The sequence below is a fragment of the Spea bombifrons genome, chromosome 1 (assembly GCF_027358695.1).
Source record: "Spea bombifrons isolate aSpeBom1 chromosome 1, aSpeBom1.2.pri, whole genome shotgun sequence".
NCBI classification, from domain to species: domain Eukaryota; kingdom Metazoa; phylum Chordata; class Amphibia; order Anura; family Pelobatidae; genus Spea; species Spea bombifrons.
The window spans coordinates 104,348,035-104,412,200 of NC_071087.1; the positions used below are offsets into that span (position 1 = coordinate 104,348,035).

Below are 64,166 nucleotides of genomic sequence, written 5' to 3' on the forward strand. Positions count from 1 at the left end.
ATCCCCCTCTCAACATGATATACTGTACCTATCGACGCTCCAGTGCTGGTGCGGCAAATGCTCCATGCACATGAACAGCAAACACTCCTATTGTTTTCAATGAAATTGTTTCCCTTTCACCGACTGGCTGCCTCAAGCAGCCAATTAGTGGCTACAGATGTAAAACCGCGGAGGAAAAGGGCAACTGCAACAACATGGCTGTAACTTCTATGTCAGGCAACTGTTTTGTTTGGTTTCTTCCTTTAGAAGAATGCACATTAAAGCACTCAAAGAAAAACAATCAAAGAAAATGCATTCTTCTTTAATTGGGGTGTCAGGGACATTAAACAGTGCCTTAAAATGAATAATCCTAAAAAAAATATATATATATATTGTAATTTTTGCTGTGTGAAAAAGCTAAAACTTTTTTTCTTACATAATACAAGCAACATTTACTTTATGATTTTCAAGTACAATAGTAACATGAAGGTTAATACAATGACCTATTTTGAAGTTTGATATGTTTAAGTTTTAGTCCCGACCCCACAATGCTGGCAGATACAGATATGCATATTCCTGCAGCAATCATATTTGCCTTACCGCACAAAAACAAGATAGTTTGTGATGAGAGTAGATACTGAATATACAATATATAAATATCCCTCACATTACTTAAATAAAACCCAATTGGCAGTATAAAAAAAAATATCTACGGTATATTAATTGCATGACAGACAATAGTATATTTCAGCATTTGGCTTTTTTATTTAGATTTCAGCCTTAAGGATAACATTAAAATATCTGAGAAAAATCCATGCAACACAAACAAAATCAGATTCACACAATACTTAAAATATACAAATGTAAAGCACCAATGAAAAAAAATATACATAAATGAAATGAATAGAAAGCTAATGGCTGCCAGTAGCTTGATTAAGCTGTTTGTTTTCCACAATACAATGTGCAGCTTGGGGTTAAGTGCACTGTTTACGCAGGTGAGTCTGTGTGACCTCAGAGTCAGAAAATCCTTCTTCTTCCACCACAGATGGTTCAAAGTCACCAGAGTTATCTGGCAGATCGGTATCAACATCATCATTGCTCTCTGCACTATAATCGACTTCCTCAAGGAAACGAGGTTCATCATCTTCCAAGACGTAGGTTGTAGGACTAGAATAGAAATAATATAAAAAAACATACATTAGCATGAAAAAAAATATTTGTGTACTGATTTTTGTTTTTACTATTGCAGTCTTCAGGATGACGGACGTTGGCTGACCCACCTATGATACATGTAGTGATGGGGGAATCATGCACTGTTGAATGTACTGAACAAACTAAGAAAGACTGACATTCTCTACAGTACAGTGTCCATCCTATATATATCCAACACCTGAGCTATCCAGTTGGTAACCCAACCACACCTAGTGTAGACTTCTAATTTCACCATCCTTTTATGTGTTATGTTGCTTGCTGTTTTCATAGAAAAGTTGCTGAAAAGTAAAATAGCAAACCATACACTTGGTATATTTATGGAGCACAAGAATATTTCTCCAGGTCACAGGAGTATATGTGGATTTGTTTTCAAAAGGAAATTCAAAATCACACTTGTTAGAATGAGGGTGTTGAAACCACAACTTTCCCGAAAAGACTCCTCTCCTATTAGTGAGTAAACCCCAGAGTCTAAAATCACTAATACAATGGGTACAGTAAATGTCTTTGCTCTCTTGATGTCAGCATTCTGAAGTCTTGTCCATGAGTTTAAAATACTCTAGTCCCATTCGTCAAAAAAAAAACCTCTACTAGACAATGATCTGAGCACTGCATCTTCTGTAATAGCAACAGAAACTCCAAGGTATATCAAAAGATTACCAATATTTCTTAAAAATTATGAAAACCATACATCTGCAAATTGTTTCTGACTATAAGAACATCCAGTAACTTGGATTTAAACTGGAAAACAAAGAGCATGTAGGGTTCTACTTCTAGCGTCCCAAATGCCAGACATTCTTCTGCGTACCCAGTAAACCCAAAGAGCTATACAGTAATCCATGCTAGTGACATACAGTTCAGTGTCATAATAAACACAGAATACATGCCAATTTATAGTGACTCAGTTTGTTGTCAAGACAAAAATTAGGCGAAAGTGACATATCATGTATACAAAATTACTAAGCAAGTGAAGTTCTAAGATATCTGTCCAGCCATTCCGGTAAAACGGGGTATCTTGTCATTTCAGTGGCCGAGCTTTGTAAATGTACTGTAAGTGTTATTAATACAAAATTCTAGGAAGACGTACATTGTAAAGCAAGCCACAAAGCATTTACCCAAGGGGAAAAAAAAAAATAAAAAAAAAAAATCAAGAACTCTACACCCAGTTTCATTGCTCTCCTGTGGGGCTAGATAAACATATTTGCTGAGAAGCCTTAAGTGCTTCTAAATATTTCATCAGATAAGTATCGCAGACAAGCTTCTACATTTTTATTCCTAATCAAATCATACGCATTATATCGATCGGACATCAAGAGCAGTCTAGTTTGGAGCAATCTTCATATATTAAAAGAAAGTCCTTGACATAACCACTGTAAGGTAAGGCTATGTATCCAAGCATAGCTACACATTACAAAATATATTATCTTCATCAAAACAAAATCTAGTCTATTTCCTCTACTAAGGATGACAACAAGCAGGCCCGTTTGCTTATTAGACTGTTATAAATGCATCACTGCCTATCGTTTAAAGAGACAAACATCTTAACTGTCACGTCCAAAGAACCAAATGAAGAATATATATAATAAAGAACATGGTATTTTACATTGCACTTCAAAAAAACATTAAAAAGGGGCAGGTAGGTGGAGATTAGTTATCCAGAGATCAGTGAAGCAAACTATGTTTTGGCTAAAGTGCCATAAAACAGAAATGGGCAATGGAGTTGACGGAGCTTCACGACTTTGAATGTTTAAGCAACCCACATGTATGCGCTATTCTCCATTTTAGCAATATTCCCTGTTGTACTTGGGGCTATTATACATCTTATTCTTGTTGTGTCCAAAAAGGTGGCCTGATAACATTATTATATTTATAATTATAATGGTAAGAAGTCTGCAGTGTAAACCGTCGGATGGGATTTTAGAATGTGGTTTCACATAACTGTACCTTTTAAAGGAAAATCTATAAAGCCAAGGTAAATTTAAATGTATTTTACACATGGTTGCTTTTATCCGCTAACCACAAACTGTATTCATAAAAATGGCATTCAGTTTTCTTAGTTTAAGATTTGTTAAGCAAGTTATATAGGTTTTAACAGGGCATGACTTTTTTTTTTGCGATAAACCTAAAAATTGTTTAAAAACACATCATAGTGTGGAGCATTAGGTATGCTTGCCTATTTTATTTTGAGCATATTATTTATATACACACATATACATCACACATGGAGATATATATATATATATATATATGAATATGCCCACATTCAGATCCTTTCAAGGTTCTTAAGATGTTCTCATACTTTAAAATCACAGGAATCACTAGGGTTACTATGATGTCATAATAATGTGATGGAAACAGTTCACACACACGCCCCAAGATAAATGTGTGGAGTTTGGTTTTTCTTTTATACACCAGTCGGACGACACAGCTGGGTCTTTTGCAGGCACTGTGCTGATGAAGCTAGTCGGACAGATGACTAAAGGATAAGGGTCCAAGCAGCCCATGCGGGAACTCTTTGCAAGGCATTAGAAGACTTCAAGGACATCTGTTTTGCAGCTAAAGGAACTAGCATGACTTTTTCTTTAAGGGGTTTATGATTTTTGGTTGTGACAAAACTTAGACTAGTGCCATCAAAAGTGAGTGCAGTGGCTGCTCATGACTGTGGCAGAAAGTCAGACAATATTCTGGTATATATATGTACAAGAATTATGACAGAATTACATGAAAACTGGAGCTTAAAGCGTAGTGTTTTTCATTTCCAAAATGAAGGTGCCAATGAGGCCACTGCTTGGCCAGCATTCGTTCTGTACATAAATATGTGAGTGAGAACCTTATCCATTATTCTGTGACACGTTCTTCTCAAAATGCATTAGTGCGATTGCCATTTAAAACCTGGGCCAATGACATGTAAGGTGTTCATAAACACATTACAATGACTTCATGAAGATATGGGCATCATCTGGAAAAACCGGACAAAAAAAGCAATGGCACCTTCAAAACATCATACTTAGATTAAGCCAAACTGAGTGACAAATCTGAGCAGTATTCCTTTAACTACCTCCGTTCTCATTTATACCACCCATGCCAGCGATTTCCATGTGGAAATCTAATCAACCACTTTGCTAAAAGGGAGTCTATGCAAATAGCAAAGCTAATTTAAATTAAAAGCATACACGTTTGTAAATGGTTCTTTGTTAACATTGCACTTTGAATACGAACAGCTGAGTACCATTAGAAATAAATAGAGTTATAATCACTTCATCAGACATTAGTCTGTGTTTAACCTACAATATGGTTTTACCTTCTAAACAAAATTGTGGCTAAGTGACAGGAGTACATTGTGAGCATTAATTATTTCATCTATTCGCATGGTATCGAACACTTAGCAGCATAAAGCTTAATGGGGACTTGGCGTAGTTGCAAACAAACCAGATGCTTTCTGCTGCTGGAGTTTCAAAGGGACAGAGTACTCATAAATTTATCCTCCCGTAAGAGCGGAATAAGAGCTGCTGAGGTGCTCAATTCCCGCAAGCATTTCGAATGCTGGAATATCAGTGATCGCTGGCTTCTTTTCATAACATGAGATAACTCACACGTGTGTCAAAGAGGAAGAAAAAGAAACACAAGGTTCTTCCATGAGGTTCACTGATTGCTACAAAAGCCTGTGATTTGCCAATGCCATTAGACAACGACATTAGAAACGGTGTGGATTTAGCATAAGCAAGACATCTTTGTTCACTCCCGGCTTTGATGATCACAGTTATCACAGTAACTATTTAACAATTCTACATGGTAATGACTATTTAAAGTGACAAGGGCCATAGCAATCATATAATAAATCATATTTATAAACATCTAAGTAAAAGAACCCTCCACGTTCTAGGTATCGTCATATCTCAAAGTAATGTTTCAAAGTGACTTTAGATTGTAAACCCATTTGAGCAGAGCCCTCCTCACCTTTTGTCACTGTAAACTCGAATTATTAAGCTATATACTATTTGTTATGTCCGGTTTACCTGTTTTACAGTGCTGTGGAATATGATGGCACTATATAAACCAATAACTTATATAATAATAGTGTTTAGTCTCGTAGAATGGTCAGTAGAGTCAGACTCTACAAGTTTCTGAACCAACAAGAAGGGCTGAGCTGTCCCCGATTGATGTATATTTCAATAGGTAAGGAGACTTTATAATTTAATGATGCATTATACAGGGCCAACCAAGATCTTCCAGCAGCAGACGCTCAATGGGTTGGACCATCACAATGTAAAGTCCAGGAGCTGAAACAAAAACTCTCTTGTCAACTCTCCCTTGTACATTATTGTTGAACGTGCATTCAAAATTCAGTTGAAGAGTAACTTGTATATTCTTAATATTAATGACTTAATTCCAACTGAGCAACGTAATCTATTAAAGTAAAGCTGGCAAGTTGGAAAGGCAACGATGCTGTAAAATCACCCAAAAAAACCCAATATTTAACAATAAACCATTAGGAAGTGGTATTCAGCATCAGGGCAGGTAACACTATGGTCACTTAGCTGTTGTTCAATTACAACTCCCATTATACTTTGCCAACTGGTGTTAAACTACAGTCCCTGCGATCTTCTGACAGATCCATGTAACCCATTCTTACAAAGGGTTAATGAGATTTCTATCAAAGCTGCAGGACACTATGCTGGAAGGAATTGAGGGAAGAGGCCAACAGAGGATAAAGAGACGGCATTGAATACCAAAATTTAGAACAGCAAGCCAGACAGGGAGATAAACATAAATAACAGTAATCTTTAATATAGCATCAGTAAAAGTGCAGATCCCTCCTTTTTTCATAGAAGAGTACATAGCACTAGATACTTTAAATGAAAAGTCCATATGTTTCCCTAAGTAAGAACCCCCCAGCCATTCTTGGTATTTGTTCATCATTACTTGACTACGCTTCCAAATGCATTGCTGCCCAGTGAAACTTGTTCACCTGAAAGATGGAACAGATGCGATAGTAGAGAAGACTAATGATACAGAAACACAAGACAATACTTTGTTGGTCTAATGATTTCCTCATTTAGAAGAGTATTCCCCTGAATTACACTAACACAATGAAAAAGCAACATATCAATAATTCAAGCGCTGTGATTTGTGCCTAATCACTATCAATTATACTGTTTGCAATTGGGAATCAATGCCCCCATCATTTTCCCAGATTAAGAAATACAAATGGCGAGCGTGTAAAGTGAAACCAAAAACGTTTCATGCAATCAAATCTAAAAGTGTATGTGACCAATAATTCTAGAATATGTACATCAAGGGGAAAAGTTAACCGCACTAAAGGTTTTCCCTTTCCTTGTTTAATTTCAATATGAAATTCAAACCACAATTAGTAGATTGCTTTTTTTTTTTAACATTTCAGGGGCTCAGCAGAATCAGATCAGACATACATCATGCTGGAGTGACATGGATACGTGGTCAGCACTGGTGTTTTGCGGTATTTCATTCAAGGAAACCGGACACATTTGGTTAGTGGCTGGATCTGCATTGTACAGAAATACCCAGGAGAAAAGGCAACATTTTCCACTATGAATATTTTGACCGTGATTTTAGCCAATAAATAAACTATTTCAGGTATGCTTTGATATATACCTATAAACCATGCCATGTTACCTGCTGTGGTTTATAACATGTTTGCCAAGGTCAAATTTGTGCTATGAAATAGAGTTTACTAAACAGGGCCAACCATACTAGACAGGTAAAGTAAAGGAGACCACACCGGAGATGTGTAAAGTAAGACTTCTCTTATATTACATCTAAGCCTCTGACCTTCTAGGTTACGATTATGACCTCTTGTTTTAACATTCCTCCTTTTTCCAAATAACTTTGTTAAAACTCTAAACTTTGTTTATTTAAACGCTTCTATAAGATCTTTTCAAGCCTCACTTTTTTTCTTGAAATCTATCCATCATAAATTGAATGTGAGCCTTGCATCTGAAACTGGAATACATTTAGTGTAAATCTGATGTGGGGAGATATGTATTAGAATAGCTAATCAAACATTAATAACTTGCCATCAAAAAAAATAATATAGGTGCTGTTTCACACACATTAATTGCACCCTTTATTAACCTTGGCATATGTTCAAATTTATCATTTTTTCTGAAGGTTAACTTACATAAAACACAAACTTTCACTAAACTATTTCAGGTTCTATGGCAACAACCTATCAATGACTTGCTTTTGTATCAGCTAACAATTAAAGAGTTCCTGGAAAAAAACTGTGCATGAGAAATTTTACATGATTAAAGAATTATTCCATTGAGAGAGTTTGGCTGTTTCTCAATACTAGAAAGGATATTTCCACAGTTGACTATAGTTACTAAAGTGCCAAATTCAAAAGAGAAGATGTAATAGCAGCTGTACTAGCCCTTCTTAACAAAAATAATATGGTTGTGTGCATTAATCTATTTGATTGAAAATGTCCCTCCATTTTACTTTACTTTTAAGATTACTCATATCATATCCATCTTCTGGCTCACGAAAGATTTAATTGTTACTATTTTACCCAACAGATTATAGATATATTCACAAAACCCTTAAACCTTAGTTTTAATGGAAACCAGATCTGTATCACTGCCATTAAAACCCTGTGTATATTTATCATAGCAAAATATACCTTGTGTCTCCATGTCCTAAATCTGGGCAATAGTGCCCTCATTAATACTTTTTCACTAATAGTACATACAGCAGGAGTGTCAGTTGAAGGGAAATGACATACAAGAATGGTCAAGTAAGAAGGATGGAGAACCTGATGGTCTCCAAATGACAGTGTCTAAGAATATCAATCAAGCTGGGGTAGTGTGAGTGGGCATTAAATAAATGTGTTTTCTTTCCTTATCATGTCTAGCGCTATGAATGAGCATGGACGACTGATTTAAGATGGTAGAGAAAAGTTAATGAGCAGCACATGGCACTTTATTAGGGATGAATATTTCTAGGGAGCCTATTAAGAAAGGGTAACAGGTTCTCTGGAATTAGCTTATTTCAATTCACAAAAAAACTACAGAAATTGTACTGTACACTTTTAAGTAACTAGGCGTATTATCCTCCCCATGGCAGATTGTATATGTTGAAATATCAGGATCCTAAAACAATCTATGCTGCATAAAAATAATTCTGGTGGAACCTTGCACTGGTTGTTATGGTGACTGCATCAGAACTGCTCTTCATACCCAACTCAATCTGTCCTATACATAAAACCTATAATGGTAAATTAGGAAGGGGGGCTACTCATCTAATTCTGCAAATAGTAACGATGAAGGCTATCGCAGGAAGCACTTAAAAATGTTTAGGGAATAAGAAAGTGGAGGTTAATATCCAGCCTTAATTTATTGTGATACCTTGCAACTTTGCAGCTGGACTCAATCAGATCATTCTCTATATCAAGGAGACTGGGAGGCAAACTGATTTCCACCGGGGAGTTCAGCCTCTTCAAACGAAGCAGACCTACACAGAACTTTGCACCCATCTCTTCGAGCTCCTTTGTCCCAATCTGTAATCCCTGGAAAAGAAGAACAACAATGTTATGAGATACGGCTTTGTTGCAGTAGTTAACATAAGTACTCAATTTCTACAGAGAAGATGCAGGACTTGACAAATACTACCTATGAAAATACATGAAAATAGTAAGGAAAATAAAAGTAAAAAATATTTTTCTGGAATGGCCAACATTTTTGATCGTTGACAAGGCAATGTATAGGTAATGTACCTCCACTTGGTATTGAAATACTTCATTTATGGGAACAGTTTTAATAAATGAACTTTTTATCTCAAACACTGGTTTAGGTTACGTATCAGACCATCACCTACAAGGAATTCCACCTTTAAAACCCATTATGGCCTCAACAGATAAGAACTACATTTTGGAACTTTCCTTTAATGTTAATGAGAGATTAATAAATATACGATTAAAAGGCAAAAATCATGTATTTGTTAAAAAAAATCCATAGCAGGTAAACTTTAAAAAAAAAAATGAAAATGTTTTATGTTCATTAAAAATAGACAAGCTATGTAGGGCCTTTGCTGTATCACAGTCACCAAATGCATTTGCCTACTTTAAATTTCCTCTGCCGTAAAAATCTATTAAGCAGATTCTCAAGGCCTCTCTGTAATCCATTTAAATCATACTTCCTAATTACCCTATTATATAGTTTAGTATCATTGACAAGACATTGTCCTCAATATCATTTATGTCTATAATAAACATTAATGGCCCAGCACTGATTCCAGCAGGACTGTACTGGTAATTCTACACCAAGAACAGTCTGTTCCATTGATCACAACTTTTTTAGTGAAAATCTAAAAAAAGTAATGCTTATAACGTCTTTATTCAGATTTTTCCTCCTTATGTAGGGTGTCATTGCCAAAAAATTGACTTATGTCATACTGTTCCAACAAACTGGATATTGAATGATCAGATATTTAAAAAATCTTCATCTTGACTTAGGGAAAGTGGCCTGTTCAAGACCTCCATGATTGTTCCTCCCCATTATATTATCTCCATCCATTGGTTAAGATGATTGTGGTTGATGCTTTCAGGCAGCCTTTACAAGGGTGTGAGAATTTCAGGAAAAGAGACTAAAGAGATAACTCTAGTTGATGCAGCTTCCCTGAAGCGAACCTTTAAACCAAATATGGTTTAAAATTAAAAGTACAATCAACAACCAGTCTTGAAAAACAAACTTAGTCTGACAGCTGCTCTTTAAAATGTTCATGGGCTAGTTTGGTATAACATTTACAGAACTGCCATTTTCTTTATTTATGCAGTTTAACATAAGAAGCGGCTTTTTTCATTTTGTTATAAACATCCCAACATCAAACACTGGGTTTCGTGTTAACTTGGTTAAGCACTGAACAAAGCAGGCACTTGTTACACTGTTTGTTTTTGTAAAGCTCATAAAAGCAGGTGCTTTAAAACAAGTTGATTGTAATTTATGAGACTTCATTTCAGTGGAGAACGATGGTTCATCAATCAGATGGCTGCATCAATTATTATTTGAGAACCAATTTGCCAGCAGGATAATCATTTGTCTCTGTCAAATATAAAACCACTTAGTGACCACGGAGGTATACAGTGGCAATTTAATGCAATCTGTAACAAAAACCTGGGTGTGCCTGGGCAGTTTGGACAAACTATTAAATGAGCAATGTCATTAGGGGGCCTTATAATAGTTCTATAAAAAGTGTGACGATTATCCACAAACAGACCCTAGAGAAAAACATCCAGAGCCCTTAAAACCGGCTTCTATAGATGTAGAGAAAATGTCATACTGGGGTACAGATTTTTTTTATGTGCACAAGCTCTTCCTGATTCAAGTTCTTTTTACATAATCATTAAAGGTTAACAAAGTTTAATTAAAAGTCAAAAATAGGTATTTCTAACCTCCCTATACATACAATAAATATATAATGTGTCTATTCTTCTAACAGTACTTGCTGATACTCCAACGATATTGCTTGTTCTCAATGAATGCAATAGGTTTTATCTGTTAAACTGATCCAGGTTAAGTGTATGTACAGTTTTTTTTATTTATATTTTTTTTTAAAGTAAAATAAATAAAATAGAAGAAAAGAAAAAATATCATTACTGCTTCCAACAGTATAACAATATTATGCAAATATAACCTATATAACCCAAAATTAAAACAGTTACTTTTTAATATACTGTACATACATGTGTTTGTGTCTGGAATATGCTCACTATAAACTATACACTGTCCCCAACTAAAAAAAAAATGCTAAACTTTTACAGCTTCTCCATAAAACTGGTATCTATTGGACAAAAACGCATTTGTGCATTATGAAATTTTAATTTTATTATCCCTGGGCAAATAAAATAATTGGGTTTTATAACTCTCTGGAGAGGTCAAATGAATGAACAAACTCACACAATAGAAAGAAAGTCCAAAAATGTATTCCGTGTGATAACTATATTGTCCAGTGGGCTATTAAAACAAGAAAATCCCGGCCGGCTCTTTTCAGAAAAAATATTGAGTTTTTGTTACTTTTATTTGGTTTGACATTTACAAGGAAATAATATGAAAAAATACATATGTTTTGCATTATACCATGAGATGGGATGCACAGTTTGCCTTAAACGAAGCAGTGTATATATATATATATATATATATATATATACACACATATATATATATATATACACATATATATATATATATATACACACATATATATATATACACATATATATATATATTTATACACATATACAAATACACACACACACACACACCTGCTGCTAATTGGGTTACAAACAACCTAGATATAACTATAGCAGAAGTAGGGTTAAATGACACTGGCTTCCTAGCATTTTTCCAATTATAGTCAAATCTTGATCGCATGAGTGTGACCCAGGGCAAAGTTAAACTAACATAGGACACAAAGTAAGACTAGTGCTGAACTGGCACAGTAAAACCACTGCGAATAACAGGCGTGCAGCCGCACAGTAAGGGTTGGTGGAAGGTACTGCTGGGCACCGGTACTTGCACACATATAAAACCTTTAGGAAAATATACTGTTTGTGTGTATATATAACAGACATATACAATGGTATAATATATCATAAATACAATACAAACAAAATGTTTACTTTGTCTTATCTGTGAATAGGTACAGGTGCTGTAAGCAGTACATCGGATAACCTCAAAAGACTTTCCAAAGCAGGCAGGTTAATGTGCACTCCCTCCTGTTTACCTTGTACTTTCCCTGATCACAACCACACAGCGTGCTTTCCATTGTGTAACTTCTCTGGACTCCAAGTTCTCTCCAGACCACAACACGGGCAGTGGATTCCTTGGATTTTTCCACAACAAAGCTACAGCTACTCATGGAAAATGCTGGAGCAATCTGGCTAAGAACTTTAGGAAGCGTCTAAATGAAAAGGACAGGGGAAAGTTACAAATACAAAAATAAATAAAATAAAATGCATTTTAGTAAACAGTTATTTGTTTATTTTTTAACCCTAAAAGCAACGTGAGCCAACACAGCTGTGAAAAAATGCACATTATCTGTCATAATAAATATTCATCAGGTGTGTGTTCACTTTCAGCCAGACGAAGCCCAGTACTTTCAGAAATGCACATGGAGTGACAAGAAGCTTAAAGCACTCAACAGGATAGACCTGCAGCAGAGTGCTTTGGAAAAAGAGTGCTGGGTCTACTATTGTTGGCAAGTTTTACTACTGTGACAAGCAAACATATACATTTTAATGCACATGAGAGTGGAACGTCCCCTTTATGCATTTGCAAGGGGACTAAATAAAAAAAAAATAGAGGGGTTTTTCTGAATCCCTGCATATGTGTTTTGCTAAACACATCTCCTACTTGGCCAAGTGCACACATGATACACTCACCACCAGCCAGCTCCAGTGCAGGCACATGCAAGAGCTTCAGGGGGTCGCACACAGAAAGCCCTTCCATTAGTTTGATTGTTACGCACACTTAGAAGTTTCATACAGCGCCGCTAGAGGGCTCTATTGTACACAACATAAATTAAATAGTGCAGTCTACCACGCTTTGTAAAAACAAATTGCTTTCCTGTAAATCTCTTTTGTAAAATAAACAATAAATAAAGCAAGGTTTTGGAGGGGGGGGGTGTTTTTTTTTTTTTGTTTTGTTTTTTTTACAGTGCAGTTATGCAATATTCTTTGGTGAAGAAAATTTTATTAACCCTACTGCCTTCTTTCCTTGCAATCAAAGATGCATTCCTCTAAGAAACCCTGCTCATTACTTGAACTGCCAGGTCAACTTTACTTTTGTCAACGTAACACTGGGTTCAGGAATACACACAGTGGAGTCCCATCTAGACTACTAGCACTGAAATTTGTCAGTCTTGCCAGCTTAGCTTTGGCCAGCAGATCTTGAGGTTCTGTTTCTGAATCAGGCATTGCTCATTTATAAAAGGAGCAGAGGTTGCGTGTCATGGAGCATAGCACCACCCACATAAAATGGAGAGCATGTTACGACATCACAACACTGCCCATGTATTGTGAGTGAAGCAGTACATGATGTCACACGCCCTGCAGTGTTCCAGCACTGAACAATATAGGAGAAATAACAATGGACAGGAATACCATTTAAAGGCTGGGAAAGGGAAGTTAAGTTAGCTTCTCCCAAGGTACAGGAAAGGAGAGTCTCCATTTCATATTTATTTTCTTTGAAGGGTAAAATGCAGAATACTTAAGAAAACAATGACTTAAGATGGATTTTTCAACATTAGGCGCTTAAGGCATTGCCTGCCCACTATGACTCCAGCTATGCCCATGTCTAACTTCTCTCTTCTTTATACCCCACCCCAAGTCTTCCATGATAATTCATTGCATCCTTTAAGATGGGCTGGTGTGTGACATTCGGGGTGTTAATTATGCCCTGCCAAGTGCATTTTTCTTCCAACTAAATCTGCCTATTAGTGACAATTTTGAACTAAACTCCATTTACTTTTCCAAGTGTGAGACTTTCCTGCAGCCTCTTAAGAAAGCTGAATTTTTCTGCAGTTTGAGAACCGTAGTAATGGAATCTTAGCTTGTTATTGTTACTCACTCTGTAGCCGTTTTCCTCAGCCATGTCACATGAAGCAGCACTGCCATTTGTGTGCCACACTGTTTCCTTAATGCTGCATCCATACATGAACACATTTTTCTTACGGGAATGGCCATGGTAATCACAGTACACCTAAACAGGTATGCAAATAAGACACAACCATAGTTAGGTTAAGTAAGTAATCTTTTGGTAAGATATCAATTTGACGCTTGAAAACTATATACAAATACAGGACAATAAGTTTAATTGTAGCTGAATAGTTGTTTAAAGAAGACGTATGATCATTATTCAGAATGCAGATCTCCTACGATACCTTAAGGGAACATGTATGATTTTACACCACTCATGGTCATGCAGCCAAGAGTGGGTATGTTACATATGATAGCCATAGTTCTTCATTAAAGTAAAGTGTCTATGATTTTTTTTGCCAACCTCCGTCAAGCAAGGGCTGGCTGAGGATCATAGCTGGATATATGTTGGGAACAAAACAGTTGTAGATGTACTTGGTAGAACTGAAGTCTTCCCTCCTCCGCACCTTGGTCTTTAAGACTGGACAAGCAACACACTTGGGTCAGCAATTACAAAACCATACGGCACAAATCACCTCAGGATACGAGGGTAAGAGTTAATTAAATAAGAACTTAATCTCAATAAGCCAACATTTACAAAACAAATTATATATTTTGAAAAGGAAACTCTAACCTATATAAAGAATATAAAAAAAATATATTTATTTGGTGCACTTGATTAAGATATTTATTTAGATTTTTACTTGCGCCCCCCAGTTTGTTAATTACGGTAGTTATTCTACGAGTAACAGTATAACTGATGACAGACCTATATTGAGAGAGTAACATGTGCAGACCATGGGAAGGATCTGGTCCATGCAGGACTTCCTATGGCCTCCAGCCATCATCAAAAATGCATGAGTTGTTCTGTAACATTTTTAATAGTTTCTTTAATTGGAGAAACCAATATTAACAGTGGTATATATGTTATAATACTTTTATTTTCCCCTGTTTATTGAGCTCCGAGATAATTACCTTGTCTGAAGTATAACTTCATTGAAAACAATTTAATACCTGTGCTATTATTCCTTCCTATTCTTTATTTACATTTTACCGTTCTGATATGACATTTGGCTCAGCGAAAGACACGTTTTCCTTCATTTCCCATAATCTCTGAGCGAACATTGCACTGGAATCCATCAGTCTAATTAGTAAATTTAAACACCCTCTACCTGAGATGTTTTAGCAAACTGCCCATGAACCACTAGTGTTAGAGATTATTCACTCAGTACTCTGTTTGCTCAGTAGCTCTGTAAAGCCATTAGTACAAATATTAGGGCAAGGTGTCTGTTTAAAGTGTAGCGTGGCAAAAGGATATCAGCTCCAAAATACACAAGAGAAAATAACAAGGGTATTTTTATATGAATAATTAAGCAAATTATACGTAAATATTGAGGATAATCTGGAAGCAGTTCCCTCATAATAACACAAGCAAGTATTACTTACTAGGGGTGTACGTTTGATGGCAGCCAAATACTGCAAAAGACCCTTGGTGTGATAGATTGTAGGATGAAGGTCTACATTAGGGTGTTGCCACTGTCTGTTTAGATCTTCGCCACTTAGGGAACAACGATGGCTAGGAGTAAACATAATGGGGAAAAAATGTTTTGTAGACATCATAGACCCCACACATAACACATTATTGGATCACACTGTTTTAAATGTGATGGATGCGTGAAACACACTTAAACCAGTGCAATGGCTCCTGGATCTTCAACAAATAGTAAGTCGTTTTGGATTCACGTCAAACACACAAAGATTTTGCCGTAACACAGCTAATCTAATATTTGCAAAGACCGGTATTTTTCACTGAACAATCTGATCGATTATGAATTCAGTGGTTATATTGTAGTACCAAAAATAGACAGCAACATTTTAGCTAAACAGGGGAAAAAACAAAGCTTCACAACAGCATCTTAAACTAAATGTGATTTCATGTCTGTGTACAATATTAATAGAAGGAAATGCATGGTATAAAACGCACTGTGAAATTAAAATAACTTACTTTCCATTGATCACACCATCAGGGTTCAGCATTGGAACAATTTTAAAAATATAGGATTCCCGTAAGCATTGAGCAGCGGCGCTGCTACCCATTAATAACTCCAACGTCCCTTTCATGACCCAGCTTGCGTTAGTCTCCCCAGGGTGAACTCGGGATGTGAGAAAAATATACGGACGATTTCCTGCACAGGCATATACAAAACACGGCTTCAGTACGGAATAATATACAGTTCATGCAAAAGGCTTAGACTCCAAAGCAACATCAGAACTTGTGTCCACCACCAAATATACACTCTTGTTAGGGTGACTGAAATGTACCTGTTTAATGATTCATGCAATGCAATCTCAGAAAAAAGTAAGTATAACTATAAAATATACTATATAATAGCGGTGTGTAAAGCTTTTGTTTATGAATATAATTCACACTCACGGAATTGATAGACATGCTCATAGTAATTGGACTCTGGCATCGCTGTTATGGTGACAACTGGACATCCGTTTCCACCTAAGGTTTCGCATAATGCATCATGGCGAAAATATATCTGCTGTGGGTTGTGTAGAGACTCGAGTTTTTGAAGGTGCATCTTACAATGTAGGAAGAAAGAGAGAAACAAGCATAAGACTCTAAATTTGTAACTATAAAGACACGAGTAACAAAAAATAAAATAATAAAAATAATAAAATAAAAAATATGCGCAAATTAGTTAATATGGATTAAACAAGCATATTACCCAGCCCATTGTAACAACCATGCAAAAAAAAATTATAATTTCTCAACCAACTAGACAGGCTCATAATTTGAGCTATACGGAACTCGATGGCGCTATACAAAACAATAAATAATACAAATTACAATATAACATATGTCAGCAGCAACAGGCGACTTCTCTAAACCATAGTGTTGCCTAACCCCCACACAAACTGAGTTACAACAAATTTGCAGCACAAGCCTCTTGTAGCTTCATTCATCCATATTGATTTACATGGTCTGATTGATCTTTGAGTAATAAGCTTGTTTCCCAGTCAACTGGCAAAAACTCACCTTTAAAGTAGAGTAGGTATATGGATAATGGTAAGCAAAATAGCAGACGTCATCTTTGTGTGGAAAAGTTACAGTGAAAGTCAAAGTGTAATAGGATTTGCCCTTCTGGCCTCCGGTAGCCACTGAACTTCTTGAGAAGTGATTTCTGGAAACGTAAGAACATTGGGAATAAACACAGCACATTAGTATATATCTGTTTATCACTATATATATATACATACACACATATATACATACACACATATATATATATATATATATATATATATATATATATATATATATATATATATATATACATACATACATATATATGCACGCTATATAAATAAGTTAATAACGATAACTTGAAACCAACCTGTTTAGTCACCTTTAGTAAAAGTACCCAATCACCCTTAATGGATGTTAACTCTCAAGAATGTAAGCAGTAATAAATTAGGAAACTGCTTACTTTATATCATTTCCACATTGTATTTATTCATTACTGCATTCTACATGCAGAGTATATTATCTATAAAAATAAATTACTACAGCAGCAGTTATTATTACAGCAGCAGCAGTAGGGAAAGTATCATAAGTATCCATCTATGTGTTATTTGGGGCAAAGATAGAGACATGCTAGGGATACATTAAAAAAAAGTTTTTTTCTTTTGCCATAGTGGAAAATATTGCTTTATCGCAAACATTTCATTTTAAATGAAGCATTAAACAGTGCACTTACTTGTAATAACATATGTCTGATCCAACACGCATCCACCTAGGCCTTGATGCTAGTGCCTCCTGCACCGAGTACATTAGTGGCTGCATACCTTGAAAGCAAACAAATATATGCCACATTAGTTACATTTTCAAACAAAACAATTAAATAAAGGTATGACGGAAACATCACTAGAGTATGAGAGCTTAAACACAATATATATACCCTACCTTAAAATAGGCCCAGTCAGGACCGGACTGATTGGGCCTATGTGGCCGTCCTTAACGCAGGGCAAAAGGGGCACCTGCCCCTTAAGCCCGCAGCAACTGCGACCGGGCCCGCAGGAATCCAATGGAGCCATTACTAAGAGTAATGTTTTCTAAATCTTTAGAACTGGAGCTGACAGCATAATTAACATTTTATGTTAATTATGTTTATTTTATTGTACATGTACAATATACAAACAAGTATTTGTATACATACCATAATTAAACTGGCTGTTGGACTTCTCGCAATTGATGATGTTGAATCGGTAAGCCACACCTGTCCTCATGCCACTGACTTCAAAGTAAAACCACTGGTGATAGTGATTGCTGTTAATATCCGAGTTCAGGATAAGATCATATTCATTTCTGCAAAATAAACCATATGTTCAGCTTTTCTCTTTTTTTTTTTTTCCCCTGCGAGTGTGTTTCCTGAAGTGAAAGTGCTGAAGGGCTAGCATACTTTCTAATCTGAATGACCTTCCTCAGGTTTCCAGATTCAAATTTGGAGTTGAACTTCAAAAGGTCACTTTCATCTGGTACAGGACAGCTGTGGAACATTAGAGGGAAGATAGAGATAGCAGGTTAGCGGTTTTAGATTACATTTCCTCTCTTCCTGTCTGTTTGGGCGCACTTTAAAATCAAAGCCAAATTATGCCTACAAACATACCAAGCACTACTTCCTCCGATAAACTCAAAACACCCTTTTCTTAAAGATGCTGTTCCACTTACGACAAAAACATTAGTCCCAGCATGTTTAAATGAGAAAGCATCTAAGTTTTTTCTGATAACTTCCTCGGAAAGTTTAACCACATTGACAAGTTTTACATTTAAGATTTTTTTTCAGATACTATGTCACACATAATATTATTTGCTGCTTTTGCACCACATGACATAAGCATACCCTGGAAAGTTATGAATGAGCAAAACTTTTCCACGATTAAAGAAATATTTTTGATTAGGTCTGGAGTCATTCAGTAGTTGAATAGCATTCCTAATGTTACATTTAATAGAATAAAAGTGTAAAAAGGTTAAAATATATATACGGCACTCTATAAACCCCTCTATACAATATAGAGGCTCCAGCGACATACTCAACATCACTGTTTTGTACATGTGACCATAATGCAACGTTATCAGCAGCAACTTTTGCACAAGGATCACCGTTTATTCACAAAGCCCAGTATTTTACAACCAAGGGTAACAGTACTATATGATCAGCATTATTTTTTAAATAGTGTTTTTGTTAACAGAAACACATTAGGGAGTTGCTTCCCTAAACATTGGTTGGGGTAATCACTTATTCGGGGTACTTTGCTGAAGAAAGTTGAAAAACACTTTATTTAAATTGTTATTTATTAGAGGCACCCTAAGAGAAGGCAATTGTGAATACACCAGCTTAGGAATGTGTCCATTTTGCCTTTTACTGCAATCAAAAGGTCTGCATTTTACAGAAGACATGGTTAAGAGTTCATGAAAGACAGGGAGGAAGAATTGCAAAATAATGACAATTTCAATTGGAGTTTAACAATCCTAAACACTCAGGTAAAGCAAGATGATGTAAGGAATATTCTGTATGTTCTCAAGTTGCATTTCTTTTTGGTTAAAGGACATACTAGATAGGCCAAATGGCTTATCTGCTCCCAAAATCCATGTTTCTATGTTTAACTACATGTCAGGAGCACCCTTAATACATTACCAAATTTTACATAGCTCATGTAGTTCAGATGGCACTTACCTTGGATTATCAACGTCATATATTATCCTGTCTATTACATCATTGGGATGAATCATCCTTTCAATATCTTGAGAAATTTTTGTTCTGTGGTACAAAAAAGAAAAGAAATACTTATCTGCTATGATCTCAAGTGTGAAATGACAAGGTACGATAAGCATTACCAGTTGATGTCGGAGCAAAATGGGTAGAATTAGAAGACAAGGGTGAAAAAGTTCATGAAACTAATTCATCCGTTTAAAAAAAAATATATATATATAAATATATATATATATTATATATATATATATATATATATATATATATATATATATATATATATATATTAGGTAAAACTGGATCATTTCAACATAGGACATATGTCGCCAAAATGCACAAAATAAATGTCTTCCACATTAAAGGAATACACTATTTTATTTCTCACTCGTTTATTCACAAAGGGTGGAAACTCCACTCCTCTGGGAAGTCTTTCCACAAGACTGTGGAATGTGTTTGTGGGAATTTGTGCCCCATCAGCCAAAAGAATACTTGTGAGACCAGGCACCAGAAGGCCTGGCTTGCAATAGTTTCAATTCATCCCAAAGATGGGGTTAAGGTTAGGGCTCTGTGTAGGTCACTTGAGTTTCTCCACACCAAACTGGTCAAACCATGTCTTTGTGGACCTTTCTTTGTGCACAGGGCCACATGAACAGGAAAAGGCCTTCCCCCAAACTGGTCTGCACAGAGCCCTTACCTTAACCCTACTGAACACCTTTGAGATGAATTGGAATTCTTATTGTTAACCAGACCCAATCTCACAAATGCTCTTTTGGCTGAATTGGAACAAATTCCCATATATACATCCCAAAATATTGTGGAAAGGCTTCCCAGAGGAGTGGGGGCTGTTATATATGCAAATGATGTGCCAGCTCTTTAAAAATTCCCATGGTTTTGGAGTGAGACGTTCAACAAACTCATATATGTGTGATCAGGGCCGGACTGGCCCACCGGGATACCGGGAAATTTCCCGGTGGGCCGGAAGGTCCGTGGGCTGGGACCAGGGGCAATTGCCCCCCAGGCTGCCCGAAATCTAATCTGAGCGGCCGCTGGGTGCTGATGCGGCCGGCGCTACTATAATACTTTTTTCTTAATTTAATATGGCAAGCTGGTCCGGCTTGCCATATTAAATTTTAAAAATGTATTACAGTATCGCCGGCCGACCGCATCGGCACCCAGCAGCCGTGTGCGATGGCCGCCTAGTGATGGGAGCAGCGTGAGGGGTGAAAGCTCCGCCCCCTCGCACTGACCTTTCACCCCTCACGCTGCTCCTATCACTATGCGGCTGTCAGATTGCTGGGAATGTAATCTGAACGGCCGGTGCGTGCTGATGCCGCCGGCCGCCTCTGCTTTAATACTTTTTTTTTTACTTTATATGGCGAGCCGATCCTGCTTACCATATAAATAAAAAAAAAAGTGTTAAAGTAGCTCCGGCCGGCGGCATCAGCACGCACCGGCCGTTCAGATTACATTCCCAGCAGTCCGATGGCTGCATAGTGATGGGAGCAGCGTGAGGTGGAAGCTCCGCCCCCTCGCACTCAGACTGCTGCAGCACCGGATGTCAGGTCAGTGAAGAGAAGTAGAAGGTGAGTAAAGTAATGTATTTTTTTGTACAAAATGTATAATATTTTTTTGAATGTGTTTTCAGCATGTGTGTGTATGTAAGTGTATCCCCCTATATGCCACTCTGCCTCCAGAAATGCCTTTTACCCCCCTATATGCCACTCTGTCCCATGACATGCCTTTTAACCCCCTATATGCCAGAGTGGCATATATATGGGTATAAGGCATTTCTGGATGCAGAGTGACATATAGGGGATTAAAAGGCATATGATGGGACAGAGTGGCATATAGGGGGCATAAGGCTTTTTTGGAGGTAGAGTGCCCCATGATATGCCTTTTAACCCCCTTTATGCCACTCTGCCTCCAGAAATGCCTTATACCCATATATGCCACTCTGTCCCATGATATGCCTTCTAACCCCCTATATGCCACTCTGCCATATAGGGGGTTAAAAGGCATATCATGGGACAGAGTGGCATATAGGGGTATAAGGCATTTCTGGATGCAGAGTGACACATAGGAGGTCAAAAGGCATATCTGGAGGTATAGTGGCAAAAAGGGGGTTAAAGGTATATCACGGGGCAGAGGGGCATATAAGAGGGTTGAGGCATATCAGGGAGGCAGAGTGGCATATGGGGGTTAAAAGGCATATCATGGGACAGAGTGGCGTATAGGGGGGCATAAGGCTTTTCTGGAGGCAGAGTGCCCCATGATATGCATTTTAACCCCCTTTATGCCACTCTGCCTCCAGAAATGCCTTATACCCCTCTATATGCCACTCTGTCCCATGATATGCCTTTTAACCCCCTATATGGCAGAGTGGCATATAGGAGGTTAGAAGGCATATCATGAGACAGAGTGGCATATAGGGGTATAAGGCATTTCTGGATGCAGAGTGACATAGAGGAGGTCAAAAGGCATATCTGGAGGTATAGTGGCAAAAGGGGGGGTTAAAAGGCATATCACGGGGCAGATGGGCATATAGGAGGATTGAAGCATATCAGGGAGGCAGAGTGGCATATAAGGGATTAAAAGGCATATCATGGGGCAGAGTGGCATATAGGAGGGTATAAAGCATATCGGGGAGGCAGAGTGGCATATAGGAGGGCATAAGGCTTTTCTGGAGGCAGAGTGCCCCATGATATGCCTTTTAACCCCCTTTTTGCCACTCTGCCTCCAGGAATGCCTTATACCCCCTATATGCCGCTCTGTCCCATGATATGCCTTTTGACCCCTATATGGCAGAGTGGCATACAGGGGGTTAAAAGGCATATCATGGGACAGAGTGGCATATAGGGGGTATAAGGCATTTCTGGAGGCAGAGTGGCATATAGGGGGTTAGAAGGCATATCAGGGGTGCAGAGTGGCAAGCCTGGGGGCAGATGTGCATAACTCGGGGGTAGGTTGGCAAATAAAAGGAAAAAAAACCAAACATGTCTCAATCATAGCTTATATTAAATATGAAAAAAATAGTCTACATGAATTAATAAAGAAACAAAAGTTTCTTACCAGAATATCGTGAAGAATAATGTGATCACTGTTTTGTTCCACTGAACTTTTTCATCTAAAATGTTCGCAGTAGCAAATGTTTTGATCCCATTATGTGTAATGTATTTCATTTATTAGGGCCTTTTAAAACTTTTGCTTTCTGGCATTTTAATACAAATAATGAGATAAAAAGAATGGCGAATAGTGTGAGTCGGGTATGTATAAGGGGTGCGTGTGGTTAAAGAGCGCGACCGTGAGATAAACTATATGGGGCTGGTCTCCAAATTTTTCCAGGGCTGCTTTTCAGTCCCAGTCCGGCCCTGTGTGTGATGGTTTGGTGTCCACATACTTTTTATGATATGGTGTATACCTCCAAACATTTTAAATGGACAAAGAGTGATATTTGTGTTTATGGGGTTTGGCTTCAGGCTTAGTAAGAGTACATAGACTTTTTATGTGACTTTCAGCACTACTGATGTCTGTACTTACTTTACACAATGTAATATACAAACACAATTTTGACGTTTCATACACATTATAGCTAGGGCTGCAACAACTAATCGATGAAATTGATAATGAAAATCGGTGCCAACGAATTTCATTATCGATTAGTTGAATCGATTTTACCGAAGCAAATTTACCGAGAAAATGCTCTGAAAATACCCCTCGTCTTATAATCCGACCTCAGTCAGAGGTTGGATAATCACACCAAGATCCAGATCCCCCCCGCAGCACTGCAGGGGACCCGGATCATTCTCTCTGACAGCCGGCAGGCCTCTGTGCGATGCGCAGAGACATCCTCCGCTGCTGCCGGCACTTCCGCCGGGGCTTCTATGATGGAGCACCAGCGTCACATGACCTGCCGGTACTCAGTCATAGAAGCTCCAGTGAAAGTGCCAGCCAGCAGCAGAGGTTTGTCTATGCGCATCACGCAGACATTCACCGGATGCCTCTACTAGACACCAAGGAGCATGGAGCACGGGGGGGTAGGTCTAGGGGGGGAGTGGCATACATGGGGGTATAAGGCATATTTGGGGCGGCAGAGTGGCATATTTGGGGTATAAGGCATATCAAAGGGCACTGTGGCATATAGGGGTGTATAAGGCATTTAGGGGATATAAGGCATATTTGGGGAGGGCAGAGTGGCATACAGGGGTATAAGGTCTATCTGGGAGGTAGTGTGACAAGCCTGGGCTCAGATGTGCATAACTGGGGGGGGGCAGGTTGGGAAATAATAATACTTGGTTGTAGAAGGGCAAGAGACAGACTGGGGTTTTTAGCATTCCCTTAATAGAGATGTATGGAGATTGACCATGGTTAAGGCCTACCTAGTTACCATTAGCAATACAAGTAAATCATTTTTAGAGAAAAGAAAAATCTCACCTCTGAACACCATATGGTCTTTCAAGTATAGGCTCTTTAAAAAATGGTGGCACATGTCCAAAGTAATCTGGATAAGCCACATCAGAGTACTCTGGGACAGATTTGGTATTTTTTACTATCTCAATATAAAGGTCAGGATCATGGAGAGGTGGAAAATTATCAGTGTCTGGCAAGACTTGACCAAGCACTGGACTGAAATCTTCATCATCCTCATGTACAACTCCTGAGCAGCACAAAGGACCCAGATGCCCAGAATTTTTCTCAAACAAGTTGTTACCACAAGAAGAATTCTGTGAAGATTTATTGCACGAATGAGATAGAATACCAGATCTGTCCTTGTTTGATATACATCCATTTTTGCATGTACTGTTTGTGGAGGACTTCTGAAGCGACAATCTATCAAGTTCTCTAACAACATCATTGTTCAAGTAGTAGCTTGAGGATCTGCCTGAACCAGCTTGAATGCTTTGCAAACAGCCACTGTTATCACTATTTAAGTCTTTCTTTGGCATATCCAAAAATGTTGGCCTTTTGTAACATTCATCTGATAAAGAATTATTTCTGCTTTTCCGTGCCATGAGCTTTATTGGCCTTTCCGGCTGTTCCTCTCCAGCTGTTGGGACTATTATAGGGCCACCAGCGTGTCCTCCCGGCTTTGGTTCGTTCGACACCAAGTCAAATTCCTTGAAGATTAAAACAGAAACAACTTTATGAGCATTCTAGTTAAATATAATCTCTGGATTAAACATAAAAAATACCCACACGTTGATTCACACTTTAAATATATAACTATGCCATATATAACATACAATTAATATTTGACTGGATAATGAGTGTCATTTCCCAGTTATGCTTGAAATCGGAAAATCAAGCACTTGTAGCTGCAGCAATAAATCTGGTACAAAACACTGCCTAAATACTGAAGGAGTATTTTAACAAAATCTTGTTTAATACATTCAGTCTTTATGGCTGCATAAGTTATGCCATATTAATGCTTAGCTTGACACTTTTGGAAGTGGTTACAAAGGAAGACGAAGGTACCAAATAAAGCTTCTTTAGACCAAAGTACCAGCACTTTTAAAATCAGTATCTAAACTAGCGATTGTGATATCAAATCATTAATGTATATCATCATTAATGTTTTTAGCAATTGTATGTGAACATTGAAGCATGTTCACCTCAATAAATCACATTAGACAATTAAAACAGTTGAATTATTCTGCAATTATTTGCAACTAATTTAGTGAGCAACACATTTTCTTTACCGCTAGGTTTCTCGCACACAGTTTGCAGTAAAAAGGTGCTTCATTTATTTTGGGGCACAGTTATACATAATATTATTTCTCCTTTGCTTACATATATTTACTGTATTTTTAAGGAATTAAAATCCGATTAAGGTTAATCTGTACCCTTTAACCTTAAAATCCTTATGTATGTTTTTGTCTTTTATAAAAGTTTAGTTTCCACTTAAGTTTAGTAAAGTGGAGCACATATTGGTCATATGTACAGGATGCCAGACAGTAGTTGACATACAATATGGGATATCACAAATTAAAAGAAAAGCATAGTTTTCAAAACTTAAAAAAAAAAAAAAAAAAAAAAAAAAGGAAAAATCATCTACACAAATCACAGTTGTTAGCTTAAAATGTCACTTTAAAACCATACTTAGCCTGGCTGTCATTTCTCTCTACAGCTGAAAGAGGGCACCAGTGAGCTAAAGATCACAGGTTTACAGATTTCACCAAAAAAGAAAAAAAATACACACAGTTCACATACAGGTTACAATTGTAAAAGCTTTATTATTGTTTTACCTGAAAATCTTCAAACAGTTCTGGGAAGAAGCGTTCATACATTTTCAGGTCTTCCAATGATCTCCCTAAATCTTGTTTGGGTTTGAGCTTACTAATATCAGTTTCTATATCGTCATTCTGTGAAAAAACAAGTCAAAATGTTTAAACAGTATCCCAAATCGCAAATACAAATTAAAAATAAAAACAATCTAATAAAATGAAATATGAATGTTGATTGACGTGGCATGTATCTATTTATTTTAGCCACCTGGATTATAAAGAATGGGTCTGGAAATCAATTGGTTACTACAAGGCCAGATTTGACCCAAAATTACACTTTTCAAGCACCCCAGTCCACAGTGATGCCACACTCAATGCAGCTGAAATGTAGGTCTGACATTTGTCTTGCTCCTCTATGGCCAGTCCTAGCTTTGGCTGCTCTATAAATTACAGTACATTACCAATATGTACATATTTGTGTTTAACCTTAAAGCCTTGACCACGGTCATCTTCAGTTTCAGCTTCCACTTCTGTCTCTGTGTCGGTGTCTTCATTGTCATCACTCTCATCTACAACATCATCCACTATGTAAAAAAAAATATTTGTTAGAAAAAGCGGACTGAAAATAACCATAGCAAACTTAATGCTGTGCAGGTTTCAACATATAAATGCCGCTTCTCTAACACTTATAATTCTATTACTTTGGCTACTGGCTTCAATGTTAAATTCTTGTTTTTTAATCTTGTCCAGTCTTGTTGTAACCTGTTCTAGAGTTTGAATAGGTTAGTCATATTTATGGTGTTAGCAAATGTACCACTAGAGGGGGTGTTTTTACTGAACATAGCGCATGTAGCAGTCATAGCGCATGACTGCTTTAGAAGATATAATAGGGAGACACATTGATTCTAAATGTCTTGTGCTAACAAAATGTGTACCCAAAATAATCCTGTAAAAATATCTCTTGGAAGAATATACCTCTTCTTTTACCTATCACCTATGTGTACACACCTTCAGGGGGCATGCTGTAGATCTGTGCCACAGGCCCACTTGTAGGGATCACAGGGAGTTGAAATTGAAAAGCACTTTTGATAGTTGGTAGTGGAAGACGGTTCTTGGGAAAGCATTTTCTCATAATCAGACTAGAGGTGTTGACAAGTGGGTCTAACGTCCTTACAGCTTGGCATTCCTATAAAGGGGCAGAAAATACAGGGTTAATCTTTAGCATGTCTACAATTGGAAAAGTAGATGAAACTTTAAGAGTTTGTTGCATCTGGAGATCATCACTGCCAGCCTACAGAAGAGACCATTCCCTGAGCAGCAGGTACATTCTTACGCCATCAAACAGTCCTGTTCCACTTAAAGAAAAAGTTAACCCCACTCTAGTATGCTGAGAAATAGTCATTCAAAGGGACTGTTTAAAGCCTAAAACATTCTTAGAAATAATTCTTTAAATCATAAATATATTATGCCTGATTCATATTCCTTTTTTCTGGGAACACTTAATTGTCATGAGACTTAAAACCACTGGTAGGTTGTTGTCAAAGAGATTGAAAAGGCTTCTTGAAACATTAAAGGATCTGTTAAAGGTTGGTTTCTATCCAAAATGCTGATTTCTTCTTTGCCCAGCTATATATACTGTATCTGCAATTCTATCTTTAAAAACATATACACCGCGCATGTCTGAGTCACAGCCATTTTCTTCTAATTTCAAAAGAAGTGAGATCAAAATGCAATCGTTGAAAGAACAAAAGCAGACACAGCAATAACGAGCTAGAAAGAAAAACAAAAATGTTGTGCGAACAAAAGAAACCATGGAAGTAGTAATTAAACTGACCTAGGCTACGCTGCGTATAAATGAACACACAGAACTTGTTTTCCGTGATGGTGTGCAAGGTAATTCTGCAAACCAACAATGCATTGAGTTACTAAGCACTGGAATTGACAGAGTTTGTGGACATTCAGAAAAGGGTGGCGATGGCCAATTTCCAAACAATTATAAACACAGTATTAAGTGAATGTACAAAAAGCTCACGTTTACTTGTCAATATGTTCTAGGGGTGCATTAGACAAATATATATTTTTCCCCTTCAACCTGAATATAACATGTTAAACCACAATTAAACGAATCATTGCCAACAATTTTTTTTCTGATTCACTTTGATGATGACCTTATGTATTTACTGATTATTAGTAGTCATATATATATATATATGCAAAGAAAACAGACGTGCGCCGTTAATAAAAACACATACGGGATCATCTAGGGCTACATATGAAGAAATACCCAATGATATGTTTATATTCCAGGGATTGTGGACCTATAAGCAGGATTTCATTGCAGCTACGAATGTTTGTAAGCTATGCAGAATAAAGTTAAATAAAATAATTTAAACAAAAATGTTTCAAAATGTTGCAAAACACATGTCAAACAACCTTCCATGGGCTTTAGTGAGAAACAATATACGGTAGTCTATAAGCTAAAATATCGAATGCCGTAAAACGAGCAACACACATTCCATATGAATTGCATACAGTAGAAATGCAGCCGCATACCTGAGATGTGTTGTACAGAATTTTCATACCATTGGCATCAATAAAAGCTTTCCTTCCAAGCTTGATGTTGGTAACACTCTTAAGGCATTGCAGAATTGCTTTACGGATTACCATGTGTCTGTGCCGGGTGTCATGGCGATGCCAGTCCAAATAGATTGTTAGGAGTCCCTGAACGTATCCTCGATCTACTGCTTTCCTGGCATTTGTCTCTGCATTTGAAAGAAAGCATAGGGTAAGATTATAGCAATTCAGCCTTTTAAAGGGGCAGTAATGCTATTTTTCCCGTAGGAAATACAGCGGCACATAGTAGGAAAACGGTATTCAAGGGTAAAGGGTAGACTAATGATTAAGGTTTTTATTCATTTTCACGATTAGAAATAAATCCCACTCACTTGATTTTAACAAGGCAGCCAACGTATCTAAAGCGACCCTGCAAAAGTAAAACAGTAGCGCTGAGTACACCAGCAAAGCCTTTATAACCACTTCCCCAATACATGCGTCTGGTACGTACAAGCCGAGGCCACAGAACAGTACTCACTTCATAAGGCTTGTGTTTTTTTTACTGAACGGACCTGTTATCTTGAACAGAAGTTCCACGGCTCCATTTTTTCCCAGGTATACAGCATTTACAGCTTAAGCATCACCAAAAAAAACCAACACAAAATTAGTACTTTGTACAAGTAGATTATATTTTAGTACACCAACACTAATGGCCAGAGCAGCGTATGTGTAAAGCGTGTTGGATACTCACAGTTAATACAGTACACACGTAATACTTGAAGGCATGGGAGCAGGAGCTTTGGGTTTTGCAAATTCTGTTTCGCCAGATTTAGAGATATGGTTAAGGCTCCATTAATTCGGGCTTTAACACCAAACTTCTTATCTATAGTGGATAGAACACAGTGCTTTTAAATCAGGAAGCATACACTTTATTCTATAAAGGACAAAAAAGAAAACCACAAGCTACATAATTTAATGGGAAAAAAATATTATGCAAATCCTGTGAACTGGAAAGGTGAGATGGCTCCTCCAAAAGTATACACATAATGTGAGTTTCTGATGTTCTGAACTGTACAATGTAACCTCTGGTAAAGTCACAGACTCACTTTAGCGAAAAGCCAATAACCAGAATAATAAGCAATGACATAGTATTATATATAGCCAGTAGAGTCAATATAGGCTCAAACCCACCTCACAGCATAGCATTAAGAACGAGGCAGTGAAAAAGCTTCATCCCCAATATTCAGTGAGAAAGTACGGCTAACTTACATGGGACTCATCTAACCATACCTGGGGTTGGGCTTAGCCCCAGGTCACATTTACATCTATCCACTAACAGGAAAGGTGGAAGGGGTGTTTGCAGGAAAGTCGTGGTTTCAATGCCCTCACTTTAAGGTTTATTATGAAAGGCCAGTGCTGGCAGGTTCCTCCAGGAAGAGGAGGTGAACTGGCCCTGCGAGACTTTCCAGAGTCTTCAGCGACTTGACTAAATTGTACACAGGGCCACCCAAGCTCACTGGGGCTGGATCTTCATAATGTACGGTAAAGTCAACTTGTTGAAACAACAGGTCTCCTGCAGTCTCTCCAGACAACTCTCCATTAAGTGAAGAGACCCAATGTGAGACACCACTCTAAAAATAATTTGTAGAAAAGACTCAACACATACCTTTTAGTCCTATCTTGGCAAGCAAGCTATGGAGGATAACCATTATCTCCTCATTTGGTGGTGATTCCTTGCTGACACACAGTAACAACTGTAGCAAAATCTGTGTGCCTCCTTTGGATATCAGAACGCTTACTCTCCTTCCACCACCTTTCAAACAGCACATTTAACATACAAAAGAAAATATGTTACCTATCTTAAATCCTATATATTTCTATTATTTTATAAACATTAGTCCTGATCTCCTATAAGGCGTACTGGACATTTTCTTGCCTTTTCCACAAGGAATTGTTAAGAAATGGATTTGTTCAAGTCCTGCCTGCTTTATGTTACATTTAGTTCAGCTTTCTCCAGCCACCTGGGCCTACAAAATCTTTAAAAATAGTTTGCTTAAATGATAGGGATGTCAGGGCACAACAAAGTTCACACCTCTTTGCAAGTACCCAGGCATGATAAGGAAGAGGAAGAAGAAAAGAAAAAGAAATATGAAGAATGACTTACTGTATCTACCACTAATAATTTCTGCAGAACCTAAAGGGAATTTCAAACTCAGGCATGGTGATGTCAGGACCTTAGGATAAATTGTTGAAGGAATGGGAAGCCAGAAACAACTTTGCAGATGAGAAATAATGGGTCTGAGTGAGGGTTAATTGACTGAGGGTTAAGGATATATGACGTTTTTGGTGTAAGATGGTAAAATCAGATCAATCAGCAGGAACACTGCATTGCTTGCTATGGTTGCTATGCTATCGGATCACTTTCACGACGGATGCATAGCCATAGCAAGGAATAATAATGGTAATAAAAAAAAATTGCTTAATAACTTGTTAATGAGAGTTGCAGTTGAACACACAAACTCTACAAAAAAATACACATAAACGTGTGACCATTTTCCTGACAGAACAATATGCTACAGGCTCCCAGAAACCAATAGTATAGAGTTATATAGAATCTCATTTTAACTTAGAAGTGGAGAACATGAAGATGCTATTCACCAGAAGGCAGTAATGGAAACAATCTTATGAATGTACCATGATCTTGAATTATTTGTTCTTTCCACACTTAAAGGGGAATTCTCATTATTATTACTTGTACCAAATTGTTAAAAAATATATTGTTTTCTGTTTCGAAATAATGAAATGTTTGCTTAATGTTTGACACCTGCATGTTAGTCATATGTATGTGATCTGCTATTTAAGTGATATCATACTGCTTTGCAGGAAACAACTAAAGGGCTCAGTCAGGGACCTTGTGATAAATGAAAGTCTATGAATGAAAGTCCAGTGTGGTATCTGAGCAGCGAAAATACTCCATAATGACAACGGCAGCTGTCAGGTCTGCAGATAAAGGAAATATACTGGAACAAAATTAGATCCATCTATCTACATATGTTTTCCATGGAACTCCATCCTTAAGCCTGCAGGCTATGGTCCCCAAAATATCTGTTAAACCTACCTGCTGACATCAGTTCATTGAGAATATTTAAAATATTCAGTGTTGTTTGAAGATCCTTTGTATTCTGTAAAATTAGATACATGAATAGGAAAAAATAAATGCGTTACTTATTTTATATAAAAAGTGACGTTTAAAATAACATAAGATGCCACAAGGCACACATCAAAAACTTGGACACTATAGTCTACATTTACGTTCAAAGGCCACTAGTGATTTGTTATTGTTATATGGTCCCTCTTAACTGGGGAATCAGATCAAACATTTAATTAACTGAATGCTCCAACCTGTGGTACTCTCAAATGTACCCTCTAAGCTTTAACATTAACACATTACAAGTAGCAAGACTAAACAAATTGTCTCAAAATGAGTCCTACTGACCAACAAATAATGTGAAGCAGCACAATAATTCATCTCTCTATGTGTCTGTATGTTTGGAAAATTGTGTGTAATAAACTAAGGAGCCACCCATGCGCAAGTGGGAACATCCTGAGGAGTGAGAAGATGAAACGACCAGTTAAACGAGTTTAACAACCAGTTATTTAAAAGCCAAGAATACATTTAAAAACAGTAACTTACTTCCAGTGTAAACAGTATCACATCTAAGCCACTTGACCCTTTGGCAGTTATCTCTTTTCTGGCCTTTTCTATAAAAAAATAGGAAAACATATTTCCAAACATATGTATTTAAGAGAAAAAGCTGAAGCTACAATATGGTCAATAAATAGGCAGTGTGTGTGTGTGTGCGCGTGCCCACAAATCTGTAGTTTCATGGAATTCACAGTAATCTACCGTATAACAGAACACACTATTGGTGTTTGAGCCCATTCAGCTGCCATACCAATTTTTAATATGCATGTTGCTAGCTACTGTACAGAGTAAAGAAAAATATACTCTACCTGACCCTGTTATCCACAGAATTTAGGAAACAAGGTCCACTTGACTTCTCTTTGCCCTTACCCGTATTACATAGTTTTACAAGACTTAGCTTATTTTTGTCACTAAAAACCTTGATTAAAATTTGATTTGCCACACAACATTAAGTATGCACCAACCCTAGAACATTTCTCCTACAAAAATGGGCAAGGTGAGTGCTGTATACATACAATTAAGGCCCAAGTCAAAATCCAATGTAATAGATAAAATACAGCACAGGATTACTGTCCTTATGAAAGTGCAAGAATTCTGCAGTCTTGCCAAGAACGAGAGAGCAGAATGTAGAAGTCACAGGTGTCCACCGGATGGATAAAGCAACCCTAACATATAAATGTCTCCTCTTGAGAAGGTGCCATTAAACAGATCAGTTTCTGAATCCTTAACTTGACTGTTACTGTAACTAGAAAGGAACATCTGTGCTTTCCATACAACTTTTGAAAAGTGCTATATGGTCTCACACACAAGATGATCACACCAATCCATGCAAGATGTTTCACGCTTACCTCCCAGCGTAAATGGAAAGCAGATGTCATATTTAGAAGAACTCATGGCTAACAGCCCATTAACACGCAGTGTATAGTACAGTTTGCTGTAAGGCTGCTATGACACAGTGATATGTACTGACAAATGCCAACAGTCTGGCCATGCCTACTAAGAATGATATTTAGCTGCCCATCCCAACTTATATTATTTTTAGCTATCATGTCTTTTTCCACTGCATGTGATGTCTCCTGCAATTACACATTAAATGTAAGGCACAGTGTTCAGTGTTGGAAGTGATATTGGCATCCAGGCCCTTAAATGTTCTGGTAAATTTGTTTACAAGCCTGCTAACACAATATATAGTAGACTTATATGCAAAAAGACCAAAAAAATGTTTGTTTAGTTCTTGGTCCATTGTTTTCTGGGCAACAAATTTAGTTTCCTGCCATTTTGGTTGAGACAAAATCAGACGGCATTTCACATTTGGAAACACAATTTGTTTTCATTCACCCTAATTCACTTTCTTGCACTCACACTGGGGTGGTATTGGACACACATGTTTTAGGAGTGGACAAAAAATCAGCGGGAGCGGGATTAAAAAAGTAGTCCCGCGCAGAGCTCTAGTCGAACGATTCCTATGTCTGCTTCTCCAAGGACATGGCCTCCCTTTAACTTCCGTAAAACAGGGCGGAACCTACAGACACATCCTCTCCCCTGATTGGAAGAGACTGTCCCCGTGGCTCCACCCTTTTGCGAAAGTGCACAAAGAGGCCAGAATAAAGCAGATTTTGTACTAATCCAAATGCACGAGCCTAATATATACATTGCCTAACCTATGTACACAGTTATAGTACCAATTCATGTTCTAGCTGTAATACCCACATATATGGTTATTTCATACCCCCTAATTGCCCCTGTTTAGGAGGGACAGTCCCTCTTTTGCATCCAAATCCCACTGTCCTTCATTCATCCCCCAAGGAGCTCAGAATGTTTACTAGGTATTAGTGTATCAGAGAGTTACACAGCCCTAAAATTCACAATAATATGTTTATATACAACAGAAAAGAGTTGAACGTCATACTTCTTAGAGTTAGTTCTTAGGTTACAACGGCTGGTATAAGGCCCTGACCACACTTGGCCACTTTTAAATGCTGTGAGGTATGTTATAAGTGAATTTTTATGCATAATATGCGGGGATGATTATTTTTCTTTAAATGACAGGCAAGCTTATAGAACTCCAAGTGGAATAATAGTAAAAGAACAAACATGATAATTTACAAAGTGTAACAAAACGAGCATGCATGCTATTATTCCTGGTGAATCTGACCTTGCAGTATGAACAACTAGCTTTTAAAAAGTCAGTCCTTAAAAATATGCTTATCATGTTTGCCACACTGCGCTGCCAAGGGCACCATGAGATAAACTAATGTCTGGCAATAACAAATGAGAAAAAAAGAATCCACAATTAACATCTTATCTGTAGGTGAGTAGGGCAGCAAATAAACCGTTTTTAAATTAGTTATATAAGTACCCTTGCTTGAAAGTGAAAATGTACAAACAACAGGCCTGGACTGGCCACCTGACAAACGTACCTGCATTGTGGCTAGTGCTACATGTATCGAGCAAGTGCCAGGGCCAATTTTAATCCCCAGTGTGGCTCTGGACTACAAAATCCTTATTAGTGACCAAGGGGGCTTGGAATTAATAAAACAAGATTCCCTGTGGTTTAATCCAAAGGGTATACCTATTTGTTATAATCACATAATGTAGTTTAAAAACTGCTTAAATGGAACTGGCACAGTAACAGCTTTTAGTATAACTAAACTACATAAAACTATCTATAAAACACCCACCCTAATAAAGGACGCCTGAACTATTCAGCAATCAGAAACTTATCAAATAGGGCAGAAATAACCTAATGGGATGCAAATTCCGAGAACGGGGCTTTAAAATGGCTTCCTCTTGTGTATTTAGAGCCGGATTGGCCATCTGGGACACTGGGCTAATGGCAGTGGCTGACACTCACATGATGCTCACATTGCCGTTGGCCTTGACATCTCCAGTCCGGCCATGTATATTTTAATATGTAAGCACCATTACATAGGTTTATTTAGTGTAATGAACTGTAAAATGTAGTCTTCAGGAAAAGTGACAGACCTTGTGTGATAGTGTGCTGCTTACCACTCTTGCACTTTTGTATCTGTTGTAAGACTTGGATTACATTGCACTCTGATTTGTGGTGCTTTTTTGAATGCTTCTTTTATTTCATCATGAAAATAATGGCACTTAATTATCAATTATTGTCAACAAACGTAACCTTGTTTTAAGACAGGAGTGTTGCAATTTATGGATTAACTATGGCAGGCCCGGATTGGCCATCTGGCACATTGTACAATTGCCCAATGGGCCACTGGCCAACAGCTCCACACATTCACACGATCTGCCCTTCCGGCAACAGAACGTGTGCTGTAGACGTACAGTGCGGCCATGTAAATCCAGATGTCGGCAACACTTATGTTACCAGGTGCCGCACTGTCATCGCCAGTCTAGCCCTTAACTATGGGGTCGCAAAGCTTCTAAACATTTCTAGTCTTTATTATATGCAATCAGCACCCTCAGCTTCCCAGCAAGTTCATTCAAATGATTTAAAGCCCAACACAGAAAAAAGTTTTACATGACTGATTTAATGGGGATGGTTCTAGCTTTTCACATGGTTACCATGGTGCGTGCAAAATGCTCCAATAAAGTAAAAAAAAAAAAAAAAAGAACAGTTAAATTCAGTATGGGTAAACTGGTTTATAAATCACTAACCTTGCGTCTGAGCCAAGTGTAGAATCTTTGCGGTGACATATCTAGTGTTATCGGTATCCAGGGCTGAGGAGTCAGCATTGATCTTTTCCAGCTGTGATAGGAGGCTTACAACCCTGGAATTGTTTGCAATGCTACAAAATATAGAATTAAACACGCATAAGTAACATTAACAGTGTGCCTGAAGAGGCTTTTCAAGGAGACAATATCTGCATGCAAACAAAGGATAATAATCTAATGCTGTTTTGCCTTTCTAATATTTTTATTACTCAGAGCGGAACATGAGAAAGAATATGGGTAGGTGGATACAGCTCAATTAATTGTTCACACAATGGCAAAATATACACTGACAGCCTGTGGGACCATGAATTAATTGTACTAGAGTTTCTAAGTGTCTGGGGTCTCGTATAATGAACCCAAGCAGGTTAGGATTAGGGCTGTGTTTCTCCAGATTTTTTCTGAGTACATCTAGGGATTTAAATTGCATATGCCCTATCAGATTTACCAAAAAAACTATATGTGCTCTAGCTTGAGATGTAAAATTTCCAGAAATTTTGAAGCCGTGGAAACCCAAGCCCCCCCCCCCCCAGAAACATGTAAAATTGTATCACAGTGTGATCGATGCAGGGGGATCGCAGGGATGAGAGTGAGAAACCATGCGATTTAAAAAAAAAATATATATATATATCAATAAAATACAATAAATAATTAATAAAAAACAATAAAGTGAGCTAAGTGATTTCATTGTGACATTGCTGGCATTAATAACATGTTCAAGAGGTCCCTAAGAGGACCTCTAACCATTTTTTTAAAAATATATATATAAAAAAATACATAATACAAAAAATAAAATAAAAAAATACATAAAAAGATAAAGAAAAAACCCTTACATTCCATTGCCCTAACACAACATCTAAACAGTATAACCCTCCTGTCCCCATTCACAACCCCCAAACCTGTTAAGCCATAAGCATAAAAATTCAAGTATGTTATAGTGTGTTCCCTATAAGTGCTGGGAAAGTATGGAAAACCTATATACTGTATTTGGTCGATTCTAAGACTTTTTTTTTCTTCAGAAAAATACCCTTGTCTTATAATCGGGGTCGGCTTATAATCAGATCTCAAATAGGTCTGACTATGAGACTAAGATCCAGATCCCCTGCAGCGCTGCAGGGGACCTGGATCCTCCTGTCTTATGCCCCCCCACCAACTTACCGGTGCTTCTGACTGCCTGGTGTGCAGCCGGGGCAGCGTGTAGACGGAAGGAGGTGGGGATAGCAGCGGGGGTTGTCTGCGTCCATCGCGCAGACCTTCCCTGGCCGTCAGAGATCAGAGTTCCCCGCACCGGATTATGATTATGCATTTGAAACGGCAAAGCTTTACAGATCCTAATACAGTACACGGTGAGGGTCACATTGGCCATTGATGGGGAATGAATGTTATTGAGCAAGATGTTTTGTATTATAGATGTGATGGGAGTGATGTGTGATAGATTGGAGAGAACTTAAAGGTAACGCGCCTTCTGTGAGGTCAGAGATTGGCAGGTTGAGTAGTGAAGACAGACAGAATTAAGATGCCTTGCTGAAATGTTTTCAACAAGAAAATGCAGCAAAACGGGATGTTACTTAAAAAAAATTAATAAGCTTATTTAAGATGCATACCATAGTATTACCTAATAATATAACAATCTAGAAATGTTGGGTAAAAACATCAATGTGGAACAGCACCTTTAAATTAATGTACACAGTATTCTCAAACATACATCACAATCAGTCATAGACACCACTCAAAGCCAGGATATTAGTCGAAAAGAAAAATGAATGGTCACTAACTGTTGAAATTAGATGTGGATCTACTCCTCCAAGAATGATGGGATGATGCAGCCTGCTTTACATAGAATGAAAATTCTAAATGCACATAGCATTAACATTTTTCACAAGACATCCACAACTCACACTTAAAAGGTGCACCCCTAATCATACCAGGTTTGCCTGGTAAGGCAAAAAGCTTGGATGATGTTTCCTCTGCTTGGTTTTTCAAAGCACCTGCGTTCCCTAGCTACAGCAGGCCATGGCTAGTTTATCTATCTGTCACAACCAATACCAGAAGTCAGCAGTGAAAAAATAACAGGTAATGCAAAAAGAATGATTTCCTGTATTAGGGTAATAAATCTTTTCACAAAGACTTTCAAAACGTATTGTTAAGGCACACCAGAGACATTACACACACGCACGGTGCAACAATAGAAAGTAAGACAGCAATCTCACAGAGCACTCTAGGAAGGAATTAGCTGTGCAGTCTTGGCAGTGACAGTCTGCTCTGTGGTTAACAGGAGCTAGATGTTCCTCTCACATTTGAGAATAATGCCAAGTGGTGTGCCAAGTGTTTATAAGGCATCCTCTTGTTCAGACACTTCATGGAATGCTGCCGAGCACTTCTAGCGGTCCTTGTTCAGCTGCAGTAATTAATTATATACAATAAAGTAATTTGTGTATAAATTACACGCACATCTATAAACAGAATATATTTTTATTGACATTAAGAAGTAGATGTAACAAAATAAACTGGAGGACAAAAAAATTATACAAAAAAAAAATACCCATAAATTACTAACATAAATAATAAAAAGGACTTGAATTACTCTTTCAGTGATAAAATGACCTCAACCTCATATTTCTCCTTAGACAAGTATAACAACAACAAAAACCTCCCAACTAGTATGGGATATTACTGTATTAAAAAAGTAGCCAGAGCAACATTCACAAGAAGCTACAATTTACTTTTAATATTAAAAAAAAATACAATTATATTCAAAGCAGGTAAGCGATCTGGCAAACAAAAGACACCAATATTTTGTATAGATGAGGGAGAGAATATATATACCGTATATACCTTTTTAGTCACTTTGACAAGATATTCATGAGGAAACCTTCTGCACTCAGAAAGAGAAATCCTCCCAGCCGAGAGAAGATATTAATGTAGCACTATTTCAAAAATAGCTTTGGCTTCTATTCAAGATCACTGCTTGGTAGGCATCAGGTCATCAGAGAGCATCTGCCGACCGTGCAATAGATACAGAAAATGGGGGTATGTCATTAGACACAACTTTTTAGTTTGAAAAATTCCAAGGGACAATGAAAAATAACTTTGGCTTCTTGTAGAGATAATACAGCTTGCTCTGGAAAGTATTTCTTCCAGGTATTTTGTTTCTTCATATGCTCAATTTCTGCTCATAGTAGAATCCTAAGCCATAGAAGTATGGGCCATAGAAGCTTTGTGCCATGTTCTCCGCTGAACTTACCGGCTTTATAAAGTACAAACACCATTGCCAGCACAGTCCAATGCTCAAACTCTCCCAGAAATAATTTAGTAATTGTTTGCCTCATTTATCATTTTTTATCATTAAGTAGTGCTTAACTCTCATGTTGACATCATATAAAAGTTCTTAGGAGTTTCGGTGTTGCTTATGTGTTAATAAATCTTAAGAAAGAACAGAAAGAGAGAGAAGCAGAGAGAAGTAACTTTCAAGAAATCTCACTAATTTAAATCTTTCTTTCTTATTTCCATGGGTTGGCCATTCGTTATCTATTCGCATTTTTCCGTACCCCTAGTTATGTGAAAGTGAAGACAAAGGGAGTAGAAAAGGACACCGGTGCCTGCGACAAGGCTTTGGTGTCTGTGGAGAATTAACTGAAATGCCTGCCACAAAGCGTGTTGCTGCCGAAGCCTGGGTATAAGTGAACTGCAGTCCTACAATGTTAAAAGGGACCCTTCAGCCAATACATGTACATGTAATCTTCACAGTATTGCTTTTGCAAATGAATAGGGGAAGTCTGTATTAGTCCCTTCTCCCACCCCCCAGCTATTAGATGTGTTCAGCTGAACACATCTCCCTACCCCTAGTATCCTTATGGTCAGTCAACTCCAGCGCTGGCTTGGAGAATGTTGTGGGTGAATGTCTGATAAGACCTTCGTGTGCATGTGTAATAAGTGCTCCCACTGATTTCAATGAGAGTACTTTCCTGACGCTGAAATGTCAGGTTAGGTCAGGTTTTTTTTTTCTTATTTTTAGTTTTGAATGCACATTAAAATGCTTAAAAGTACATTAATATGCATTCTTCTTTAACAGGGGTGTCAGGGACATTAGACTGTCCCTTAAACTCTGTATTATGCAAGGCTACTTTACTGCTTTTTGACGAAGAAGGGCATAGTTAATGTGGTGATGCAACGTTTCCTCTCATCCGTTCACTGAATCAGCCTTTCTGTCTCACGCTATGTTTTTGGAAGAGTATTTAAGTAGTATCTTGACAGACAGCTTCTCTCTCCTGACTCTTACGTGGTAACCAAATATTACATCTTCTAAGCAACGTTTAAGGAGCAGAGCTAAATATACCAAGCAAAATATTATTACAGCTATTGGTATTAGATTTAAAAAAAATGTGGCTAGCTGAACCCAAAATAAACCCTGCCATATATAGTTATTTATGCGAGCCATCGAAATGAGAAAATCTGTTCCTGAAAACGTCTTTGGAAGTCGGTCTGGATTTCCATGAGTAATGTTTGATAACTTTACGGACTGTGAAAAACTGCACCGCTCTGCTTATAGTACTGGGTTGTCAAATGTATTAAACAATTTCAGTATGTGGTGTAGACACTGCTAGTGAGATCTTTGTTATGAAACTAAAGATGGACACCTCGATTATAAGCACTGACATTGCTGCTCATACTCCATTACAAACAAGTGCCTGGCACTCTTCTCATGTTTCCAGTGAGTGCATTCTCACACCAGCAATAAAACAGATCCACAACCATTTGTAACGCTAATAACAAGAAGGACACCCTGCTGCAGTGCACTTTAAATATATTCCATACATAGCAAATGTGAGGCTATTGCAATTCATCATCATCATCATCATCATCATCGATGTGCTGGCATGTATATTCATTCTAATCCTCAGACAAAACTGCTGTATGTACATATTTTTACTCATTTAACATAGAATGTTAGAAAAAGAACCATTCGGACCAATTTCTGAATGCCTTCCTTATTCCCTCGCCTTATTTTATATTAAGGATAGCCTTATGCCTGTCCCATGCATGCTTAAACTCCTTCACTGTATAGCCATCTACCACTTCTGCTGGAATGCTATTCTATGCACCCAATCTCCCAATATTACTTAGGACTATGTCTTCTTGTTGTGGTAGTATTTCTTTTTTAAGTAAACTCTCCACCTTTATCATGTTGATTCCCTTTAAGTATTTAAATGTTTGTATCATTTACCCGTGCTGTCAGCATCAATACACAAGGGGGGCTGCTGGGGCAATTACATAAATCAATACTAAAGCTAGGGGCAGGCTGGGGGTGATACCCAAGGGGGCAAAAACACAAAAGGTGGGTCAAAGACAAAGCAGTGTGGAAAATACTTTTTTTGTACCTTAGCCAATCCAGATGTGGGTGTCAGTGTGGCAGAACCTAACCTGGTGTGTGTGTTTGGTGTGTCGATGTAGCAGAGCCTAACCTGGTGTGTGTGTTTGGGTGTCGGTGTGGCAGAGCCTAACCTGGTGTGTGTGTTTGGGTGTCGGTGTGGCAGAGCCTAACCTGGTGTGTGTGTTTGGGAGTCAGTGTGGCAGAGCCATTCCTGGTGTGTGTCTTTTGGTGTCAGTGTGGCAGAGCCTGTCCTGGTGTGTTTGGGTGTCGGTGTGACAGAGCCTGTCCTGGTGTGTGTGTGTGTGTTTGGGTGTCGGTGTGATAGAGCCTGTCCTGATGCGTGTGTGTTTGGGTGTCGGTGTGGCAGAGCCTGTCCTGGTGTGTGTGTGTGTGTGTGTTTGGCCATCTGTTTCCTGGAACCTTACTTACTGAAGGAATAAATGAAACGATTTAATTTTTACTTATCTAGAGATAAAACACCCTCCTGAATTTGTAGTCACTTCAGAGGACAAAAAGGAAAAGTTAAGGTTTTGTGTTACTCTATTTCAATTTGCATAATTTACTGCAAAGGATCGGCACTAAATTGTGGCTTCAGGCTTCCCGTGTATGATGACTTTTTTTAGTGCACTGATATACTCCTATTCCCACCCCATAAGATTCTATCCTATATTATCTGCAGAGCACTGATCTCATCTTTATCCAGCACACATGAATGGCGAGGAGTTAAGATTCTGTCTATTTTAATCCTCAGCACCAGGCCCATGAAACTCACAATCTGCCCAAAAGATTGTGAGTCTTTTTTTTTTATTTATTTCACGGACAAAATAACGTATATATATCATACAATCGCTTCATAAACACATACCAAATACACTGCATATATAGTTTGAAGAAAATATGCATATAAAATAGTTTTTTACCCTTTGCCAATTCAAAAAAAAATGTCCCCGGATTTAATTTTTAAAACCTGGTCACCTAAATCTATATCCTTCTGGAGATACGGTCTCCAGTACTGCGCATAATACTCCAAGTGAGGTCTCACCAGTGATCTGTACAGCGGCATGATCACTTCTCTCTTTCTACTGCTAATACCTCTCCCTATACAACCAAGCATTCTGCTAGCATTTCCTGCTGCTCTATTGAATTGTCTACCTACCTTTAAATCCTCAGAAATAATTACCCCTAAATCCCTTTCCTCAGTGCTGGGTGAAAAAATTGTATACTTAAATTCAAATGGCAAATGATATCTTCTATAGGACCCTCAGGAGGTTCACATATGAAAAATAAAAATAAATATTTTTTATATGTGAACCTGCTGAGGGTCCTATAGAAGATATAATTTGCTATTTAAATTTAAGTTTACCATTTTTTCACCCAGCACTTTATTCACTATGGGTGAATATTTTGTAAGAAAATATAGATTTAAATTGTTAGAGTGACAAAGATTGCATAGCACTTTACTTATTATTATCTTCTAACAATATATATGTTGTAAATTGTTGAGCGCTGCACTTGCCGCAAGTTGAGCTATTCTTAGATACCTAGTTTATGGTAAACCGTGCATCCTATCACATGACATGTCTGCAAAAACCCACGATTTCCCCCATTAATGCCAAACCAAATAGTAAAAGTAGCCTAAACTGAGTAATTTTCTTAGTAAAGGTATCTAATAGATGTGGTTGTACGTACACTTAGATTGTACACATACAGTACAGACTAGGTGTAGTAAGCTTTGCCAACCATTTTCAGCTTTGGGGTATCCACTTTTGAGGACTACAATGACTGTTACCCTCATCAGAGTTCTGGTTGGGTAATGGGAGTTGAACTAAAGCAAATCAGCCTTTTATTTGGATTTATATATTTTTTCTATACCTTAATGTGTGTTTGTGTTTTTTTCAATGGGGGGGGCATTTGTGACATGAATGGAAGCAGGCTTGTATTTTTTTTTAATCAGCATGCCAGTGAGCTGATAATTTAAACACCCTTCAGTGTCTGTTACCATGTTAGCAAGTGGCCAGGTTGGCTGGTCCATGGGCCGTGTATTGTTGACTGAAAACAAGTACAGTAATTTAAATAATTTTTTATTGAGATTCTCGTCAAGCTGGCATATCCAAAAATTGTGGCCTGTTTCTGACCCCTGAGGTCTTTAGTTGTGCGCCTGGGTACCCTTCTTTCACCAACATGTGCATGACAGTGTCCACTACAGGAAAGTGCAACAGTACATGCTAGTTATAGAATGAGCACATGTACACACAAAAAAAGATAATTAACTAAAGTGCAAAGATGCTGGCGCAGAGCTCAGGAATATGGCTGGTGAGTAAATGGCATATGTCGTTAGTTGGTGAATTGGGGGCATACCAGTACATCCACTGGTCGCATTACCTCTAAGCCATAAGCACCTGGCAGTATACAGTATATATTTGTATATTGACAGGTGCACTTCAAACAGGTTCTAAAGTATCCAGAGGCCTTATCAGAAGTATCCCATCAGGGTAAAAAGTATGACGGGATGAGAAACACATCCATTGTTTTATATACTTCATCTTATCTTCATAATCCAGGTGTTATGTTACATCATTAGCACCCTCTGCTCCAACTTAATCTAAATACGTGGCCCACATTATAAAGTTGATAGTGCCCTTGAGCAGATATGCCGTCAGTGTTGTGAATAAACCACAAATTCTGCATATCCTTTACCATAACTGACTGAAATCAATTTCATCTGTTTTCACCAAGCTTCCTATCCCGGTTTACTTGCAGCTCCTTAAATCTGTGAATTAAGAATTAGACATTCCTCCTGCAGAGCACAAGTAAAGCGTTCAGGATTATGAAAGCCTGAGAATTTGGCAGTTATCATTAAGACTTTGTCCATGATTTTGAGTTTCCCATAACAAAAATAAAGTGAAGCTAGTGAAACAAAAAATGCCCAGAGGACCATGCAAGCCAAACTATATTAAGAAGCCACGGGAAAAAAGAAAGAACCATACTGCATTTCACTTTCACGTTGAAAAGTACCAGCTCCAAGCAACAGCTTAGGAGAACAGGTCCTCAGCCATAGTATATGATGACCAAGCCTTGGACACGGTTGTCATATGCCATGGTTTTAAAGTCTGGCAAAATTAAATTTCTTATTTTCCTTACATTTGATAATATACAAAATGTGCATTTTTAAGAAAGGTTGGGTCTCAAGGGAACAATTAAGCAAGAAGACTCAAGATACATAACAGTACCGGGAACTCAGTGCTCTATGTGGTGGTGTTACTTATGCAAGTTTTTGAGCAAGATTTATACTGTCCTACAATATAGTAAGCAGCTGTTTCTTTTTTAACACCTTAATGACAAAGCCCGTACATGTACGGGCTCAAAATGCATTGTTTTCAATTGGTTTAGGGACCGCCCATTGTCCTTAAGGGGTTAATATTTGGTGAATTAAAGAGATTGCCTGTGAATATTGTTCTGCTTTTTGTTTCGGAGGACTTAATTATGTTATGAATTGAACGGATAGTATAAGAAGAGGAGAAGAACGTTAAAAAAAAAAAAAAAAACTGCCATGTTTTTTTTCTTGCTTTGAGCTGCACATTTATTTTTTCACTGTAACATTCATATTATATTTGCTGGGTCCACGTTTATTTTGTGTTATTGCACAGTCTTTTTGATATCTATTGCAGACTTTATTTTGTTTTTTGTATCAAAAATAAAATGTTTAGAGCACTGGTGCCTTTAAATGTATAACACAACAAATCAACACTAGCACACAGACAGCGTGGTAGATGAAATTTAAACTCCATTAAACACTCTCTCTGTCATCGGTAACTTCAACACGTAAACAATTTCTTGGATCCCGTCCTTGCAGACATTAACAAGCGGAAAACCATGCTCCTGTATGACGCAAATAGCAAACACTTAGTAGGCCAGTAGCTGCTTTACACGCCTTTCTTATACAATGAAATAAAATGTCAATTTTGGGATTTCTGATATTAGCTGTGCTTTGCATTTATAGCATTTGAGCTTGTTGGGTGTTTTTTTTGTAAAGGGGTGTATTTTACTTATTTTTAAGGGGTGTATCTTACTAATTTAGGCAGTCCCAGCCATATTAATCAAAGAAAAAAAACTATTTTGGAGCAAAATTAATTGAGTTGGAACATAAGATTACTTTCTATAGCTATTGCTCCAAACTGATGAGCTATGCTTGAAATTGTTTCAGCTTTGGTCTAATACATATAATTCTTTGTGTATCATTTTATAGGGATCAGGTAAGAAAATCTCAGGTAATTCAAGGTCTGTCAAGCACACAATAGGTACAATGTTTGCAGTGTATGTATAAAAGTAATTGTCACCATTTACAGTCATGTGAAAAAAGAAAGTACACCCTCTTTGAATTCTTTGGTTTTACATATCAGGACATAATAACAATCACCTGTTCCATAACAGGTCTAAAAACTAGGTAAATACAACCAAGATGAACAGCAAACACATGACATATTATATTGTGTCATGATTTATTCATCAAAATAAAGACAAAATGGAGAAGCCATGTGTGAAAAACTAAGTACACCTTATGATTCAATAGCTTGTAGAACCAACTTTAGCAGCAATAACTTAAGAGGACTGAAGTAAAGTAATAATCATGCAGATTTTTGGTAAATTGCCTGAAGTGGCACATGCAGATGGAGACCAACTTTCATGGTCCAGGGAGTCAGGTCAGGCAAAGGGCAGCTCTTAAAGGGACCCTCCTTCATGGTTCGACAATTTTTGCCATTGGCTGCTTAGCAAGGAAGCTCTTCCATTGAAATCAAGAGCTGAGTGTGCATGGAGAAGAGTTCGGCAGAACACATCTACTGCATTGGAAATAGTCGGGTGGTAAGGTTATTGGTAAATGCACATGGGTAGCTACCATGAAAATGTAATTGGATCACACAGCTCTCATATGCATTAAAGTACATCTGATGGCAGGAATGTCCCTTTAAGTTGGTGACTGAGCCTTGCTGAGCCAAGATGTTAAAATGGTTGCAATTTGAAGGAATGGTACAAGTATTTGTAATTTCAAAATTAAGCTTCATTATTGGTAATGTGTAAAGAAAAGTAGCATGGACAGCAAAAAGCTATATCCAAATATGTTACAAGTGTGTTCTACATAATGAAAATGAAATAAAACTACTCAAAATAAATTATCATGCTCAACCGATTAATACACTGGTATCCAGTAACTTTAAAAATGAAATCTTAATGTATCTGAATTTACAGTGACATCTGAATGTAAAGCACAAGATAAGAGTTTTGCTACAAGATAAGAGTTTTGCTTTAACTGGTAATGCACAGTCTGTGTTTAGGAGATCAAGCTGTCACATCAAACCATGCAGCTCTATACCTCAATTTATTATTGTTCAGTTGAATCCACCAATCATTTCAATACATTATGAGTGGACCATTAACATTTACAGCCGTGTCTAAAACTAATGTAAATTATTCTAAGTGGTTCTTGTAGTGTTTACTTTAAGTGGATACCGATAAAGATAAAGATTTTTGTACAATTCTCTACGCTTCAGTGAAGTCCTTTGTAGCGGTATGTGGTTCACTCTGTAAGTAACATTTGATTTCTGTGACCATCCTGCTACCATTCATTCAACAATAATTATTGTATTTTTTGGGGAACGTTTGGCATAGTTACTAGCAGGAAAGTGGTTAATATAATGGCACCATGTCTGGGAGAGAAAATGCATAATGACTGATAACATCATGTGCAGGCACTGGCAGGAATTCCTTTGATTGCTTTTTAACACCTCTGCGGTTCTCCTCTCCATTTTATGGAGTGAGGTTGTATTTCGTAGGGCTATCACAGCATCTTGGGGTTTTTATAAAATGCAGTGTATGTTAGGAGAATGAGTAGAGTGTGAAAGTTCATGATGTAAGGAGCAGGGCACGTGCCTCTCCTTATGGAGGGCACCCTATGCCCCACCTGGCACAGTATGTGTGATAAGCCCTGCACCATGAGACCGTGATTGGCAGAATTAAGTGTGTTCCCAGAGAAGCAGATTTACTCTGAGCATTGTGGTTTGTGAGTGGGCATGGAAGATACCGGGTTGGAGCTGTGCAACCAAGCTTGTAGGTGGCCACAGACCATCAACAGAGCATGGGCTCCTGCAAAGTGCTCAGGAAGCTGCAGCCGAGAAGCTTATCTGGATTAATGGAAGAGGCTACCCATATGTAGCCGAGACCAGAAGCTTGAGGATATGAAGCCCTGTCCAGGAACCAGTTGGGTCGACCTGGGCTGTGAACCCAGGGGAGAATAAGGAAAAGGGACCTTGGAGAGTTCTACTTCTAAAGATGATTGTGTGGATGTTTTCCCAAGTGTGTGCCCAGCTCCTGTTTCTTGATAGCTGAGAGTAAGTTTGGTACAAGGGATTCCTGCTAGTATTTATGTGGTATCCTTTTTTAGTTGCTTGTATCTGTTGTCTTACGTTTGTATGCCGCGACTTCTCTAATAAACGCAATTTATTATCTTTTTGTCTGTCTTGACATCTGTCTTGACATCATATCCCTTATGTTAACGCTCTGCCTACTCATGAGAAACACCACCAGATTGCCTTGAAAACTTGAAACCCTCAGACCTCCCGTTGTGTAGTGTAAATATTGAAATGTCACAGATCAGAACATGCAATAGCTTATCTATGCCAGTTTGTACATTAAGTACATAGCTAGGTAACTAAGCTCTCTTTCTGTCAGGTCTCCAGGCCAGTGATCTACCCATGATCTCTAAAAACCCACATTTTTCGAGCACCTTTCTTCCTAACACTCAGCCAGCATCTTAATCGAGACAACTGAACAACCAACGGTCTCTAGAGATCATCCTGACTTGACCATCTCATCACCGTCCAAGCAGTCCTCTCTTACTGCTTCATTTCCCCCATCGACTAGATTGTAAGCTCGCAAGAGCAGGAAACTCCTCTCCTTTTGAACCGGTTTGTTATTGAGTGTGATTTTAAATTATTCCACTGACTGTAACAGTGCTACAGACTCTGCTGGCGATATAAATAGATGTAACTTAATGATCATTCTGACAGTAAATTCCAGATTTTAATGTGTGTCAAAATAACAGGCATGGAGAATGATACCCATACTAGTAATGGAACCCTTCTTTTTTTAAACATTTGCATTTCTTTCAGTACCACGCAATAACGAACAATATAATCTGGTAAAAAAAAATGAATGCTATAATAATGATAACACTGCTAGCAGAATATAAAGTGTATTAAAACTATTACTGAATCCTGTTGTTACAATGACACAATAACATCAGTGTTTAGCCTGATAAAACTACAAAACCGAGTCTTTAAAATTACATCATACAACTAGTGTCTTTACAATAAAGTTAAAAGTTAACTCCCCGCCCCCCCCCCCCCCACACACACACACACACACTGAATAAGGTCTGGCTCCGCTTTCTAAATACAGACCAGAGAAATCTTAACTGTTATTTCCACAACAGAGAATTGTTGTTACATAATATTAACATGTTTTGCCAGACCGAGAGACCCCATAAATACTATGACGGATTTTGGTGGATGGATAGAAACAAACAGTGTAACAATTCATTTGCAACCTCACAGACTATTTGAAATAGGTTACTTGCCAGCGTGTATCTTGCATATCTTACTTAATAAGGTTATTATCAGACCGACGGATATGAACCATCGGGAGCATGTTGGGAACATTCTAACGGACCCAGATTAAAAACCTAAATCTGTGAGCTTCACTCAAAACACTTGTCTAGATCTGAGCTGGTGTTACAGGTGGTTAAAAATGGTGGTTTTGCATTATAGACGGTGATTGCTAAATAAAGCTACAACAAAATCTATAGAAAACTGCTTTCAAGCAAATCAATCGGGAATATCCTATTAATGCATCCTTAGATATAGTTGTACACTTACATTTTATGCTGAAACAGATACCATGCATGAGCACGTACAAGCAGAAATGCACACTACTGCCAGTTTAACCCTTTCAGAGCAATTGCATGGACTGTAGCATACAAAGAAGTCACTATGCTACTTCTATGCTAAGTTATATCTAATATTGACATGTTGCTGACCAAACTTTAAAAAGTGCTACTCTGCCTTATTGGGGAATGTATATACTTGATGAAGGATGTATATACTTGATACTCGTCCGGGTAAAAATGGGGGATAAAGCAAGCCTTATTTATCACCATAGGTGTGACTTCTGAGGCAATCAAATATTTCCTTTTCATCTCAAGATTTGACACAATCAGTTTATATAATTGTTTTGTTTATATATATCAAAAGCAAAATGCACATGTGCATTTATAAAGAGTAAAAAGAAAACATCAGCAATTAGAACACGGTACACTATATGCTGTACCACCATGGGTCATAATTAGCTTCTGTTGTGGCAGCATTTGCACTAATGCCAGTTAGAATTTTTCCCTTTACTGGGCTTGCAATAGCTTAGACTCTGAGTAGGTACATGCTGTGTGTACGAGATGCACATACTAAATGTGTACTATATTTGAGCAGGTAGCTTTTATTTTTTTTTTAACTGAAAATGAAACCGGATCATTTACTTGCAAGTTTCATTTTGGTGAATAATCACCATTTTCTGCAATAACTCTTTATTTTAGATGGGTCATTGAATCGAGCCGCATATTGTTTGATGTTAAAAACACCAATTCAAATGTAAAGCACCTAGCTTTTTCTCTTGTGTGTGTACTGAAGAGTAACCATCTATTAAATTGGACTTGCCTTTAAGTCAATTCTAGGTCAGACTAAAGATTCCTCTTCTCTATATAAATATACTATTACTACTAGTGCTAATACTAATTACTACTATCCAGCACAGCAGTCTATCAGCATGACATAGCAACACTTAGTCCTATCTCTCAAGGGTAGAATGTACACAAAAAGAAGGACATTATGGTTGAACAGTATTGTAAAAAAACAAAAAATACTGCTGTCCTGTAGAAAGCCTTGGTCATTAAGGGGTTAAGCCCCAATGGAAATATTTCTAAAGTATATTTGTTTGTTTTTTTATTATTATTTTTAACCATCCTAAGGCGCACTCATATAGGTACTCATGACAAGAAAATAATCAATGTAGATTGGTATATAGATAATTATCTGGTTAGTCTTTAGTTGTTTTTTTTTTTTTATCTTCATCTATATTTTTTAGAGAGACACTGGAGAGGCATACATGGACAGCAAATGCAAACATTACATTTATTTTTACTTACCACTTTTCTGTTGACACTTTTGCTTTATTCATCTTGATGAAGTAACAGTTTATTTCACCATTTCATTTCCTGAAGATAAAATCAAAATCAGTTTACGCCAGCAAGTCATAGTAAAAACAAATAAGCACGTTCCTTTAACAACCACCATACAGAAAAAAAAGAATATGAAAATGTGGCTTCCTTTTCTTTAAAAAAACGGAAACACTTAAAATGCCCCTTGCTTAAACGTGCTTTTCCATTTATACAATCCATTAGTGTCACTCTCAAGCAAGAATAGGCACCAGCCTCATTTACTGGGGTCTGTGGTGGACAATTTAATGATGATCTATGGACCTTCACAAACCTTGTCATGGACACTGGTGTTCTTGTACAGACACTTTGCCTATCCATGCCCCGAAAGTTCCTTTTTCAGTTTTTATGGAAATCTCCCAGAGCTTGTTTTTGTGTCACATGACAAATAAGTACTCCTGGCAAAAAGTACACTATATGGACAAAAGTATTGGGACACCTGACCATTATACTAACAGCATTTGTGAGGTCAGGCACTGATGTTGGACAAGAAGGCCTGATTCACAATCTCCATTTGTGTTCGATGGGGTTGAGGTCAGGGCTCTGTGCGGGCCAGTCAAGTTCTTCCACACTAAACTCATTCAACCATATCTTTATGAAGGCAAGGAAGCTACAAAGGTGGGACCAACTTCATATTAATGTCTATGTATTTAGAATTTTTCAAAGTCCCTGTTGGTGTAATAGCCAGGTTTCTTCTCCTTATTAATGCATCCTTTACCCAGCTGATTGCCTTTCAACTTTATTACTATGAGCACCTTAGCACTAGGCAAGGCAACTCGTAGCTTAGCTTGCTTTGATTCCATGGTGATTGTGGACCATTACCTATGGCACGGTCTCTACAAGAAAGCTTGGCTAGGAGTACTTTCTCTTTCTTGGCTTCAGTACTGGTCAGTGTCTTTCAAGGGTACGAAGTACGAAAGAAACGTGGTAAATTGTGTGGAAATGTAATACATTATTGGATCAGTTTATATTACAAGATCTTTTGTTAGGATGTCAGATATTACACTACAATATAAAAAATGTTTTACAATTACAATTTGTTTTGGAAACAAATATCAGATATTATATAAAAACAGCAACAAAAATTTGGCTCGACAACCAAGTGTCTGTCATGTCCACTGCTCCTAAGCCAGTGAAAACAGCTAATGGTACCATGCTAGGAACAAGGCAGCGTTAGATTTTACATGGTGATTCTCACTATACAAAACAAGGCCCTGTAAATAATGGAAGGTGAAGCAAAACACTTATCTGTTCTACAATTCCCTATTCTAACAATATTGGAGTGAGCTAAAAAATGTAAACGTTAACCTGTACCACTGTGCCAAAATGCTCTGGTAGACATATAAGGACTTACTGATTTCAGGACACAGTAGCCATATACTGGGATGAAAATGCCAATTACTGTGTAATTAGAGGAGGAAGAAAAGCATGATTAGATTTAATTCCTAAACACCCCATTAAATAAGATTTGAACAAGTCTATGTAGAATGTAGAAGGCAAACAAAGAATACATTGAGATTTCTCTCATTTTCAAATATGTCCCAGGGACCAAGTGCAGAAACCGTTGTACACACAGGGTATACAGTTATTGTTAGAGGGAAACAATAGGCATGTACAGTATAAATAGCAGTTTGTTTTCTAATAACAGGTACATTCTGGTGGTGGGAGAAGCTAATTTTCAGGGATCTTAGGCTATTGGATGATTTGGAGTAGTCTGGAAGGCTATTCCACACGTGAGGAGCTCTGAAACAAAATGCACCTTGACCTGCACCTGCTTCATTTTTTTAAGCCTTGGACAGCAAGTAGGGGACTGGTGCTGGACCTGACTTTGTAGGAACATGTAAGGAGTAAGAGTGATTGTGCTGCTCAGGTAGCGGGGGAAACCTTCCAGTGAAGTGGTTATGCACTAGGTTAAGCAAACTAGCTGGAGAGTGCGTCTGGGGGCAAGTGTCAGCCAGTTTAGCTCTTAACATTTCTCAGCGATGTGCGTTATAATCACACTGGAGGACAAATTGGCACAGCACATAGTGTCAAGTATTCCAAGACAGATCTGGAATGCAGAATGGTAAACCACGTCCCCATAGTCTAAGATCAGCATTGGTGCACAACAAGTTTCCTTAGAGAGGGATCTAGGCTAGATATGTTCCGGTATAGAGAGAAAATCAAAGGATATAGTCCTGAGGATAGCTTGTCAATATAGAGACCAAAAGCCACATTCCGTGATACTTGTAAGAATTTACCTGGGTCAGGTTATAACATGATACAGTCTTGATGTTTTAGACATCAAGGACAATATAAAGTTAAGTGCCAGCAGTCAATGTCATCTTTAACCAGTTCTCTACCATAGGACATACTATTACATCCTATGGTCTTAAGAGGGTGCCTGGACATGATACCATATCCCAGCGCTCAGCAGGAGGTGGCATGCAGTCTGCAGAAGAGTGGTTAGTAGGTGAGAAAGGGGGAGGGTGGCAATGGAAGTTTGCCCCAGACCCTTTTATGTTTAAAGACGGCCCTGCCATCAGTAAAATTTCAGGTGCCATGCCAACCTGGCTTCTGGCATTGTCCAACCCCACCCTAAACAGACTAGTAACTTTTCCTGACTGGTTAGGGGCAAATTAAAAACAATTCACAAACCTATAACTTCTTCAATAAGTTTAGGAAGGAGGTGTTATAACAAGCACTTTATCAATATAATCGCAATTTATTTTTTTAATAACAAACTTTAATGAAAAACTGACAAATTTTCTCTGACAAGTTCAGAAGTATACTACTACTTAACTCTCAATAAAACAGAAGGATGTACTTTGTTTTATTATAAACCTCACACTGTATGTGTTTGATGGTGATGCACTATATTTATACAACACTTGTACCTTCTTCTAGTACTCTGTTAACATCCTCTTACCGCAACATTTAATAAGACAGAAAACTCCCAAGGAGGTGCCCATCCTGTCTGGGATATGGTAAACCGCACTGTAAATTCCTAGTTTACTTTTAAAGGGTCTAAATGCATGGAGAACAGATGTCCATGCTGGATAATCGAGAATAGGCGGTACAGTATATTCACCTAGGCTGACATCGTAAACAGCAACCTAAGATTGTCATGGAAATAGGTATACAACCTAGGGAAATCTTGCATTTTAGCCCCTGGCACTACTAAATTTGCTAAACCATTTAAGAGTTAGGAAGTAGTCAAAATCCATATTCACAGCTTTATGGGAAAATACATAAATGTTCATAGCATGCCCTTTATAGATATACTATATCAGGGCTTGACAAATTTGTTGTGAATCTAGGTGCCAGGTAAAAAAGTTAGGAGCCAGGATTTTTTTAAACTAACAGTTGGTCAGGAGTGATCTGATCATCATCAGCCCACTTACTAAACTCACAGCATTTGACCTGGAAGCACCCTGGACTTTCAGGTCAGTGCTGGTTTTTGTTGTTTGTTTTTTTATTATTATTTTTTTTTTGATAATTTTTTTTTTTTAAACGCTTTCAATGCTGATGTTCCATTGGAGCACAGCATTCACTGATAATGTTAACCCCTGCAATGCCACGAATGAGTCATACACAATTGTGGAATTGAAGGGGTTAACGCTACACTGTCGCTCTCATGGGGCTGGTCCCCAGTCTCATGTGGAGACCGAAGAACCCTCTCCCCCTGTCCCTGAAGCTGCCTCTGGCAGCTGGGACGCAATTGCTGGTCTATAGACCAGCCATTGCAGGGGGGAGTCTCTGATGACTTCTGTAGGCTTGTGGGGGCTCGTTTTTGCTGTTGCTGGTCTGCTTCCAGGCAGACCATCAGCAGCAGAGCCCCTTACAAAACGAGAATTAACCCGTAAAATGCCACGATCACGGCATTGAAGGGATTAACGCTGCACTTTTGCTCTCATGGAGCGATCAGGCAGCAGGGGGGGTGTTGTGTCAACCCCCTTTCCTGAAGCTGCCTGTGGCAGCTGAAGACGCTATTGCTGGTTTTCCTGCAATCGTGGTTTTAGCCTACAGAATCACTCCGTGGGAGTGATCTCAGGCTCGGGGGCGGTCTCTGAGTGGCTGTGCTGTCTGCCCAGACTTCTGGGCAGACAGCAGCAGCAGCGCCCCCGCGATGACAGGCTGACAAACACCTAGGGATTTGTCGAGCCTTGCACTATACGGACTAAAGTATTAGGACACCTTACCATTACGACATTATGACACTGTATTCTAAATACATAGACATTAATATGTACTTGATCCCCCCTCTGCAGTTATAACCGCTTACACTCTTCTGGGAAGGCTTTCCACGGGATTTTGAAGTGTTTCTGTGGGAATGTTTACCCATTCATCCAGTAGAGCATTTGTGAGGTCAGGCACTGATGTTGGACGGGAAGGCCTGGCTCGCAATCTCCGTTCCAGTTCATCCCAAAGTTCGATGGGGTTGAGGTTGGGGCTCTGTGTAGGCCCGTCAAGTTCTTCCACACCAAACTCTTCCAACCATGTTGGACCTAGCTTTATGGACCGAGCTTTGTGCACTGGGGCACAGTCATGCTGGAATAGAAAAAGGGACTTCCCCCAAACTGTTCCCATAAAGTCGACTGTGGAATATCTAGCAGGGATGAAGTTTCACGAACTGAGTTATTGGAAAGGTGACATCCTATCAAAGTACCACGCTTGAATTCACTGAGCTCTTCCGAACGACCCATTTCTTCACAAATGTTTGTAAATACAGACTGCATGGCTAGGTGCTTGATTTTATACACCTGTGGCAACGGGTCTGATTGAAACACGTGAATTCAATAATTAAGTGACCCAATACTTTTGTCCATATAATGTAGCAAACAACTGTACAAAATCAGCAGCTGTGAGAAAATGGGACGTACAAGCTGCACGTGATACTACCGACTATACCCAAATAGAGGGCCGCGAGACTGTTTACATGTCTATACTTGTATGTCAACACACTTGAAAGAAGAAGAGAAATAGGGAGAAACGGAGAGATAGTGAGAAGGGGGGAGATAATGAAAAAGAAAGGGCAAATGATATTGAAAAAGGGGAGATATAATAAATGATGCAAGAGGTAGAGAGAAGTGGGAAAGATATTGAGAAAGAGGAGAAAACAGGAGGAAAAGAGACAAAAAACAAATTGCAGATGTAAATACAGAAAACATGCAGATCATTATGAGACTGCTTGGATTTTTAAACTGTCCAATCTACCAAAGTCTCTTTGACCTGGCCGCTACTAAAATTTTCTTTTAGTTTATTCCTTAGCCTACATGTCCTTAAATAATTAATTTGTAATAAGCCTTTTATGGCCAGCTATCTGATAACAGGAACCCTTTCCAGTGCACAGATTATTTTTTTCCCCAATCCACTTCAGAACTGTAATCATAATCAAATTCCTCAAACTCATGCATGCTTGAAACAAGGAATTACTGCATGTCACTAAATGCTGCATTGCACATTCTAAAAAAATAACTTTCCCACGTTTAATCCGCATTTACCAGCTTTCAATGCAGGTAAACAAAAAGAGGAATAGAGCATTAGGCAAACTGTGCCCACCATGTTGAAGGCACACTCAGGTCTCCCCTCATTAAAGCGACAGAATAATGTCCCTGACAGCCTGAACATAAAACATTGTGTTTTAAAGTACCGTATTTGCTCGATTATAAGACAACCCCCCCAAAAAATTTTAATTTAGGAAAAAAAGAAAAAGCCTGAATGTAAGACTACCCTATAGGAAAAAAAGACTTGGCCGCCATGCTCCAGACTCCCTGTCTCCAGACTCCCTGGACATCCACTAGCGGCAGCTAGTGGATGTCTGAGCGATGCGCGTAGACAACCTCTGCTGCTGGCCAGCACTTCCACTGGGGCTTCTATGATGGAGCACCGGAAGGTCATGTCACGCTGGCATAGAAGCCCTAGCGGAAGTGCTGGGCAGCAGCGGAGGTTGTCTGCACGCATCATTCAGACATCCACCGGCTGCCAGAGAGGAAGATCCAGGCTACTCGGAGCCTACCCTTGTGGGACGCAGCCAGGACTGCCCACAGTGGGCATTCCACCGACATCACAGGAAACACCCCCATTGAAAGTGGAAATAGGCGGGGAGTGGGGCGTGCCAGGACTGCGCTCCCACGACCTGGAAGATTCATTAGTTGACCCGGAGAATTGGAGAAGAGTCACTTCTAATAGAGTTCTCTGTGCCAAACCTAGAGAGTTCACAGGCATGCATAGAAGCCTGTCACAAAATCCAGAAGCCGTCACGTGACTACTACAGGATCACGTGACAACGCATCACATGACATGACCTCACGGAGCTCCAGCAAGTGCAGTCTAAAGAAAAGCCAGCTCCATACAGAGCTGGTAAGCTAGACGCACATATCAGTTTTAAAACTTAGAAAGTGACGACAGATAAGAACCATTCGGCCCATCCGGTCTGCCCAACAAAAAAAAGGTTTGAACTCATACGTTAAAAAGAAAACGAGGAAGTACTTGCAACGTTGATTGAACCGGTTCAATTTTTAACAAACATACCTATTAGTATTAGCATGTCCTAACAGGCATGCACATTTATGTGGATTAATATAGAATACTAGTAGAGGAGAACTGACAGGCAGATTATCACAGCTAACCAGTAACAGAACACATTAACCTATTCAACAATAAAGTCTTAAGAAGAGACTACACTTTAATGCACGTGACAGCCAGGTTATTAAGTTATTTTCACCCTTGCAAATGCATGGAGGAATTCATCAAAACCCCCCTTATGCATTTACCTCTTTCCCACCACACATCTGACACTCAAATGGTGGTTGTCTGAGCAATGCACGTAGACAACCTCTGCTGCTGGCCAGCACTTCCACTGGGGCTTCTATGTTGGAGTTGACACAGTTGGTTATTATTTCTATTTGTGTAATTATGGCATTGGATACCTACTTGCCACCAAACTGTCCACACGCACTGTTATGAATAAAATATAAATTACCTTGCCTGTTTTTGTAAGGCTTATATGCATTAATACAACAGGGATTATTACTCAGACTTTTGCATATAACAGGGCTCGACAAGTCGCCATGGTGACTAGAAACAACTTCCTGGTGCTCAGTGTTTTGCAGGACAAGGGGGTAAAAACCCCCGCTTCACCGTGTCCCCACAGGAAAGCATGCATGTTACAATGTGACATTAACACGAGTTTGTCAGCATATAGTGTGTGTGTATTAGTGGATAGTGTTAGCATGTGTGTACATGAGTGGAGAACTTTAGCATGTGTATTACTGTAAGGTGTTTGTGTGCATAAGTGTAAGAATAATGGTTAAACATACAGTCTTGAGTCTTTATGGTGTAAAACGCCGCTTGTCATGAAGGGGTTAACCACAGTACCATACAGAGTGGATTAGCACTGAAGCAGGGCCGCCCCAAGACGTTGTGCTGCCTGGGGTGAAGTGTGAAATGCTGCCCCCCCTCCGGGAAAAAAAGTGAGTAAGCGCTGACGTGACACCTGACATCACCGCGCTCTCCGTGAAACTCATGCTGCCACGCGAGAGATGACCTCCAATCACGGTGGAGAAGACGCTCTGAGCAGCATGCATTAGGTCCGCAGACCCCAGACAAGCTAATAATAGCTTGCTGACAAAAGCATTTCTTGGGGCGGCACAGTGCCCCACTCCGCTCCATAGCAGGGCTTGCCCAATAAACATCCTTTAACTGCAGACAAGGGAGTACTATCAATAAAAAACATGATTGGGAAAGAAAAAAAAAGTTGGCTCCTAAATTTTTTGGCTGGCTCCTAGATCCAAACCAAATTTGTCAACCCCTGTCATATAACAAAACTTGCCACAACTGTGGATTCAAATTCAGATTGTAAGCTCTATGTAGACTGTACGCTTGGCATTTTGTGTAACCAGTGATTGAAGGGGGAAACTTTTGAAAATCATGTATTTTGTGGGCAAACAGGTCATAGTAAATACTACATCAAATAATTTGGAGTTACAGAAGAAAAAAAAAAGGTTAGTTGGGCCCTTCACAGATGGGCTGACAATATGCAGAAAAGCAATGTATTTTCGTCTTGCAGCTACATCTTCAAATCAAAGCAAGCCTTTAAAATGAGAATAGTGCCATTTCAGCTATAAACACACTGGAAACATACTAGATTTTTCTCCCATCATATTTTTGGGATAGCAATAGTCAGATGTTTTCTCTCTGGAGACAGAGGAAGCGTGACGGCAAGAGAAATTTGGAGAGAATAATAAAAAAAAAAAAAAAAAAAAAAAAAAGATTTCAAAAGCACTCTTGGAACTCCCACACTTCTCTGTCCACTATACAAGGTCAACCACATTAAGCTTCTCTTGCTAAATCAGTAAGACTGAACTCTTCACATGAATTTTAGGGAAGTTAACTGACGTTGGCTCTTCATAATGCCTAGCGAGGTGAGAATACTGCAACGTCCAACCATCCCACAAGCTCACAGTTTAGTAGATATACCTCCGAAACAGAGGTACACAGAGAAAGTCAGAGACCTTAACATAACAATGCATAGACGGAAAAGACACAGGCATATGTGTATAGAAAACTCAATTCAACGGCAGATAATTACAGTTAAGCATCAGAATAACGGCTCTTCATTACCTTCGTACGCACGCACATACTGCATCTATACCTGAATTCACACATCGCTTCCTTTAATATCATAACATTTCATATATATATATATATATATATATATATATATATATATATATATATATATATATATATATATATAGAAGCCAGCAGATCCTAGTGTGCTATCACAATGAGGAACACAATGCAGAACAATAACATGAGGGCCCTGCTCTTGTGAGCTTACAGTCTACTGTCATACAAGAGCAGCATTGTCCCCACCCTGCTGTGAATGTATGACATCATACCTTTTAGATTCCACGCAGTCAGTGCTGCCGTATATATATAAACAGTTTTTTTATTACTAAATAGACGTAAATAACATAACCGGGCATACAGGCCTTTTAACTATTTTCGTGTAAGACATCAATACCCTAGTAACTGTAAAATACCGATAACTTGCCAATTACGTTGAATATTGTGTGCCTAATACAGAATTTAATTCATTCATCTTGATGTTATATACAGAGTTATTATCATTTTTGGGAGAAAAAACATGTCAATATGACTAGCTCAGCTGTGTTATCATAGATCATAAGCCAATGTTATATACAATATCACTTAGTAAGTCTGTATGAGATCAGTGCTGTGTCATAGCATCATCAGACGTATCATCTACCTGACTGTGTTACATATTGTGACACTGACCCCCACTCCTGCTAAGCCCACACCCAAAGATCTCTGGTGACAACAAAGGCTTATAACCTACGTGACATGACAATCACTTATCTCTCATTCACTGCGCAACCTAGCCAGTGTGGTCTTTATCACATGGCACTAATAGTCGATGACAGCACACAACACTCACTATGGCATCACACTATCCCGTTTCAATCATCACAGTACAGGACGCTTTTCGTGTCGCCATGACAACAATCACCCTCACTCGCACTCTCAGGCAGGTGCAGCAGGGTGTGAGCGGCGCAGTACCGTGTCCCCGTCACCCCCCTCTCCCTGGAGACTGACACAACGGCCGCCGAACGGCCTCAGCATTGCACACTGGACCGTAAATACGCCACCCTCCCCTCCGCACAGGGTCCACCATCACCTGGAAAGCCTGCCTCTCCTCCGCAGCCACACTCAGTCTGCCCGCTACCAGTCAACACACCAGCTGTAGATGGAGACGGAGGAGGAGTGCCTCAGAGCCGTTCACGGAGGCAAGCTGACATATCCAGGGGGCGGGCCCAGCCAACACAGAGGTGGGCAAGCCCACGGCCTACATGGGCAGACACGCAGAATCCTTGGGCGCAGGGGGTTCCTGGATGTCTTCCGGCTATAGAGCGTACCAAGGCTCCCCGTCCTGCGGGGCGTGGTCGTCTTGCTGATGGGCGTGACCATCATATATTTTGGGGCGTGGCTAAAATGGGGTAGCCGGGCTTAGGGCGGGTAGGCGGAAAGTGGCATTGAAATATTTCAATAGATAATATTTGGAAAAATTCTGTATTTGTGTTCTTTTGGGAGAATATGTTTACCTCGGGTGTTTATTATTTTCTTGAGAAGATACACGGTTACACGTTGGTCTGTTATTTTATACCCACAACATTTCTAGCACTCTGCAAGGTCAGGGCACCGAGACTCACTGGCTGTGAGAAATATACAAGAGAGGCAATAAAATAAAATGATATGCCTGTGTATTGGAGGACCCAGTTCATGACCTGATACTGTCCAGTGCCACCAGTGGGTAGATTCTTTAGCGGAATAAATAGGTCTTTTATAATAGGCAGGTTAGTAGGGCTATAATTTACATGGGGCAAGGGAAGCAGCTGCCCCAGTAGTCACAACGTGAGAGACCCTCTTGAGTTACCCAGCAACAAAGCCCCTGTGCCCCCGCCTGATGTGGCCTCAAAGCAGGTTGGGACTTGGACCCTGTCCCAGGTGCTTGTCTTTGGCCCAGATACTCCAGGTGAAGAGCTGGTTCTTGGGTCACCATGTTGTGTCTCCAGGCCATGAGAGCTTAGTGTATGTGCACCCACCCCCCTCTTTTGCTTTCACCCACCATACAAACACCCCGTTAAGTAACCAGAAATGTTTTGCCATTTTAGCATGATGTCGGTTTTCCATGTTTAGTGTACCCATATAAATTATATATAGTTTAATTCTTAGAAAAAGGAACACCGACATTCCATGAAGACAGAAGTAATCAAATAAACGTATAATATAAAAAGATATCTTATATTCTGATGCTTGAAAAAATGTAGAATATAGAAAAAATATCCAAAATTATACAGAAAAAAGAAATGAACAAACAAAAAATACAATGAATATCATAACAGCCGCAGAAAAAAAGAGACTGCTTGATGCATTTCGCACCTCAAGTGCTTTGTTATTAAATAATATTTAAGATCTTAAATTTTACAATTTTAAATTAGGTCCTTCAGATAAAAAACTAAAATAATACCCCATTCATGGGTTTTTTAAAGGGAGTAATATGTTCTACAATAAAAAAAATTTCTTATTTTAGAACTTTGGATTGGGGCAAGTAAGGGTTTTTTAATGTATATTTCCAGTGAAAGGGGTATGAGCTGTTTGGGCACCTATATTTTGTAATTTTTTACGTTTTAAAAAACAAAATTCTATGGTATCGTGAAAAAAGTGCCCACAAACCTATATTTTGGGTATAAAACATCATGAAGTGAATAGGAACCCGCCGGTTGCCGGTGCGCAGGTCTGCCATGTTACCTATGTTGTCTGCGGGAACCAATTAGCAAACACCTACGCCACGTAATCACTGTCATTGGCCAGTTGCAGCAATCGCATGGCACACTAGGTGTCTCTCTGCCTCCATCTTATGTGTTTGCTGATACATTTTGTTTCTACTGGATATATTTTTTCTCTTTTCAAATTATTTACGGGGAATTGGAAATTTAGATTTTGGGTAGGTAGGGAGAAAATGTTAAAAAAAATATCTAAAAAAAAATGGAATTTGGTAGGATTTGGCGGTGGTTTAGTTTGTTGGGTAGGTTGGGAGAAAAAATGTTTAAAAAAAGTAAAAACAAAAAAAGCTCTTTTAAAAAAAAGAAACTACCGTATGTGGTAGTTTGGGAAGGAATTTGAGCATGGTTTAGTGAGTTGCTAGGTATTTAGGGAGAAAAGTGTTTTTAAAAAAATATATTTCATTTATTTTACAACACAATGATTAAATTGTATACAGCCAATCAGGCATGCAGACTCTCCCAATCTGTCAGAGTCAGATGACACTCTACCTTAGATATTGACAGTGGCTTCTCTAGGGTTGGTGTCACACATGGTGTCAATTTTGGTCCAATTTTGGTGTGTTAACCACACTTATTAAAAGTAAGTAACACAACAAAATGGGACAGAAATATAAAGATAGATATATATGATTGTTAACAGCAATCACACTCCTATCATGCCCAGGCAACCAGGACATGCTAGAACCTGGGGATGCTAAGACAGCCAGTACATGCTGGAATCTGGGTACGCCTGGGCATGATAGGAGTGTACTATATATATATATACTTCTTTTTTCTTACTATCTACCTCCCCCTTTCTGACTATCTGACCCCTCTCCCCCCTTTCTGACTATCTGACCCCTTTCCCCCTTTGATGTTCACTTACCTTCCAGAAGTCCTGCAGTGGGATCGTGTGGCCTCTGTCTCCCTGCTCTTCCGCGGTGCGCGCTGCTTCACTGCTGAGCACTGAGATATGTCATCATATGCCGGTGCTCAGCATGACATGCCGGCAACGCAACCGAGCTAGATGCCTCGCGGAGTTGACAGAGGGCCTCCGAGCGGTTAGTGAAAACTTTATGAGCGACCGCTCGGCGCCCCTCTCTCTCCTCCGCGGCAATTAAAAAAAACAAAAGAGACGGCGTTTCAATTAGGCTGCATTGGACCAGGGCAATCCGAACATGAGGTCACCTAGTGGCGCCCCTGCTGTCATGGCATACCCCAAAGGCCGGCCCTGGGTGTCACCCCCTGTAAGGCGTCACCCGGATGCGGTCCGCACCTCCCGGATATTGACCATATGACACCTCTAGTGTCACTTTCAATGAAGAAGTCACTGGTTGAGAACATCTGGAGACACAATAACGGCTATAAATTTTCTAAACCAGTAAAAATTACTGTATTTAAGAAATATCTTTATGCTTGTTTTTGCACCAAATGTCCAACCATCAGCTGACCCAACCATTGTCCCAGTTATTATAATGCTACTGAGTCAAGAAGTCATTTACAAAAAGACGAATGAGAGAGGTAAGTTTGTCCAGTTGTGCCTTTTAAAAAAACAAAACAATGCTCTTTGACTTCAGTGTGATCTTCCATATGAAAAACAAAATTCACAAAAGATTAGCAGTATCTAATAAAAAAAATAGTAAGTATCCTGAATAACACTGAGAAAGTGGGGCGAAATGATTTGCAGTGTTATGCGCATCACAAACCTAATTCAGTTTGTAGTTTAGGACGCAATAGAAAGACAATGGCAATTTATAGCACACAATGTATGAACAAAATTGCAATACATGATTAAACAAAATGTTATGGTGGCGGAATCAAATATTAAAGTTAGTTTCTACATTTGTATTATATGTATTTAACTGTTTCTGAAAGGAGCAGAGAAAAGAATTCTACTCAGCCAGAGTATGACACTGTGATAGGAAATGTTTCAATACAAGCAAACAGTGTAGTAAAGTATTTATTCAATCACTTAATGTGAATGTATTAAACAAACAAAGCCACCCGCTGTCTTAAGAGGAAACTAGTCAATTCAGCCTTTCTTTGCAACATTGCCTCCTCTATCCAGGTGCAGAGTGGTGCTGCGAGTTCTGAAGAAAGGAGAAGCCTGTATATAAAACCCGAAACCAAGTAGTAGTTAACCAAGTAGTTAAAAAGTTTGAAAGCAGTTTCTTTGATACCTCTTGTATGCAAAATATCCCGGGTTATCAGAATTATTACATGGTACTATAGCAGACTTGTGTATTCAGATTTGTACATATTTTAGTTTTAACAAATTTTGTTAAATTTGTATGAAAGGTCTACAAACGAGGAAGGGCCCAAACAAAAAAAAAACAGAGAG

At 38.5% G+C, this 64,166-nt stretch overlaps 1 protein-coding gene across 3 annotated transcripts; it reads right to left on the reverse strand.

Annotated features, from left to right (window-relative positions):
- Nucleotides 1-720: 720 nt before the first annotated feature.
- Nucleotides 721-60,362, reverse strand: AGTPBP1 (ATP/GTP binding carboxypeptidase 1). Of its 3 annotated transcripts, XM_053467249.1 has the most exons (26): nucleotides 60,181-60,362; nucleotides 50,427-50,495; nucleotides 35,755-35,885; nucleotides 32,104-32,171; nucleotides 31,528-31,591; nucleotides 30,076-30,222; nucleotides 29,161-29,292; nucleotides 28,948-29,041; nucleotides 28,802-28,839; nucleotides 28,410-28,618; nucleotides 26,865-27,042; nucleotides 26,343-26,440; nucleotides 25,878-25,994; nucleotides 24,067-24,749; nucleotides 19,600-19,683; nucleotides 18,325-18,411; nucleotides 18,082-18,230; nucleotides 17,623-17,710; nucleotides 16,902-17,046; nucleotides 16,290-16,443; nucleotides 15,861-16,041; nucleotides 15,302-15,431; nucleotides 13,788-13,919; nucleotides 11,944-12,120; nucleotides 8,571-8,731; nucleotides 721-1,146 (listed from the first exon to the last, which is right to left on the reverse strand). In XM_053467249.1, the coding sequence occupies exons 2-26, from the start codon at nucleotides 50,456-50,458 to the stop codon at nucleotides 954-956; spliced, it is 3,672 nt and encodes a 1,223-aa protein (XP_053323224.1). In that variant the 5' UTR covers nucleotides 50,459-50,495; nucleotides 60,181-60,362; the 3' UTR covers nucleotides 721-953. The 3 variants fall into 3 exon arrangements, with proteins under 3 accessions (XP_053323224.1, XP_053323233.1, XP_053323241.1); XM_053467258.1 differs by lacking the exon at nucleotides 60,181-60,362 and having other exon boundaries at nucleotides 50,427-50,577; XM_053467266.1 differs by lacking the exons at nucleotides 35,755-35,885; nucleotides 50,427-50,495; nucleotides 60,181-60,362 and adding an exon at nucleotides 32,964-33,057.
- Between the last annotated feature and the right edge of the window lie 3,804 nt (nucleotides 60,363-64,166).

Excerpts from the sequence above, each read along its gene's own strand:
- AGTPBP1 (XM_053467249.1), bottom strand. The coding sequence starts at position 50,458 with ATGAATAAAGCAAAAGTGTCAACAGAAAAGTG. Across the intron at positions 27,043-28,409 it reads TTCTGTACAACACATCTCAG|GAATGCCAAGCTGTAAGGAC; the intron begins GTATGCGGCTGC and ends GCCCCTTTATAG. Across the intron at positions 26,441-26,864 it reads CTACAGCATGCCCCCTGAAG|TGGATGATGTTGTAGATGAG; the intron begins GTGTGTACACAT and ends TTTTTTACATAG.